Below are 72,089 nucleotides of genomic sequence, written 5' to 3' on the forward strand. Positions count from 1 at the left end.
AAATGTTTGCGTTATGCTTTTTTAACCAGGTCTCTCTTGCAAAGTACATTTTTAATCTCAATGAGACTAAGGGCTCTATTAAATCCGTATCACGGAAGTTCAGAGTTACAGTGTGATTAGCCGGAGACTGCATTCACGATAAATGTCACGTATACTCCCTCTCTGGCCTTTAGGTCACCAGACTGCTGGTTATTACGCACACCTGTCACCATCCTCACACGCACCAGCGCTTATTGACCCTCTCCTGGCCTATTTATGTCACTCCCTTTGGTTCCTTCCCCAGGCGTTATTGTTTCTGTTTCAGTTTCATGTCTGTGTGCTGCTAGTGTTTCTTGTTTTGTATTATGTTCCGTTTATTTATTAAATATTCACCTTTAAATGTCAATCGCGTTGTACCACAGACCTTCTGTGGTCTGGATTGAATCTAGCCCTATGTTAATAATTATTTATTACATTGTTATCTGTATGTGTGTGTTTTTTCAATCATCTCATAATCAATTAAATAAAGTGACAGAAATCTCACAAACAATTATTTTATTCTTGAGCAACTTGCAACAATGTTGTTTTAGTGCATGTATATTCAATTACAAGTGTCCAAACCAAACATAAACATATATTTTTTTTACATACAGTTGATTCCAGGACTGGCTCCAGGATGACATCCCCGAGGGGGCATTTTAAATCCATGTGGGGGGCGGGGTGGCACAACTAGTATTGCTTTAGAGCTCCAATAAAACAAGGTAGATTGGTCCTACTACTGTTCAAATGTACAAAAATGTATCTGAAATGTAGCCGTACACATCAACCAATACTTTATAGAATAACACAAAACATTTACCTGGAGTTAACTCTGCAAATAGCACTGCTGGGTGATCTGAAAAGTCTGAGTATGGGTTGGGTTTGAGTATGGTTCCCAATTAGAGGCAGCTGATTATCGTTGTCTCTAATTGGGGATCATACTTAAGGTGTCCCTGTTCCCACCTGCATTTGTGGGATATTGTTTGTTTGTGCTTGTTGCACCACGTAAGTCACGTTTCGTTGCTTGTTTATTGTTTTGTTGAGAAGTTTTCACTTAATAAAAGGATGTGGAACTCAAATCACGCTGCGCCTTGGTCCGTCCATTATCACGACCGTGACAATTATGGGAAGGGTGGTAGGGTTAGGGGAAAATAATAAAGTAAAATATATTAAAAACAAAAAACAAAAAAAATATATATACTGCTCAAAAAAATAAAGGGAACACTTAAACAACACATCCTAGATCTGAATGAAAGAAAAAATCTTATTAAATACTTTTTTCTTTACATAGTTGAATGTGCCGACAACAAAATCACACAAAAATAATCAATGGAAATCCAATTTATCAACCCATGGAGGTCTGGATTTGGAGTCACACTCAAAATAAAAGTGCAAAATCACACTACAGGCTGATCCAACTTTGATGTAATGTCCTTAAAACAAGTCAAAATGAGTCTCAGTAGTGTATGTGGCCTCCACGTGCCTGTATGACCTCCCTACAACGCCTGGGCATGCTCCTGATGAGGTGGCGGATGGTCTCCTGAGGGATCTCCTCCCAGACCTGGACTAGAGCATCCGCCGACTCCTGGACAGTCAGTGGTGCAACGTGGCATTGGTGGATGGAGCGAGACATGATGTCCCAGATGTGCTCAATTGGATTCAGGTCTGGGGAACAGGCGGGCCAGTCCATAGCATCAATGCCTTCCTCTTGTAGGAACTGCTGACACACTCCAGCCACATGAGGTCTAGCATTGTCTTGCATTAGCAGGAACCCAGGGCCAACCGCACCAGCATATGGTTTCATAAGGGGTCTGAGGATCTCATCTCGGTACCTAATGGCAGTCAGGCTACCTCTGGCGAGCACATGGAGGGCTGTGCGGCCCCCCAAAGAAATGCCACCCCACACCATGACTGACACACCGCCAAACCGGTCATGCTGGAGGATGTTGCAGGCAGCAGAACGTTCTCCATGGCGTTTCCAGACTCTGTCACGTCTGTCACGTGCTCAGTGTGAACCTGCTTTCATCTGTGAAGAGCACAGGGCGCCAGTGGCAAATTTGCCAATCTTGGTGTTCTCTGGCAAATGCCAAACGTCCTGCACGGTGTTGGGCTGTAAGCACAACCCCCACCTGTGGACGTCGGGCCCTCCTACCACCCTTATGGAGTCTGTTTCTGACCGTTTGAACAGACACATGCACATTTGTGGCCTGCTGGAGGTCATTTTGCAGGGCTCTGGCAGTGCTTCTCCTGCTCCTCCTTGCACAAAGGCGGAGGTAGCGGCCCTGCTGCTGGGTTGTTGCCCTCCTACGGCCTCCTCCACGTCTCCTGATGTACTGGCCTGTCTCCTGGTAGCGCCTCCATGCTCTGGACACTACGCTGACAGACACAGCAAACCTTCTTTCCACATCTCGCATTGATGTGCCATCCTGGATGAGCTGCACTACCTGAGCCACTTGTGTGGGTTGTAGACTCCGTCTCATGCTACCACTAGAGTGAAAGCACCGCCAGCATTCAAAAGTGACCAAAACATCAGCCAGGAAGCAAAGGATCTGAGAACTGGTCTATGGTCCCCACCTGCAGAACCACTCCTTTATTGGGGGTGTCTTGCTAATTGCCTATAATTTACACCTGTTGTCTATACCATTTGCACAACAGCATGTGAAATTTATTGTCAATCGGTGTTGATTCCTAAGTGGACAGTTTGATTTCACAGAAGTGTGATTGACTTGGAGTTACATTGTGTTGTTTAAGTGTTCCCTTTATTTTTTTGAGCAGTGTATATATATATATATATATATATACAGTACAAGTCAAAAGTTTGGACATACCTACTCATTCCAGGGTTTTTCTTTATTTTACATTTTTCTACATTGTAGAATAATAGTAAAGACATCAAAACTATGAAATAGCACATATGGAATCATGAAGTGATAAACAAAAAAGTGTTAAACAAATCAAAATAGATGTTATGTTTGAGATTCCTCAAAGCAGCTTTGCACACTCTTGGCGTTCTCTCAACCAGCTTACATTTACATTTACATTTACATTTAAGTCATTTAGCAGACGCTCTTATCCAGAGCGACTTACAAATTGGTGCATTCACCTTATGATATCCAGTGGAACAACCACTTTACAATAGTGCATCTAAATCTTTTAGGGGGGGGGGGGATTAGAAGGATTACTTTATCCTATCCTAGGTATTCCTTAAAGAGGTGGGGTTTCAGGTGTCTCCGGAAGGTGGTGATTGACTCCGCTGTCCTGGCGTCGTGAGGGAGCTTGTTCCACCATAGGGGTGCCAGAGCAGCGAACAGTTTTGACTGGGCTGAGCGGGAACTGTGCTTCACCTGGAATGCTTTTCCAACAGTCTTGAAAGAGTTCCAACATATGCTGAGCACTTGTTGGATGCTTTTCCTTCACTCTGCGGTCCAACTGCCACGTCCTGACCAGTAAAGGGGTTATTTGTTATTGTAGTTTGGTCAGGACGTGGCAGGGGTGTGTTTGTTTAGAGTGTTTCGGGGTTTGTTGGGTTATGTTCTAGTATGTCTATTTCTATGTGGTGTTTGTTGGGTTGACCTTCAATTGGAAGCAGCTGCTCCTAGTTGCTTCTAATTGAAGGTCCTATTTAAGAGGGGTGTATTCTATGGGATTTTGTGGGTAGTTGTTCCTTGTTTAGTGTTTGTTGCACCTGACAGGACTGTTTCGTTTTGTTTTTTCTTTTTTGTATACGTATTTAGTTGTTTCTCCTTCTTCAAAATAAAAAGAAGATGAGTATACATATTCCCGCTGCGTTTTGGTCCAATCCTTACAACAACCATGACACCAACACATCCCATATCATCTCTTTTGGGTTGAGGTCAGGTGATTGTGGATCCCAGGTCATCTGATGCAGCACTCCATCACTCTCCTTGGTCAAATAACCTTTACACAGCCTGGAGGTGTGTTTTGGGTCACTGTCCTGTTGGAAAAAAAATGATAGTTCCACTAAGCGCAAACCAGATCGGATGGCGTATCACTGCAGAATGACATGGTAGCCATGCTGGTTAAGTGTGCCTTGAATTCTAAATAAATCACAGACAGTGTCACCAGCAAAGCACCCCCACACCATCACACCTCCTCCTCCATGCTTCATGGTGGGAACCACACATGCGGAGATCATCCGTTCACCTACTCTGCATCTCAAAAAGACACTGCTAGACCGCTGTTGGAACCAAAAATCTCAAATTTGGACTCATCAGACCAAAGGACAGATTTCCACCGGTCTAATGTCCATTGCTCGTGTTTCTTGGCACAAGCAAGTCTCTTCTTATTATTGGTGTCCTTTAGTAGTGGTTTCTTTGCAGCAATTCGACCTTGAAGGCCTGATTCACGCGGTCTCCTCTGAACAGTTGATGTTGAGATGTGTCTGTTACTTGAACTCTGTGAAGCATTTTTTGGGGCTGCAGTTAACTCTAATGAATTTATCCTAAGCAGCAGAGGTAACTCTGGGTCTTCGTTTCCTGTGGCGGTCCTCATGAGAGCCAGCTTCATCATAGCGCTAATGTATAAAAATGAAAAAATGTAAGATGACAATGACATAACCATTCAGACCCTTCACTCAGTACTTTGTTGAAGCACCGTTGGCAGCGATTACAGCCTCAAGTCTTCTTGGGTGTGACGCTACAAGCTTGGCACACCTGTATTTGGTGAGTTTCTCCCATTCTTCTCTGCAGATCCTCTCAACCTCTGTCAGGTTAGATGGGGAGCGTCGCTGCACAGATATTTTCAGGTCTCTCCAGAGATGTTAGATCGGGTTCAAGTCTGGGCACTGGCTGGGCCACCTAAGGACATTCAGAGACTTTTCCTGAAGCCACTCTTGCGTCATCTTGGTTGTGTGCTTAGGGTAATTGTCATGTTGGAAGGTGAACCTTCGCCCCAGTCTGAGGTCCTGAGTGCTCTGGAGCAGGTTTTCGTCAAGAATCTCTCTATACTTTTCTCCATTCATCTTTTCCTTGCTAGTCTCCCTGTTTCTGCCGCTGAAAAACATGCCCAAAGCATGATGCTGCCACCACCATGCTTCAACGTAGGGATGGTGCCAGGTTTCCTCCAGACATGACACTTGGCATTCAGGCCAAAGAGTTCAAACTTGGTATCATCAGACCAGATAATCATGTTTCTCATGGTCTGAGAGTCTTTAGGTGGCTCCAAGTGTGCTGTCATGTGCCTTTTACTGAGGTGTGGCTTCCGTCTGGCCGCTCTACCATAAAGGCCTGATTGGTGGAGTGCTACAGAGATGGTTGTCCTTCTGGAAGGTTCTCCCAACTCCACAGAGGAGCTCTGGAGCTCTGTCAGAGTGACCATCGGGTTCTTGCTCACCTCCCTGACCAAGGCCCTTCTCCCCCGTTTGCTCAGTTTGGATGGGCGGCCAGCTCTAGGAAGAGTCTAGGTGGTTCCAAACGTCTTCCATTTAAGAATGATGGAGGCCACTGTGTTCATGGGGATGCTGCAGAAATATTTTTGTCTCCTTCCCCAGATCTGTGCCTCAACACAATCCTGTCTCTGAGCTCTACAGACAATTAATTTTGACATCATGGCTTGGTTTTTGCTGTGACATGCTATGACATGCACACAGGTGTGTGCCTTTCCAGAATTTACAACAGGTGGACACCAATAAAGTTGTAGAAACATCTCAAGGATGATCAGTGGAAACAGGATGTACCTGAGCTCAATTTCGAGTCTCATAGCAAAGGGTCTGAATACTTATGTAAATAAGGTATTTCTGTTTTTTACTAAATTTGCAAAAAACTCTAAAAAACAGTTTTTGCTTTTTCATTATAGGGTATTGTGTGTATACTGACGAGGGAAAAAAACGATTTAATGCATTTTAGAATAAGTCTGTAACGTAGCAAAATGTGTAAAAAGTCAAGGGGTCTGAATACTTTTCAAATGCACTGCAGTTTAGAATTTTCTGACTGAAACTAGGTGTACCCAGTCAAACAGCAGCCATGGAGGTCAGCCAATCATTTGCTGAGGTTGAAGCACCTGAAAAATCTATCAAATGTCTGGTCTACCCAGTACCATAAAGTGCGTACGACCGAATGATGAAGACACGATGAAAGTGTCAGCACCCAAGAAACCAGTTCCAAATTTGGCATGAGTTCTTCAGATACATTCAGATATGTTGGGGCACGAGTGGAAAATGTCAGTGTCTGTGGGGTTTTTTTTCTCCATGAAGACGTGTGAGGGACATGTTGGGGCACAAGGAGAAAAATTCAACGGGCGATTATCTGTGTTTCTTTTTTTGTTGCCATGAAGACGTGTGTGAGTGACTTGTTGTGATCCTGGGGGTAGTGTATTGGACTATATGTAAGACAGAAGACTTGGTGATTTTCATCAAGTAAAGTCCTTGGTCAATTGTGGGACAAAGATGTTTTTATGGCCTTGATCAGTGCTAGTGTATGAGATTATTTGGGGAGCCAAAGGTCTATTATGACTTCTGATCAAGTTTGTGGGTGGAGAAGAGGGGGGTTTGGTTGGGCATGTTGAAACCTTTTGGTGTTGAGGGTAGGGGTTTGGTTGGGGGCCTGTTGAAAGTGTTTTGAATGGGGTGTGTTTTGGGGGTCTGGGTCGAAATCCAACAATGTAATCAAACTGGTTGGGAGTAGGATTAGGCCCCTCAGAGCATTAACTCCTGGCCCAATTGGGAATCAACAAGCAGTTGTCTGGACTTCACAGAGGCTTGGAAGTTGCAGTTGTTTTTGTATCCCGTTGGTGTAATCTTTAAAAGTATGTGGAACATTTTCACAACTCAAAGCACATAAATAAAATCAGATCATCAAAATGGATCATGCTTAAAATTGTGGTGTGTCTTTACTTGTAGCTGTAGCCTGGTTTTGATTACTATGAACACATCAGATGTAATTATTAAATTACATTTTTAAGATCAATAAGGATCTCTCTCTCACACACACACACACAAACACAAAGACACAAACACACAAACACACACAAGTATTTTCACTGATGCTAGAGAAATCAGTTTTCCAGAATTAAAGATTACATTTTACATCCTAGATACTAGGGGTGGGCACCAATATCGCAATTTCAATATTTTGATATCGATATGAGCAAGGCATATTGTGATATGGAATTTCTCTGAGCTCTATACGGCATTGGTAATTTAAACATAGAATGACATTTATCTTCTACAATTCCCCATTCAATACTGTTGTTTGAAAAACAAGCGCTCAAGCAAAACACAAAGCTAAACATACAAGAATGTGATGATAAATACAATCACTTCTCAATGTGCACATTTTAGGTGTGGGCACCAGTATAGCTATTTCAATATAATGTTGATATCTTTTTATCGATAAGAGCAAGGCGTATTGTGATATCAGTTTATCCTTGCTGTTAACCTACACTATACACTGCATTCGGAATGTAATCAGACCCCTTGAATTTTTCCACATTTTGTTACGTTACATCCTTATTCTAAAATGTATTAAATAGTTTTTTCCCTCATCACTCTACACACAATATCCCATAATGACAAAGCGAAAACCGTTTTTTAGCAATATTTGCAAATATATTAAAAATAAAAAACAGAAATACCTTATTTACATAAGTATTCACACCCTTTGCTATGACACTCAAAATGGAGCTCAGGTGCATCCTGTTTCCATTAAACATCCGTGAGATGTATCTACAACTTGATTGGTATCCACCTGTGGTAAATTCCATTCATTGGACATGATTTGGAAAGGCACACAGATGTCTATATAATGTCCCACAGTTGACAGTGCATGTCAAAGCCAAAACCAAGCCATGAGGTTATTAAAGGAATTGTCCTTAGACCTCCGAAACAGGATTGTATCGAGGCTAAGATCTGAGGAAGGGTACCAAAACATTTCTACAGCATTGAAGGTCCCCAAGAACACAGTGGCTTCCATCATTCTTAAATGGAATAAGTTTGGAGCCACCAAGACTCTTCCTAGATTTGGCTGCCTGGCCAAACTGAACAATCGGGGGAGAAGGGCCTTTGTCAGGGAGGTGAACCTTCCAGAAGGACAACCATCTCGGTCGGCAGCATTCCACCAATCAGACTTTCATTGATCGAGTAGTCAGACGGAAGCCACTGCTCAGTAAACGGCACATGACAGCCTACTTGGAGTTTGCCAAAAGGCATGTAAAGGACTCAGAGCATGAGAAACATGATTCTCTGGTCTGATGAAACCCAGATTGAATTCTTTAGCCTGAATGCCAAGTGTCAAGTTTTGGAGGAAACCTGGCACCATCCCTACAGTGAAGAATGGTGGTGGCAGCATCATGCTGTGGGCATGTTTTTCAGTGGCAGGGACTGGAACACTAGTCAGGATCGAAGGAAAGCTGAACAGAGCAAAGTATAGAGAAATCCTTGATGAAAACCTGCTCCAGATTGCTCAGGACCTCAGGCTGGGGTGAAGGTTCACCTTCTAACAGGACAATGACCCTAAGCACACAGCCAAGACAAAGCAGGAGTGGATTCGGGACAAGTCTCTGAATGTCCATGAGTGGCCCAGCCAGAGCCTGGACTTGAACCCGATCGAACATCCATGGAGAGACCTGAAAATAGCCGTGCAGCGACACTCCCCATCTAACCTGACAGAGCTTGAGAGGATCTGCAGAGAAGAATGGGAGAAACTCCCAAAATACAGGTGTGCCAAGCTTGTAGTGTCACACTCAAGAAGACTTGAGGCTGTATTCGCTGCCAACGGTGCTTCAACAAAGTACTGAGTAAAGGGTCTCAATACCTATTTAAATGTGATATTTCTGTTTTGGGGTTGGGAATGCATTTGCAAAAAACTCTAAAAACCTATTTTTGCTTTTCATTATAGGGTATTGTGTGTAGATTGATGAGGGGGGGGGGAATTATTTAATCAATTTTAGAATTACGCTGTAACATAACAAAATGTGTAAAAAGTCAAGGGGTCTGAATACTTTCCGAATGCACTGTAGTTTAGACAATTCTGACTGAAACTATTTGTACCCAGTCAAACAGCAGCCATGGAGGTCAGCCAATCATTTGCTATTGAGGCTGAAGCACCTGAGAAATCTATCAACAGGTCTGGTCTACCCAGTACCATCAAGGGCGTATGACCGAATGATGAAGACACAAGGAATGTGTCAGCGCCCAAGAAACCAGTTCCAAATTTGGCATGAGTTCTTCAGATACATCCAGATATGTTGGGGCACGAGTGGAAAATTTCAGTGTCTGTGGGTTTTTTCTCTCCATGAAGACATGTGAGGGACTTGTTGTGACCTTGGGGGTAGTGTATTGGACTTTATGTAAGACAGAAGACTTGGTGATTTTCATCAAGTAAAGTCATTGGTCAATTGTGGGACAAGGATGCTTTTATGCCCTTGATCAGTGGTAGTGTGTGATGCTATTTGGGGAGCCAAAGGTCTATTATGACTTCTGATCAAGTTTGTGGGTGGAGAAGAGGGGGGTTTGGTTGGACATGTTGAAACCTTTTGGTGTTGAGGGTAGGGGTTTGGTTGGGGGCCTGTTGAAAGTGTTTTGAATGGGGTGTGTTTTGGGGGTCTGGGTCGAAATCCAACAATGTAATCAAACTGGGTGGGAGTAGGATTAGGCCTCCCAGAGCATTCATTCCTGGCCCAATTGGGAATCAACATGCAGTTGTCTGGACTTCACAGAGGCTTGGAATTATTTTTATATTTTTTATCAATTTGGTGCAATTTTTTAAGTATGTGGAACATTTTCACAACTCAAAGCACATAAATCAAATCAGATCATTGAAATGTCTCATACTTCAAAACTGTAAGCACATTTTCAATTGACCGAGTACATCAAACCTAGTGATTAAAACTTTTCACTGTATATGACATGAGTTTTATGATATGGAAATGTGAAGTGCACATTTGGACTCACGGGGTACAGTACATCACCCCAGAAGGCTTTGCAGGTGTTAAATCTGCATTAAACATTAGTGATTCGCTTTCACCCTAAAACAAGACGGCCCCTCTCTATACCCTTTGTAATTGGGAGGTGGTGTGTCTTCACTTGTAGCTGTAGCCTGGTTTTGATTACTATGAACACATCAGATGTAATTATTAAATTACATTTTTAAGATCAATAAGGATCTCTCTCTCTCACACACACACACAAACACGTAATTATATTCACTTATGCTGCGGACATCAGTTTTCTAAAATTAAGGATTACATTTTACATCCTAGATATTAGTGGTGGGACCCAATATCGCTATTTCAATATTTTGATATCAATATGAACAAGGCATATCGTGATCTGGAAATTCTCTGATCTCAATACAGCATTGGTAATTTAAACATAGAAGGATATGTATCTGCTACAATTCCCCATTCAATACTGTTGTTTGAAAAACAAGCACTCAAGCTAAACACAAAGCTAAACATACAAGAATGTGATGATAAATACAATTACTTCTCAACGTGCACATTTTAGGTGTGGGCACCAGTATAGCTATTTCAATATAATGTTGATATCTTTTTATCGATAAGAGCAAGGCGTATTGTGATATCAGTTTATCCTTGCTGTTAACCTACAATATACAGTGCATTCGGAAAGTATTCAGACCCCTTGAATTTTTCCACATTTTGTTATGTTACAGCCTTATTCTAAAATGTATTAAATCGTTTTTTCCCCTAATCACTCTACACACAATATTCCATAATGACAAAGCAAAAACAGGATTTTAGCAATATTTGCAAATATATTAAAAATAAAAAAACAGAAATACCTTACCTTGATTCTCGAAATTGAGCTCAGGTGCATCCTGTTTCCATTGATCATCCTTGAGATGTTTCTACAACTTGATTGGAGTCTACCTGTCATACATTCTATTGATTGGACATGATTTGGAAAGGCTCACACCTGTCTATATAAGGTCCCACAGTTGACAATACATGTCAGAGCAAAAACCAAGCCATGAGGTCGAAGGAATTGTCCTTAAAGCTCAGAGACAGGATTGTGTCGAAGCACAGATCTGGAGAAGGGAAAAAAAACATTTCTACAGCATTGAAGGTCCCCATGAACACAGTGGCCTCCATCATTCTAAAATGAAAGAAGTTTGGAATCCCCAAGACTCTTCCTAGAGCTGGCTGCCCAGCCAAACTGAGAAATCGGGGGAGAAGGGCCTTGGTCAGCGAAGTGACCAAGAACCCGATGGTCACTCTGACAGAGCTCCAGAGATCCTCTGTGGAGATAGGAGAAACGTCCAGAAGGACAACCATTTCTGCAGCACTCCACCAATAAGACCTTTATGGTCGAGTAGCCAGACAGATGCCACTTCTCAGTAAAAGGCACATGGCAGCCCACTTGGAGTTTTTCAAAAGGCACCTAAAGGACTCATTTACATTTTTAGTCATTTAGCAGACGCTCTTATCCAGAGCGACTTACAGTAGTGAATGCATACATTTCATATATTTTTTCTCCGTACTGGTCCCCTGTGGGAATCGAACCCAAAACCTTAGCATTGCAAACACCATGCTCTACCAACTGAGCCACACGGGACCAGACTATGAGAAACATGATTCTCTTGTCTGATGAAACCAAGTTTGAACTCTTTGGCCTGAATGCCAAGCGCCACGTCTAGAGGAAACCTGGCACCATCCCTACGGTGAAGCATGGTGGTGTCAGCATCATGCTGTGGGGATGTTTTTCAGCGGCAGGGACTGGGAGACTAGTCAGGATCGAGGGAAAGATGAACGGAACAAAGTACAGAGAAATCCTTCATGAAAACCTGCTCCAGAGCACTAAGCACACAGCCATGACAACGCAGGAGGAGCTTCAGAACAAGTCACTGAATGTCCTTGAGTGGCCCCAGCCAGAGCCCAGACTTGAACCCGATCTAACATCTCTAGAGAGACCTGACAATAATTGTGCAGCGACGCTCCCCATCCAACCTAACAGAGCTTGAGAGGATCGGCAGAAAAGAATGGGAGAAACTCACCAAATACAGGTATGCTTAACTTGTAGCGTCATACCCAAGAAGACTTTAGGCTGTAATCGCTGACAAAGGTGCTTCAACAAAGTACTGAGTAAATCGTCTGAATACTTATGTAAATGTAATATTTCAACTGAATTTTTTTAAATGTCTAAAAACCTGTTTTTCCTTTTCATCATAGGGTATTGTGTGTAGATTGATGAGGGGAAAAAACAATTTAATCTATTCTAGAGGCTGTAACGTGGAAAAAGTCAAGGTGTCTGAATACTTTCCAAATGCACTGTATATTACATGACTGTTCCTGTAGGCAGAAATCTATGTCACAGACCTTCACAAAGGCTCTCACCTTAGCATAAATAATTGGCTGGTGATGTTTGATGGGCTCCTCAGTGTATTCAAACAGGTTAGGGGTCTTGGAAGTAACATCTTTCTTTTTCAATCACTTTTGTGCAATTTTCACAAGTGTGTGGTACATTTTCATAATTCAAAGCACAAAATCAAAAGAGATAATCAAAACGGCTCATGTTTCAATACTCTAAGGATATTTTCAAATGACTGAGTACAACAAACAAATTCAGAACATCATTTGTTCACTGCACCAAACCACTATTTCAATTTGGATACATATCCATTCTAAGTATCTGCTTTTCAATATTCACTTAATTTTTTATATGATTTTCTTGTCATGTTAACAATACAATTAGCTATAACTTAATCAAACTGCTCGAAGCTGGTGACTACTGAATCAAAATGTTGTAGTGCCTAGTTAACGTAAATAAACTGAACAAAAATATAAATGCAACATGTAAAGTGTTGGTCCCATGAGTCATGAGCTGAAATAAAAGATTCCAAACATTTTCCTTACACACAAAAAGCATATTTCTCTCAAATTTGGTGCACAAATTGTTTTATATCCCTGTTAGTTAGCATTTCTCCTTCACCAAGATAATCCATCCATCTAACAGGTGTGGCATATGAAGAAGCTGATTAAACAGTATGATCATTACACAGGTCCTCCTTGTGTTGAGGACAATAAAAGGTCACTTAGGCAGAATGGGCAGTTTTGTCACAACACATTGCCATAGATGTCTAAAGTTTTGATAGAGCGTGCAATTGGCATGCAGACCGCAGGAATGTCTACCAGAGTTGTTGCCAGAGAATTTAATGTTAATTTCTCTACAATAAACTGCCTCCAACATCATTTGACATCAGGAATTATCAAACTATACTGAACAAAAATATTAAACGCAACAATTTCAATGGTTTTACTGAGTTACAGTCCATTACATGTTGCGCTTATATTTTTGTTCATTATATAACAATATATTCCACTCATTATCTTAATTTCATTGATACACATGTTAACAATACAAATAACTATCACTATCATCAAACTGCTCAAAACTGATAACTTCTGAACCATTATGATATAGTGCCAAGCTAACATACATTATATAGTTTGATAACTGCTGAACACTGTACATTTTTATATTTTTACTTCATAAATGCATTGATTTGGCATCAACTTATGTTGAAAAGGTCAAACTAAATCATATGTAGATGTGGCTATAAATACTACATCATAAGACAAAGTGGAAAGAGTCACTATGTGCTACCATTTGGAATTATAATGTAGCGTACAAAGCACTGCTGAAATACCTGGGTTACTGTATATATGACAATATATTCCACTCATTATGTGAATTTCATTGATACACTGTAAGCAGAGTGACAGACACCCCTGTATAAGATGACAAGTCACATAAAAAAGGTGATTGTGTACAGTGTCGCATGGAGCAGAAATCAAATCAAATGAAATTGTATTTGTCACATGCACAGAATTGTAGATCTTACTGTGAAATGCTTACTTACAAGCCCTTAACCAACAATGCAGTTTTAAGAAAAATAAGAGTTCAGAAAATATTTACTTAATAAACTAAAGTGAAAAATAAAAGAGCAACAATAACGAGGCTATATACAGGGGGTACCGGTACGAGTCAATGTGGGGGGTACAGGTTAGTTGAGGTAATTGAGGTAATATGTACAGTACATGTAAGTAGGGGTAAAGTGACTATGCATAGATAATAAACAGCGAGTAGCACATGTGTAAAGAAAGGGGGGGTGTCAAAGCAATTAGTCCGGGTAGCCATTTGATTAGCTGTTCAGCAGTCTTATGGCTTGGCGGTAGAAGCTGTTAAGAAGCCTTTTGGACCTAGACTTGGCGCTCCGGTGCCGCGTTGCATGCGGTAGCAGAGAGAACAGTCTATGACTAGGGTGGCTGGAGTCTTTGGCAATTTTTAGGGCCTTCCTCTGACACCGCCTGGAATAGAGGCCCTGGGTGGCAGGAAGCTTGGCCCCAGCGATGTACTGGGCCGTTCTGTTGTGGAAATTCTAATCAATAATGAGGAGAGACAAGGTCAATCACCAATCAGGATATTACTTTATTCAAAACGTATTAGTAACATTGATTAATTATTGCAATAATGAAGCTTGTCAACGACCCACCAATAGGTGATTCGTTGAGAGCCCAAAGAGTGGATTTGAGCCACAGCATTTTATAGCAAAGTACATCCTCCTGAATGTTCATGACAAACAACAGATGTATGGAATGGGTCACAAGGTTAGGATTCGTCCGAAAGATACTAATAATTCACAGCAAACCGTATCTGCTGTAAAGACTTCTCATTGTGTAGAAACCAGGGTCTGGCGCCCAAAACAAAGTTCCTTTCCAGTTTATCCATACTGGAGCCATCTCCACCCTGGTACCTCATAGAACAGAAACACCAACTCATGCTACGAAATGCGGTCTTGTTAGGTTTATCACCCAAGGCATCGTAAATATTCTGTCAGCATTAAGCACCCAGAGGCCCATTCTCAGTAGAACACACACAGATGAGAGTGTTCTAAGAAACTCCTGTCATATTCATAAAACAACCATTTGATGCAATAACAGTATTTATAACATAATCTTGCAATTTTGCTCTCACATTACGCACTACCCTCTGTAGCACCTTGCGGTCAGAGGCCGAGCAGTTACCATACCAGGCGGTGATGCAACTAGTCAGGATGGTCTCGATGGTGCAGCTGTATAACGTTTGAGGATCTGAAGACCAATTGGAAATATTTTCAGTCTCCTGAGGAGGAATAGGCATTGTCGTGCCCTCTTCACGACTGTCTTGGTGTGTTTGGACCATGATAGTTTGTTGGTGATTTGGACACCAAGAAACTTGAAGCTCTCAACCTGTTCCACTACAGCCCCGTCGATGAGAATGCTTGTGTGCTCGGGCCTCCTTTTCCTGTAGTCCACGGTCATCTCCTTTGTCTTGATCACGTTGAGGGAGAGGTTGTTGTCGACCTCCTCGATATAGGCTGTCTCATCGTTGTCGGTGATCAGGCCTGTCATCGGCATACTCTATGATGGTGTTGTAGTCATGCTTGGCCACCCAGTCATGGGTGAACAGGGAGCACAGGAGGGGACTACGCACACACCCATGAGGGGCCCCCGTGTTGAGAATCAGCATGGCAGATGTGTTGTTGCCTACCCTTACCACCTGGGGGCGGCCCGTCAGGAAGTCCAGGATCCAGTTGCAGAGGGAGGTGTTTAGTCCCAGGGTCTTTAGCTTCGTGATGAGCTTTGAGAGCACTATGCTGTTGAACGCTGAGCTCTAGTCAATGAACAACATTCTCATGCAGGTGTTCCTTTTGTCCAGGTGGGAAAGGGCACTGTTGAGTGCAATAGAGATTGCGAAGTATGTGGATCTGTTGGGGCGGTATTCAAACGGAGTGGGTCTATGGTTTCTGGGATAATGGTGTTGATGTGAGCCAGCCTTTCAAACCACTTCATGACTACAAACGTGAGTGCTACGGGTCGGTAGTCATTTAGGCAGGTTTCCTTGGTGTTCTTGGGAACAGGGACTATGGGGTTCTGCTTGAAACACGTTGGTTTTACAGACTCGGTTAGAGACAGGTTGAAAATGTCAGTGAAGACATTTGCCTGTTGGTCAGCGCATGTTCGGAGTACATGTACCGGTAATCCGTCTGGCTGTGCGGCCTTGTGAATGTTGACCTGTTTAAAGTCTTACTCACATCAGCTACGAAGAGCGTGATCACACAGTTGTCTGGAACAGCTCATGCTCTCATGCATGCTTCAGTGTTGCTTGCCTCGAAGCGAGCATAGAAGTAATTTAGCTTGTCTGGCAGGCTTGTGTCACTGGGCAGCTCGCATCTGTGCTTCCCTTTGTAATCTGTAATAGTTTGCAAGCCCTGCTACATCCGACGAGCGTCAGAGCCGGTGTAGTACAATTCAATCTTAGTCCTGCATTGACGCTTTGCCTGTTCGATTGTTCGTCGGAGGGCATAGCGGGATTTCTTATAAGCGTCCGGGTTAGAGTCCCACTCCTTGAAAGCTGCAGCTCTACCCTTTAGCTCAGTGCAGATGTTGCCTGTAATCCATGGCTTCTGGTTGGTGTATGTACGTACGGTCACTGTGGGGACGACGTCATTGATGGACTTATTGATGAAACCAGTGACTGATGTGGTGTACTCCTCAATGCCATCGGAAGAATCCCGGAACATATTCCAGTCTGTGCGAGCACAACAGTCCTGTCGCTTAGCATCTGCATCATCTGACCACTTCTTTATTTAGCGCGTCACTGGTGCTTCCTGCTTGTAAGCAGGAATCAGGAGGATATAATTATGATCAGATTTGCCAAATGGAGGGCGAGGGGGAGCTTTGTACGTGTCTCTGTGTGTGGAGTAAAGCTGGTCTACAGTTTTTTTCCTCTGGTTGCACATTTAACATGCTGGTAGAAATGAGGTTAAATGGATTTGTTCCCTGCATTAAAGTCCCTGGCCACTAGGAGCGCAGCCTCTGGATGAGTGTTTTCCTGTTTGTTTATGGCCTTATACAGCTCATTGAGTGCGGTCTTACTATCAGCATCGGTTTGTGGTGGTAAATAGACAGCTACAAAAAATATAGATGAAAACTCTCTTGGTAAATAGTGTAGTCTACAGCTTATCATGAGATACTCTACCTCAGGTGAGCAAAACCTCAAGACTAGGTTTCGTGCACCAGCTGTTGTTTACAAATATACACAGACCACCACCCCTTGTCTTACCGGAGGCAGCTGTTCTATCTTGCTGATGCTTTGAAAACCCCACCAGCTGTATGTTATCCACGACTAGCTGAAACATAAGATATTACAGTTTTTAATGTCCCGTTAGTAGGATATTCATGACTGTAGCTCGTCCATTTTGTCATCCAATAATTTTACATTGACTCATAGGACTGATGGTAGAGGCAGATTACCCACTCGCCATTGGATCCTTACAAGGCACCCCGACCTACGTCCCCGATATCTTAATCTCTTCTTCATGCGAATGATGGTGATTTGGGCCTTGTTGGGTGTCTGAAGTAAATCCTTTGAGTCCAACACGTTAAATAAAAAATCTTCATCCAGTACGAGGTGAGTAATTGCTGTCCTGATATCGAGAAGCTCTTTTCGGTCATAAGAGACGGTGGCAGAAACATTATGTACAAAATAAGTTACAAATAACGCAAAAAAACACACACAATAGCACAATTGGATAAGAGCCCGTAAAACGGAAGCCATTTCCTCCTGCGCCATTATCATATCATATGATATCCCATGCTGATCAAAGCTTAGCCAACTAACTATAATTATTCAGCGGGCCGCTACCAAAACTCAACGAAGCTAGTTGCTACTAGCTAGCCTATTCTTCTTCTTTAAAGTTGTATGGCAGACTACACCTATTGGTGTATTGCCGCTACCTACTCTACGGGGTATTGAAACAAAAATATTCCATTGTGGGAAGGGGGGGACGACATAATACAAAAATGAATCAAACAACCATCTCACTCCTTCAGTCACATTGAAATCAAATCCTTACACAGGCTCAGGTGCCTGTGAGGACAGAGCATTCGTTGACAGGATTCCTGGAAATGCCTCTGCAGAAAAATTCCTGAATCACAAAAACGCTCAGCTGCACTCACAATGCCTATTTTCACAGATGTCCTCTCTGTTTGCGCTGTCCAGTTGATAACCAAAGTGATAAACGCTACAAAGTCCACCTTCGTAACATGCAATATATCAGGATCCCTCTAATGACAAGGAATATAATCTTGTGTCTCTACTCCTACCATTACTTATTCAACTTATTCAACCTTTCTTCCACTGTTCTGAACGCCTCAGGATAGGAGACATTGGACAGCCCTTATTCTTGCCACCTCCATCTCTTTCACCCTAACAGGACACTTCAGTAATTCGGGTGCATGTTCACCACAACAATTGCATCATTTAGGCTCAGCTGGCATATAATACTCCTCCCGTCTACATACACCTGACAAAATAATTAACATTTATCACACTGCATGGGTTTGGGCACGAAGGCTCTCATAAGGAATCTCATACAACCCAAATACATGTGAGAAGGGAGAGATTCTTCATTAAAAAACAATAGAATGGATTGAGTGGGCTTCCGCACTCCATCTCTAGTCTATTATTAGCTGTAGCAGTCTGCAAAATTGAACCATTTTCCCCCTTCTCTGTGAGTAAAAACCCCCTCGCCCTGGGATCCAATGAGATTCCTAAACAAGTTAATGAAGGCGGTACCTTATGGCATTGCATGGTTAAGTGCCCAATCAGAATTCGTTTTTGGATTTTAACTACAATGAAATTATTACATCCCTCTCCCTCACCCCTCCTCAGATCATGAGAGCACACTGTCCCGGTCTGTGCTACTGGCAGCACTACACTGGCAAACCCAAACAAGGTAATTCATATACCATTTGTTATGTTTATGGGGAAACAAAACTAAAACTGGGGGGGGGGGTACAAATTCTATCTGGGCGGGTCCATGCCCAGCTTAGCCAACCCGTAGAGCCGGCCCCGGTTGCTAGAATTTTGGAGAGTGAAATGGTCTGTCTGAAAAGTTCACATTCTGATTGTCTACAACTGTCTAAAAATGTGGGCACAATCAAAAGACACACTGTGATCTGATTGTGATCAGATCATCCTGCCCACCTCCAGAGGTGGGCAGGAATATCTTACAAGTGTAGACCAATCTGGACAGAGAAACCATTTAAATCAAAATTCTTCCACCCTCATTGACAGGTGGCACCATTGATTGGTTACATCAATATGTGTCTTACATTAAATAAATCATATTTTGAATGAATAGCTGTGAAATAATTTGCATAAAGAAGGGACCAGGACATCTGGTCACAATGCAGACACAGTGGATGGATAACAGAATGGATAATCAGAATGTAGACAATATCAGGATAGAGAACCCATGTTAGCACCAGGTATAAACGGGGCTATAGAGAGGCATTGGGATTGAGCTGGTACATACCGAAGCAGTGCCGTAGATTGGTTTAAGTGTCCAAGTAAACCAGAGAGGCCCTTAAGCACTTGATAAAGGTTTTCTGCAATGGTAGACTCTACAGTGCTGCTGACATGTGGGATGCTACATAACCAGTTCAGAGTGCCTTCCCATGCAAATCAGTGTTAGTTAACAATAACAGGTTAAGCTCAGTCCATAAAGGAAACTGATGGTGGACAACACTCCTTGGCTGGAGAAATAACTTTTGTTCTTTGACAGTGAGACTGTGACTGCCCCCACCTGGTAAGTATTGAAAAGTACCCCTCTCTGCTTCTGCATTCAAAACAAATACTACTTGTGTTGGCACTTCTTCCCTCACCTCCTGGATTTTTCAATGATTCGCATAATGTTTAACCTTGCTCAACTGGTAGCATCACCATTGCTAACGGTTTCCAATCGCATCAGCCCAGGGTGAAGACTTTAATGTTTTATTATTTTGAGCATGTGGGAGAATTGCTCAGACAAAGTAGTCAATTCAGGCCCTCAAATGTTGAAAGCATTTATTTGTTAACAATTGACTTTGCAATAACCATAAACAGGCATAGTATCAAACTGAATATAGAACAATAGTTGATAACAGGACAAAATGAAGGCTTGTGCTTTACAAAACCGTGGAAACAGAATTGAGGGCAGGGGCTGGGCAGTGGGTTATTGGAATGCTGCTTCATGTAGAAGTTGGTGTATTTTCAATTTTACAGCACTCTTCTTTCTATGGGGGAGCTTCCTAAGATACGGGAGCAAACTAAAGAAGAACATCTCATCCTCTATGTCCTCCAGTCCGTCCATCCCATCCATCTGCCACCTCCTCTTCCTCCTGGGCTCATTGGATCCGGACACAGGGGCAGGAGAGGGAGCATCCTCATCGTCTGCCTGGTCCCCCTCGATCTCATGGATAATGTAGGGTGATTTATCATCCACACCTTCTGTGGTACTTTCTCTGTTCCTCTCCCTTTCCTCCTCCTCATCTGTGGTGTCTCCTTGCAAGCCCTTGGCCTGGATGAAGGGGGTAAGGAAGGACATGCTTCTGCTGTGCATCCAGGTCTTCTTGTTTATGTCCAGCTCCCCAGATGCTCTCCTCTGCTGCTTAGCCCGCTTGAATTTGACAAAAGTGTCCCTCAGGTTCTTCCATTTATTCCGACAGTCATCCACTAAACACCCCAAATGAGACGTAACACAAAAATAAGAGGGAAGTGGGGTCAGGATATCTGCAACTAACACAAATAGAGCAATCTCAATCTGACCTATGGATAGTCTGACCATGATTAAAATACACACATGACATTTCTTGAATGTTATGTAAACATGTATTTATTCATAATTTACCTTATTGCAGGGTTCACATTGTTGTTTTATTTGGGGGATAACAATTGGCAGGTAGCTATCTAGCTAAGGATGTAGCTAGGTACGTAGCTACCTAGGTGAGAGAAAGTTTGGTCAACAACAGTTCACGTAGCTATAGCTAGCTAGTTGGCTAGTTTACTAGCTAACGTTAACTGGGTAGTTAGCAAGCTATTGCTAGAAGCAAGCTGACCTTACCAGGCATTTCTACTTGCAGACTTACAGCCCTCCATGCCCTTGCCTTTCTCTGTGAGTCCCTGTATGAGTTTAAAGTTATGTTATACAACTCGGGGTAATCCGAAACAGCCGAAATGATTCTGTCAGCCATTTGCATGTTAGCTTTCAAAGCACTCGCTGCTGCTACTATGGGTTTTGAATTCAAAGACAGTGCGCATGCGTATCAAATGTTTTCCAAACGATGTTAGGTCAAACTTGAAACGCTTGCTTGCTGGCTAAAAGGCTTTACATGGTCAGTCCAATCTCTGCATTGGCTGTGCAGCATTTACGAAGATATGGCTTCTGTGGAAGTCAGGGCATTCACACTTCTTGCGTTCCGCGGAGCAGCGCAGAGCTGTCGTGAAGGAAGTTGACAAGGAAGTGAGTTTGTGTTTATACAGGACCTCCTACACTCACCTGCCGTCAACCAATCATGTCAATGCGGAGCTATACGGAGCCATCCACATTGTTACTAAATTTGAGAGGCGCACAGCGATGCGGTACAGAGCTCAATATGGCCTCTGCATGCCTCCAGAGGCTCTATAATTGCGTCACACCATTCATGCGGTGCCTCCACCACAATTCGGATGAAGAATAAGTTGGCTTTAAATTAGCTACCACAATGCTTGAGACAGATGTAACTAGCTAGCTAAAACAAATACAATTTATTTATGAAAATCAAAACAGAACAATTCTAAAATGCAACGTTAAATGTTGCGAAAAATACAGAACATACAAACATGCAGTAGTATTTGCAGTCAGGTAAAAATGATGTAGTTCATGTGGTTTGATAAGGGTAACTGTTTTAAAACAGGAAGCACTACGACGAGGTGGCCGAGTGGTTAAGGCGATGGACTGCTAATCCATTGTGCTCTGCACGCGTGGGTTCGAATCCCATCCTCGTCGATTATTTTTTATACCTAGCCAAAGTGATCAGTTATACACAGCAATTATCTATGCTCTGTGCTATCCAGAACATTTATTCGATATTTGCACGCATAATGTACAAAACTCATTTAGTCAGAAATTCAACTAAATTGAAGGCATGCATGGAAAATGTATACTGCATGTTTTTAATTAACATTTCAGAATTGTATTAATATAGTCAGATAAAGTGCAATACAGTAGAAATCACAGAGGAACACCAACAAATACACACAGCAATATAAATATTTGCTCTCTTAGTTTGTTAGCACAACAAGTTTAATGCGTTCAATGCATACTATTGTGTTACTATTTTTCCTTTAGTTGATTTAGCTTTTTTTTTTACTTACAACTTAACAAACAATGCAAAAAAAAATGTAAGTAAGCATTTCACGGTAAGGTCTACACCTGTTGTATTCAGTGTGACAAATAACATTTGATTTGTTTATTAGCCTAGTTCTTTTTCAATGCTCATTATCATCTTGATAACCCATGTTGTGGGATCCTGTAGTTCTGTGCTCAGTGGCTTGAGAACCAGCAGGGACTCTGTGGGAGCTTGTGGCACCATATTCACTGCTCATCCTCGAAGAAACGTGGATTCTCTCCCTTCTTTTCTCATAGGAGCATTCGGTGTCTTTACTGCCTGTGTTCTAGAAGGGAACAAAACCGATAGCTTAAACGTTTTGCAATATCGGTTTAGAAAAAGAGTTCTGTTTGAGTGTGACTGCTAAATTATTAAAGTTGGTGTATGTTTAATCAAGAGCTAAGAATTTGACTGAAGATTGGAAACAAATGCATATGTGGTCTACATTTCTGACTATGTTGTGCAGGCTTTATGTGTAGGTCCAGAAACTTTTCCTGACCACTTTACCTGACCAGAGAACAACTCTGGGGCTTAGTGCCTATCACCAGGTTGTACCTAGTCAGCTCACATGGTCAGGAAAAACTCATGACTCTTATGTGGTCAAGAAAGACTCCTGGCCGTATGTGTGTGTAATGTTGTATGTACCTTACCTTGTTGTCACGCTGATGTTCATCTACAGCATACTGGTATTTGGCAGTGTTGAGGCCAAGTACACCAGCCAGATTTTCCCCAAGAAAATCACAAGCTAAAGGCAAAAACATGTTATGTAAGACAATGCTTTTTTTAAATTGTTTCAAGAGCACACATGAATGGAATGCAACTTACTGCGCAATGACTTCCTGCCCAGAGACCAAGTAAAAGCTCTCCATGGGAATTTGGGCTAAAACACACACACAGATCAGTGCTGCATTCCAACTGTGCTCATGGACTAAATGTTATTTATACTAAGAATCAAAATCTTAACTGTTTGAACACTTCCCTACCATGTCTTCAGGCTCCCTAAACACCTCCTCTTGTAATGTATCCTCCTCCTCACTGTCATCTTCCTCCAGAGTCTCACCGCTGGAGAAATGGATGACCCTCCTCTGCAGAGACAGTGAAGGACCCCTGAACTGTGTCTCCTGAATGTCAGGACCCCGAGAGACACACACTGTTAATGACCCCATATCCTCTCATACCCATCCTGTATAAACAATTCATAAAACATAAGGTCTGTGGTTGTGCTTGATAATGGTGTGGGTGCGTACTGCATTAGCTTATAATAAGCAATTTCTACTGACGCCATCTATTTGCCAAGGGATAGTCTTGTTCCATACAGGAAGCAATCATAAAGGTAGCTCTGAATTGAGAGATACTGAAGACGTATTTATAAAGAAATGTCTGTAACTTTGACAGGTAAACCCTTTAGCCTACATATGAACAGCACTTACTTCCTTGAAACTGTCGCTCATTCTTCACACTGAATAAATGGTTTTCCTTTCCTTGTGCTGCTGCCTGTAGAGCAAAAATGTTTTCTCAGCTCAGAGTACATACATTTCCTCCACTCTGATGGCACTGGAATGGTCAATCAAGGCAACCGAAAAAAAGCAAGATACTGGGTCCAACATTAGTTTGAAACCTGACACTCAACACACCAGAAACACGTTGTAGTCATGCTTACTGTGTACACCAGTCAGAGACTGCGGTCATTGGATGACAGGCTACTAATTTCAGTTTTCTTGTAAGGCTGAGGGTTGGGCTTGTTCCACTGTGTAGAATTTCAAGGTTTATTGTTAACTGCTATATGCAGTGATGTTGTTCCTCTGGCTAATGATACTTGAGTGCAGCACACACACCCCGTTCTTACATCAGGAAAATAAGTGTTTGATTGCGACATAAAATAGTAACCCAAGGTTTCTTGACATTTTTATTTGAAACATTTTCCATGAAGGGCACCATTAGATGAAGAGTAATGACCTTCAGGTTGACTTGTGTAAACATTGTTATGATACAGCAAACTGTTTTCATAAACGTGTTAATTAAAAATAAATATAATTGGTCCTTAAATGTGAAAATTAATTGTTCCAAGAATAAAAAGGTATTGTAGAGATAATATATGTTGTATATGTTCTTAATTTCTGTGTGACTAATAAGATTTAAAGTGCAAAGGCATTATAATGTGCTTTGAGGTTGAACAGAAAGAATGCACAATTTTCTTAATTGATTGGCAAGTTAGTATACCATACTGGAGGTTACTTTTTCCCCTATTGTACCTCCTCAGTAGATGCTAGCTGTCATTAACATATTTTCAAAAACAACTCTTAGGCAATTACAGCAAATCAGTACTCTAAAAACTACAGTAATATGTATATCGTTGTCATTTACAGATAAAACAAACATTTGTAATTCATTTGACTAATTTACAGACATAGTAGGCTACTTCATCCAACAATTTTCCATGTGTAAAATAATGCGCCAAAGTACAACATTACTCCCTTCAATGAAATGGTTTAAGCAGTTTATGATTGACATCATATTTGAATGACATCAGATTGTCAAGTCCATTTCTTTCTTCATTAACCATTATTCTAGTGTTCCTGCACTTGTCAATCACTGATAAATCCAGTCTTAATTAGGGATAGGCCCCTTTTTTCTCCACTTCCTGTCTAAATGACATGGCCAAAGTAAACTGCCTGTAGCTCAGGCCCTGAAGCCAGGATTTGTATATAATTGGTACCATTGGAAAGAAAACACTTTGAAGTCTGTAGAAATGTTAAAATAATATAAGAGAATATAACACAATAGATAAGGTAGGAGAAAATGCTAAGAAAAACCAACCAGATTTTTTTTTTTAGCTCCCTGAATGCAATTCCTGGCTTCCACAGGGTGTCAGCAGTCTATGTTCAAGGTTTCAGGCTTGTAACTTCAAAAAGGAATGAGAAATATCGGTTTTAGAAGGTCACCGTCTTGGAAATTCGTGTTTGCACGCGCCATGAAGACATTACGCACCTGCTAAAACTGGTTTCCTATTGGACATACTTCTTTACGAAATAAAAATTATAGTTTGATTACATTTTACGGTCTCTGAGGAGTAAATAGAAACATATTTTGACTTGTTGAAACAAAGTTTAGGGGTAGATTTTCAGATTCCGTTCTCTGCAAGTTGAACGAGTGGATTACTCAAATCGATGGTGCCAACTAAACTGACCTTTTGGGATATAAAGGAGGATTTTATCTAACAAAACGACATAACATGTTATAGCTGGGACCCTTTGGATGACAAATCAAAGGAATATTTTCAAAAAGTGAATATTTAACCGTTATATGTGAACGTATGAAACCTGTGCCGGTGGAAAAATATTTTGAATTGCGCCCTTCCAGTTTCACCGGAAGTTGTCCCACTAGCGGGACACCGATCCTTTAGAAAAGAAACCATGGCTACTAGTCTTAGTTTTTTTTACAACAGTTTTCTGAGCGTCAGGAAGACCTACATCACCTTCCATATGGCAATGTTATGGAACGTTCAAAGGTTTCGTGTAAAACAGGCCTGCTCCTCTCTCATGCAGAGTAGTCATGCGTGACATTTCGATTTAGAACGTTCAGAACATCGAGCTTTCCTGAGAACTTCCCAGATGTTATTCCATGTTCCTACTGAACAGCCAGCCTTGTTCAGGTTATTCTGACCCAATACAAGCACCGCCTAGTCCTCAAGTCTCCAATAAAGAGGGGGATATTAAACAATGGTTATTATCATAAATACAGGCCATACCCAGCAATGACTAGCCTTGTGTATGAATAATGTGATACTGTATGTACAGTGTCCTTTCAGTTGCAAGAAAACTGATTCAATTAAGAGAATCTCAGCGATTGAAAAATAAAATTGAAAACATACGATTTCTTTCTACAAATGATTGGATACTCATCGTGGAGTGTTATAAGTTCTTACTATATTAATTGTCCGTTTCTTAAATGACAGCAATAAATAAAGATCCAAAATCCCCAACAGCACTAGTGAGAGAACATTTCAAATATAAAGTCTGACCCAATAATATTTGATCATGAACATAAAAAAATAGAAAACAACTATGTATAAAATGAACTACAACAGATGGTCATGATACTGTAAATCACTGATCATAAAACACTACAGATAAAACAAGCCAATGCATCAATAAATCCACGCAGTCATGTTTTTCTTGTCCTTGTCAACCCCCGTCATCTCTGTTTATGATATGACGCAGCCTGTATCTTTCTGAGGCTTCAAATCTGGTTCCTTCATTGGCTTAACGTCTTCTTCCTGCTTGGGTTTGGCCTGCAATCAAAATGGCGAGAGGGAAAAATGTAAAACCATTTGTTCCAGAACCAGACAAGCAAATTAACAAAATCCTTTGTGTCTTTACATGATTATTATCAGTAACAAGACAAAATATGTGAAGACAAAGCTACAGTAACCAAGTTATCTGTTGCAGTGCCAAATGTCTGAGCAGCATTACCTTCTCAGCTTTGGCCCCCTTGGTGAGGTCAAAAGTGGTATAGACTTCAGGGGTGCACTGCTCGCTGAGGGCTGGGAACTCAAAGGATATTGGCTCGGCCAGGCCATAGCTAGCCTTCAGCTCTAGCTGGGGCACCTCGGCCGGGACCTTGTGAAAGTATCTGGAGAAATGAAACGTGTGTATAAATGCTACAACTACTTACTGTTATTTACTATACAGAAATAAATGTTATTCTGGATGTGTGTGTGACTCACATGAATCCATTTTCTCTCTCGCACTTCTGCAATGTATTTTTGATCAGGCCACCCAGCGTGGTGAAGAAGAGCTGCTCAGAGGGTTTGGCTGTGCTACCCGGCCCTTTGGTCTGACGGTACTCTTTGCACAGAGCCTCGGCTCTGGAGTAGCCTAAACACAGCAAGCAAGCGCTATAAGTGTTTACAATTCTTAAGATGAAGAGACATCTGTGTAGTGCTTCAAAAATGCAAAACACAATCTTGCACAGAAATACCAACACTTTTCTGCTTCTTGGAGAGATCTTATTGACTCGCCACACTTGTCGCTCACGAGGAGAGTTTGTCCATGGTAGCAATATGCCTGGATGTGACAAATAATAGCATCATTAGAATTAGTATCTTAGTATTTACAAAACAATCAAAAACAAACTCTCAACAGTCTAGACTGCTCAAGGACATACATAGGCCATGTAGAAGTGCTGTTTCAGCTGGAGGTACTTCCTCCACTTACTGCTGCACTCTGGTTCCAGGGTGTTCAGTGTGTGGTCTGTGAAGACCGAGAGGATAACATTATTTTGAGTGATCAGGAGGACCAACAGTGGTTAGATCGAGACATTCCTATATAAGATCATTACAAAAATGCAACAAAGTCAGGATGTGACAGGAAACCCCTAAATACTTACCAGCTTTCTGGTAAAAGTTTGCGGTCTCGAAGGCCAAGGCTGCAATGAGAGTGGCGTTATGCTTGAGTTCAATCGCTCTGGCAATCGTCACTGCAAACATAAAAAATTAAGGTTAACAACTGCTGATATAATTTTACAGCATTATGATATTGTAAGTCCTGTTCTCACTCAGTGTAATCCCACATACACACTGCCATGAGATTGCCATAAGACTCCAGAGTTTTTCCAAGCCAAGACACGTTGTCAGGTCCTGACCCTAATAATTACGCAGAGAAGTTGATTGAGTCCAGCGTAGCTACCTTCCTGTGCCTCTGCTTTGCACTGGACCATGTAGGTGTCCATGACTCTGGGTTCTAGGTCCCGGCCCTTCTCCGCTGGGGTGATGAGGCGGGGGATGTGGACCTCCTACAGGGGAGAGACCAGAGAGGAGGACGGGTCTGCTGCCAGAAACAACCATGCACCAACAACCAGCAACTTGTGTTCAGGTTGATGATACTGTAATGTATTCACATTGTTCACCATGTGTTGAGGTTAATGTAAAGTGGGCAACATGGGAACCATATTTAATGGGTTTATCAGTGTGTTTTTTTTTGTTTACTTGCTGATTATCTCACTATGCAAAGTGACTTTAGGTGTCTTGAAAAGCACTTAAAATAAAACATATTAATATAATTATTGTCGTTATACAGAGACAATGAGCTAATCACCTTGAGGTGCTTGAAAATCCCAGCAGCAAATTTCAGGCTCCTGTGGACATCTTTTGCTTCTTCCTCAGTTACACTGAAAAGGGGTGAAATTTGAATGTTAATATGTTCCCTTTACAATATTGATATGTCAATGGAACAAGTGTGAAATTACATCAAGGTCATAAATTACCCATCTTGCAAAATCAGATATATTGTATGAGAATAAATTAGTAAAGCAGAAAATAAACACATACTTTTCCTTTCCTGCAAGTCTTGAGGCAAACTTGGTGTGCCAAATTGCAACATTGAAGGCCATGGAGACCAGTTCAAAAATAGCATCTTGTTGGGCACTAAAGGGACAATGGGACAGGATGTTAATAACAATAATAGTATTGGAGAGAGACTGTGTTTCAATAATGGACGGAAACATCTGTTTGAGGTGAGAGAACTAAATAAAATGTTGAGCCTGAGTAATGATGTAATAACACATTTATAAAATGTCAGCTGGAAATACAAAAGAACCAAGACAAGGCTATAAGTAGTTCTCAATTAAACATTACAACACAGTGCAGAGCATTTGATTTAGTTGCTGGGTGGCAAGGAGACCCCGAGCATAGTCAGAACTACACATTTCCAATTATTCCACATTTAGCTCTATCATCAGAGCATGCTTTTCATGTTCAGTAAACATAAATTGATCTTGTAAAATTTGATTCGTGAGGATAGCCTATCCATTGCATTCGGAAAGTATTCAGACCCCTTGACTTTTTCCACATTTTGTGACGCTACGAGCTTGACACGCCTGTATTCTCCCACTTTTCTCTGCAGATCCTCTCAAGCTCTGTCAGGTTGGATGGGGAGGGTCGATTGCTTCCTACAAGAGCACAAAACATGTACATTTCGAGACATCTTTGAAAAGCAAGTCAGGTAAAGAACTTTTTTTTTGTCTTGAAAGGGGCAGTGTTGAAATTTGAGACAAGCTTGAATAAGTTAAGTATAAGTTAAGTAGCCAATAGGCAGAGGGTAGCATAATTTGTCTGATTCTCTGTAATAATCAGGGATGCAAAATGGTGACTCTTTTTTGTGCACTGAAACATGCAAAAAAATGCTTGCTAGGGGAAAATGCAGGTTTTAACTAATTAAACAACAAATAATATGATCTAAATGATCAGTCTGTGTGTAAAATAAAAACTCATGAAGTACACTTCATCACCTTCTCACCTCTGTCTCCGTGGTTAGGCTTCTCACCTACCTCTTAGTTATCGTTCAAGGGAAGCACTGCTGTTAGTTAACTGTCAGACTGCCATTCCACTCTCCCGCTGTCTTTCCAGAGTGCACGCTGATGCTGTAACTAGCAAATTGGTTGTCTGTTCTTTCTTCAGTCGCATGCTGCATTCTGTTGTTATGTGAACGATTGGCTGATAATTGGATACAGCCAGTATTGCTCTAAACGCTCATCACTCGTTCGCATACAGCCAGTAGTCATCCAAAGCCCCCCCTGCTCAGTACCGAAAAAAATGAGTGCCCCTGTGACAACATTTTTGGACCACCCTTGTGGCCCCCCTAAATGTGGAGTATGAAATCATTTTTACATAAAACATTTTTGCTATCGTTCTTTTTTTACATCCTTTATTAGACAGTGGCAACGATGATGATTATGAACATGGTCTTTTGCCTGCAACGCAGTGAAGAAAACGACAACAATAACGTCTAATGTAACTGGCCCCACTAACAGTACAACTGGCCCCAGCTTGGCCCCCCCAGTTGAAATGGTCTAGAACCGCCACTGAGGGCTATCTTCTGTATACCACCTCCTACCTTGTCACAACACAACTGATTGGCTCAAATGCATTAAGATCTACAGAAATTCCACAAATTAACTTTTAACAAGGCACACCTGAGAATTGAAATGCATTACAGGTGAATACCTCATGAAGCTGGTTGAGGGAATGCCAAGAGGGTGCAAAGCTATCACCAAGGAAAAGTGTGGCTACATTGAAGAATCTCAAATATAAAATACATTTTGATTTGTTTAACACTTTTTTGGTTACTACGTGGTTTCATATGTGTTATTTCAAAGTTTTGATGTCTTCACTATTATTCTACAATGTAGAAAATAGTAAAAAATAAATAAAAACCCTTGAATGAGTAGGTGTGTACAAACTTTTGACTGGTACTGTATATCGTGAGGCTACACTGATGTATCTGAAATTACTTGATCATTTGATGTTTACTGACCATGAAAAGAATGCAGTTCTTTGCTGTATAACTCTGATGAAAGAGCAAAATTTGCACAATTGTTTTGCATGGAATAATCAGAAATGTGTAGTTCTGACTACGCTCTTCAAGAGGTGATATTACAATAAAATAGTGAACATTTATTTAACAATCCATTAAATGACACGCAGTTGTCAATGTTTTTAGCAGAGCTGGGAGTCTCCTTTCCCCGCAGCAGGCAAACTGAACACTCTGCACCATATTGTGGCGTTGTATTGATAACGACCTATTGTACTGTAACTAACACCTTGACTTACATTTACTGTATGTTGTATGTGTAGAGCTCTGACTGTGGGGCTGATGGAGGTAACTAACCACCTCTGTGAAACCACCTATGGGCTAGAAGGCTTTACCTTGGGGTGTTTCCTTGCAAAGTGTCAGTCCACTTGAAGTTCTGCATGAACCGAAGCTTGTTCTCTTGTTTGGTGCCATCCAGAGATGCAATGAATCCTATGTCATGTCAAGCAATCAAAAGACCATAAACTGATTATTAATAGAAAAAAAGGAATAGTGATGCATGATGAGCAGCGTGTAGAAAGATCACACAAAAAAAACACTACAAAACAGTGAGCACTGTTTAAGACAGAGGAGAAAAGGCATAAACAAACAGCACAAGTTCACCTTGTAAGAGTGAGAAATAAGTATCTGTGGCATTTTTCATGATCTCGGGATCACAGGTGGTATCTGTGAACATCTCCAAGAGTCTGGCCCTCGATGTCCTCAAGTCACTATTCAGAAGGAGAGAAATGTAAACGGTCAAGCAATCATGTGTTCTCAATTGACCCTTCGCTAAGCCCCGCAGCAGAATTTTGGGCAACCAATCGCAGTGCTCCAATGGAGAGCAAATGTTGTCGAGTCAGACACCTTGGATAAGCTCATGTTTTAAAAATCGCACGAAAGCCAGTGAGGGGTATGGCAAAACCAGAGAGTTTTCTTTAAAAATAAATGTTTAAATGGCTAAATAGTTGAACAGTGCACCAGGAGTACTTGCTACTCTGATTCCTGAAATGCAGAGTATTTTTTGAATTCGAAATTATACTTGTTACATTGTTTGCCACCTCAGCTGGTTAGCTAGCTCTGTCTCATTGACTGCCAAACGTTGCTAATGCTAGCTAGCTAGCCACTTATATAACTTGTTTTCTCAAAATGTATGTTAGCTAGCTAAGTTAATGTTATGAATACAACTCCCATATTGTCGACATCATAATACAATTTGAGAGCACTAGTTAGCTCCAAAAGTGGTGTCATGACGTGGCCCTCTTTGGGTATAGCGAGTACCATCCCCCTCTCTTTCACCATCTCTTTTCCCCCTACACCCAGGCTCTGTTATTTCAGGTCGTAAATTACTAGAAGCTCTCTTCCCCCCCCGGCCATGCAGTATAGAGAGAGGGTTCACAGTAGTACAAAGGAACAACTTCTACCTCACAGAACTTGAGAACTGAACAATATCCAGGCTGTGGAGAATGTTTAAACGGTCGGTGGAGAATTCAGCTACGACCGGTCCATTTTGTCTAATGTGTGTGACATCATGAGAGACAATACAGCCACATTACCATAACTCTGTTTATACAAGAGTCTCCGTTATGAGAATTGCATCTAATTATTGTATAAAATGAATGAGTAAAGATGAAACTATTTGTGAAATAATGTAATGTGATTTTAAACTGTTTAATGAAAAGGAATCCAATTCCCTTTAAAATGTAACTAAGTCATTGGCCCGCCCCATGAGCACAGACATTGATCTGGCATCATAGGACAGCCTTTTTCTGCTGTTCCGAATATAAACCCCACCTGGAGAAGCCCACTCCAGACCAAGAGTACCTCGATTACCGAGAGGGCTAAGGTTTGAGTAGAGACCATGCATTCTTCGGTTGTTGAATTCCTAACCAAACCACACCACATGGAACATTGGCTACACTGGTGGAAATGGTTCAACTCTGAGACTATCAATACCGACAGAATAAGAGCAAATCTTCGATACTAATTACTAGTCTGCAGCTAGAATTTATGCAAACTCAATGTGAAGACTGACAACCGCCGAAACATCTATTCTATAAGAACATTTCTGAATGGGACTCTAAAGTATCCATTCTAGCAACGAAAGACTTCATGGGAGAGAGAGAAGTTCAGATGAACTTTCCAACAGAAAGACGGACGATTCCAGACAGACACACTGAGCGTAAATATATATATATTGATTGCAATTATTCCCGAATGAGTGAGCGTTCATGTGCAAAGGATTAGCATTTCAATTATTATAATTATCAACTGTGTAGTGTCTTTTGTCTTTCGCGCCCTTCTCAGTCCCTTTGCCTACCAAGCATCATATTGGTTTACACATCCCCTATCATTTCCTTGTAACCATATCTACTTTGTTTGTTTGTTAATGCATTTCTGTGATTATTTAGTTAGTTAGTAAATAAATCATTAAGACAATTGATGTATGGATGACTCATAGTGAAGGCTGGGTTCGTGCAGATAACCAACAATTTACAACGTTTGGAATGAGACTAACGTGAGGTAAAGAATAATTCATTAATTAGAAGACTAATTGATCAGATATTAAAATATCTGAAAGGTTATATTAGGAAAATTCTAACTTTGTAATCTGAAGATTTTCCTTGGTGCCCCGACTTCCTAGTTATGGCCGATTAATTAGGGCCGATTTCAAGTTTTCATAACAATCGGTAATTAGCATTTTGGGATGCCGAGTATGGCCGATTACATTGCGCTCCACGAGAAGACAGCGTGGCAGGCTGAACACCTGTTACGCGAGTGCAGCAAGGAGCCAAGGTAAGTTGCTAGCTAGCATTAAAGTTATCTAAGAAAAAACAATCAATCTTAACATAATCACTAATTAACTACACATGGTTTATGATATTATTAGTTTATCTAGCTTGTCCTGCGTTGCATATAATCAATGCGGTGCCTGTTAATTTATCATCGAATCACAGCCTACTTCGCCAAACAGGTGATGATTTAACAAGTGCAAGTTGCACCAATGTGTACCTAACCATGAACATCAATGCCTTTCTTAGAATCAATACACAAGCATATTTTTTAAAACCTGCATATTTAGTTAATATTGCCTGCTAACATTAATTTATTTTAACTAGGGAAATTGTGTCACTTCTCTTGCGTTCTGTGCAACAGAGACAGGATATATGCAGCAGTTGGGCCGCCTGGCTCGTTGCGAACTGTGTGAAGACCATTTCTTTCTAACAAAGACCGTAATTCATTTGCCAGAATTGTATATAATTATGACATTACATTGAAGGTTGTGCAATGTAACAGCAATATTTAGACTTATGGATGCCACCCGTTAGATAAAATATGGAACGGTTCCGTATTTTGTTTTTCGAAATTGTAGTGTAGTGAGATAGAGATAGATAAAGAAAATAAATAATACATTCAAATAAATCGGTATTGAAAAATCATAATTGGTCGACCTCTACTTGCTACACTTAAGTGATAATGCCAGAGAAGCCGTTGCTTGGAGGATATATTGGCACGGGTGTTGTTAGGCACAAGACGAAGTTGAGGGCCGACAAACCATGCCAATATATCCTCCAAACACCGGCTTCGAGGGCATTATCACTTTTATGCAAAATAATAATGATTGATATATTTTCTGCTAAAAACATTATTTTTATGAATGTATTCATGCCATTTCATCCTTCGACAAGATATACAGTACCAGTCAAAAGTTTCGACACCTCAGTCAAGGGTTTTTGTTTATTTTTATATTTTCTACATTGTAGAATAGGGCTATCTTCTGTATACCACCCCTACCTTATCACAACACAACTGATTGGCTGAAATGCATTAAGGACAGACATTCCACAAATTAACTTTTAACAAGACATGCATTCCAGGTCACTACCTCATGAAGCTGGTTGAGAGAATGCCAAGAGTGTGCAAAGATGTCATGTGGCTACTATGAAGAATCTCAAATATAAAATATATTTTGATTTGTTTAACACTTTTTTGGTTACTACATTGATTCCATGTGTTATTTCATAGTTTTGATGTCTTCACTATTATTTTACAATACAGAAAATGGTAAAAATAAAGAAAAACCCTTGAATGAGTAGGTGTGTACAAACTTTTGACTGGTACTGTATTCCCGACACAAATCTAGGGTTGCTACCCAAGCCGGCTGGTAGTTCGTTTTATCGATTCCATTGCCAGAGACGTGACCCAGTCGTTCAGTCTTTTTGTTCCGTATCTATGGACGTGACCCAGTTGTTCGTTCTAAATGATCCAATGCCATACTGGCTGCCAACGTTCTTATCCCTTGCATGCTAGCTAGCCAACTATGGCTAACTTACAGTCACATCAAACAGTGCAGCCAGAACAACAAAGTAGCTGCATTTGCATAAGCAGTTTTCAAGTGACATTTATTTGGATACATCCATAACAATAAGCTAATGATGTGCGATTTCACCTGTCATATAAAATGTACATTCTCGTCAGGACACTTTTGTTCGAGAGATGGCCAAAAAAAAAAAAAACATGAGCTGGCGCACACCCAGAAAATAGTTTGTGTGGAGGTGCTGACTAACGGCGAATAAACTATAAACTATCAAAATAAAGAAAGTCGCACACTCCATGTGTAATCTCCCAGCAATTTAAGCTACAGAGCGAGCCTACAACACAGCTAACACAATCACTTCAAACTAAAGCTGGAAAGACCTCAAACTACCTGCACTTCGTTTCATTTTACCTGTTTTCTACCGATAGTTCTTTATATATACCCATGAAATTATGATGACTCATGGTTTCGACTGGCTGACTAAAGCTGCCTACCTGTCTGTCTTTCACCTACTGACACGTTCATTACTACGGGACAGCTGGAGATCGAATTTCAATATTGAAACATGTAAATGTCGGAGAAACAGACAGCAAGGTTTGTACAAATCTCCGCTGTTGGAAACTAAATGTTAGTCTAAAATAAATGTAAAATAATGTCTAGAGGCTTTTTATAGTGGAGATCAAGTTTATAAATTGCCTGGCTGGGCTGATGAGAGAGTGGATTGCGGAGTCAGATGGAACAGAGTAAATAGGCAATTTAAAGTCATAGATTTAGCCGGTGGTAACTTGTGGAATAGACACCTGCTGGAATGCGTTTTTAACCAAATCAGCATTCAGGATTAGACCCACCCGTTGTATAATACAAACATAATTTTACCAGGTTCCCGTGAACCAATTGTAATACCAGTCCACCACAACATACCCAAATGTTTCCTGATTAGCAAGGGGTAGTCTGAGTTCAATTTCATTGTGTATTAGAAACACAGTTTGAGATCATTGTCAGGGGATTTCGCCAGCGGTTGACTCAGGAATAGAGAGAAATAGTAATGGCGGAGTTAGTGCCCACAAAAGACGCCATGGCTTGTTGGACAAAGCCTATTTGGAAATGAATGCCGTTTTTGGATAAACACAGAAAATAAGGTCTGTGCTAAACACAGGCTTAGGAGATCTTATACGTGATGTTCTATGAGAAAATCTATATCAGCTAAGAATTTAAGTAATTAAAAAAAGCATATAAAGGCTTCATAATTCATAAAGGCCATGTTAACTGACTGATATTATCTCATAGGACAAAACGTATAAGATCTCCTAAGCCTGTGTTAACCTCACTTATTTTCTGCATTTACCCCAAAACCTGAGTCCACCTTAAGATAGGCTGAACGAACCTGAGGCAACTAATTTCCTGCAAGCTGGCAAGCTCTATTGGGCTTCCAGGGAAAAATGTTGTCAGAGGTTGTAAGAGTAACCAAAGTGAGGGGGCGGGGCTTAGCGAAGGGTCAATTGTCATAGAATGGATATCAATTGCAAATATCAATTGCAAAGTGTACACATGTACATACTTGCATATCTTATTTGCTGATGGGCTACCAGCAACTCCATAGAAGTTGAAGGAAACAGGTGCAGTTGCTTTCAATGGGTTTCGGTGGAACCAATGAGTCATTCTGTGGCTTGGATGGTAAAAGCTGGATGTCTGATAGATGAAGCATAGGGACAGGGACATCAATTAACAATATTCAAACATACATAATTGCATATAAATTGGCCTGATTATCTACAAATAAAAGACTGGTGATATGACAGTAAACGTATCTTACTTGTTGGCTGTGGCTTGATGACAACAATCAATGACGGTCTTGCTTTGACGTGTACACTGATGGCCTAGCAGCTAGCACAACTGCAATAGCTAAACTTAGCTAGCTTCTCACTATGTAGGCTAGACGTATTGTAAACCTCTTCCACACTACATTGTTCGTATAATGTTACTAGATAGCTACCAACTCAACTAAATAGACGTGAATATTACTAACGTAAACTAAATGATGGGGGGGTAAATTAGTCGGATTCCGTTGGTTTACGCTAGGAATCAAACAGAACGAGACGAAGACAGCCTTTACTGAATATGTCCAATATAAACTCTCGTTTTCGTTGCAAACGCTTCACGTTTGGAGTAAACGGTTTCCTTTGCAAAGACGTTTTGCAACGGTATACGACTAATGAATACCCACCCAAATGTGACAGCAGCAACTCCCAATTAGCTAGCTAACGTTAGCTACCTAGCGAACTAGCTTTCTAATTGCCTAATGCACAAATACGAAGAACGGAAATCTACAACCACAAGTCAAGTTTGTACAATATTATGGAAGTGATGTTTACGAACCTTGGATCTGAGATATTTGACAATCTGAAGATGCACTTCCGGAAATAAAGGCACAGAATGGATCTTGACCAGTGGAAAAAGCGTATTGAGTCATGTGACCACTTGCTGCTTCTTGGGACAGGTCTAGTATCCGCTTTTCTGCTTTAGCTGTAATGTTAATTAATTTGAATTAAAATTGTATAACTTATCACAGACCAGGTAAAACTATTGACTGAGAGCTTTGGGCATTTAATTTGCTCACATGGACCTATGACATTCATAACCAGCCCATTTACAAACCATGACTTCTGAAGATTGGCATCACAGCCTACGTTTTGTCTTACCATCTCATACTGTAGTTCCATTTCTTTGGAGAATAAAAACCAACACCAGAGCAAATAGACAGATATGCTATCCAAATGCTTATGTATGGCTATTGTAATATAAAGTAAAACATGGGCAGAAACACTATTTCAAGCTTTTGTCTAAACATAATTTCACAAATCAAATTAACATTTCCCAATAGGAATATTGCCACGTTCAAGTGCAAGTCGGAACTAGGAAACTCCGAAATGGCCAACTTGCTACCTGGTTGTAGTTATACAGGTGCCGCGTTCAACCAGTTAGCAAGTCGGACATTTCAGAGTTTCCTAGTTCCGACTAGCATGTGAATGCAGCATTTGGATCAGTTAACCAACAAGAAACAGTTTTAACAAAGAAATCTACAAAATATTGTGCTTTAAAATAAAAGGTGGGGGAGTATCAATCAAATGTATTTATGAAGCTCTTTTTACATCAGCAGATGTCACACAGTGCTATACAGAACCCCAGCCTAAAACCCCAAACAGCAAACAATGCAGATGTAGAAGCACAGTAACTAGGAAAAACTCCCTAGAAAGGCAGGAACCATGTATGAAACCTAGATAGGAACCAGGCTTTGAGGGGTTGCCAGTCCTCTTCTGGCTGTGCCAGGTGGATTATAAGAGTACATGGCAATTTAAAGCCAGATTGGAATAACCATTGGAGTAACCATTCAATGGCATTCAGCATTCATTTGTCATAGAAATATACAATGAGTATACAAAACATCAACAACACATGCTCTTTCCATGGACTAACCAGGTGAATCCAGGAGAAAGCTATGATCACTTATTGATGTCACTTGTTAAATCCACATCAATCAGTGTAGATGAAGGAGAGGTGACAGGTTAAAGAAGTATTTTTAAGCCTTAGACAATTGAGACATGGATTGTGTATATGTGCCATTCAGAGGGTGAATGGGCAAGACAAAAGATTTAAGTACCTTTGAAAGGGGTATGGTTGTAGGTGCCATGTGCACCAGTTGTCAAGAACTACAACGCTGCTGGGTTTCACACAACAGTTTCCCGGGTGTATCAAGAATTGCCCACCACTCAAAGGACATTTAGCCAACTTGACACATCTGTGGGAAGCATTGGAGTCAACATGGGCCAGCCTCCCTGTGGAATGCTTTCGACACCTTGTAGAGTCCATGCCCCAACAAATTGAGGGTGTTCTGAGGCCAAAAGGGGAGTGTGTGTGTGTGGGGGGGGGGGGGGGGGCAACTCAATATTAACAAGGTGTTCCTAATATTTGGTATACTCAGTGTATATTGCATATGAGATCTTAAACTACACATGGTATAACCAGCAGAAAGGGGAATGTCTACAAGGTACTGATTCATTAAATAATCAAATAAAAGAAGCAACTGCATCCTACACATTTCCACTACTGAAGGGAAACTCATCAATGCACCTTAGGTTACATTTATACCTGTATTTTAAAACAGATCCAAGGATGTCAGCCGGTTTAAAAAAAAAACAGGTGCATTGTCAAATGCAAAGGCATAGGAGATGGAAATAAACAGATTTCCCTTTTAGGCAAATTGTGTGTAGGGGAGGGAAGAGGAATATCGTGCAAGGCTATGAAAAATATTTGCTAAAGCAAAAATAGGTAATCTTTGTAAGGTCTTAATGATGAGAAAGCAAACACACACCAATATCAGTCAATTCCTGTTGTTCCAATGTAAAACTTTTTTTTTTTAACCACACATTTCAGTCAAACAAATGTCATACTGTAGGTTATGTACAGTAAGTAATTCCCCAGTAAAACCAATTGTCAGATACAAAGTGATCATTGGTTCAGTGGCATATATATAACAAGACATTTCATGATTGTCACTTTCTATATACAATATAACCTATAGCTGTGTGCATTACATATCAAACAATGACTTTTGCTGTTGTTTTTCTATTTGTACTGTATGCACCACATATCATTTAAAGCACAACTATTATAATTGTGGGTGGGTAAGGGATTCTGAAGCTGGACAAACGGCTCAACTCTCTAATCTGTTCTGAAGAATGTATACAAATGGCAATGATCTAACATGTAATAGAAGTCAAGGATGTATAACGCTGATTCAGTTTTGTTTTCTATGTAAAGTCATTTATGTGTACCATAATAATTAACTGCTGGTGCTGAAATATTGTGTTATTTTTTTATGAAGTATAACATCGCAATGCTTTACTTTAACTAAAATTTGTCTTCATTTTTAAGAAATAAAAAGCAAACCCGGTTACATAAAAAGAGAAAGCAAAAATAATCAGCTTGTATATTCTGTTTTGAAAAATAAAGAAAATATTTGGCAATCATGTTACTTTTGGTAATAAGAGAAATAACAACCAAGCTATAAATCACACTGCTGCATACACACCATAACATACCCCCCCAAATGTTAAAAACACCAAAAATATAACACAATGCAGCCTTTGGAACCCTGAACATTTTAATGGCACTTATTTCCTCAAACCTCTCAGTACATCAAAAAGATGAGAATGAGAAGTTCATTGTTTATAGACGTTTGGCATAGTTATTACAAAGGACATGGTCACGGATATCACCCCACCCTCCGTTTTTCATATGAGCCTTGTGCTCCACTGAATCTGCGTTTGTTAGGGCCAGGGACTGAGGGAAGAGGGAGGCTTTGGCAAGCTTAACGGACTCCTGTGCTTTCTTTAGGGCCAGCTCAGGGCGACAGGCCTCTTTGTTCTGGTGCAGCCCACAGTTACCAGTATGGAGAACCCTGGACCCCTGTGCCACCAGCACTTTGAGTGGCTTGGAGATGCAAGTCCCTGACAGGTGCTGGAGGGTCCAGTCCCAGTTGTAGTCATCGTAGGAGCAGAAGTCATTGTTGCACCCCATTAGCTTGTAGTACACCTCTCTGGAGATGCCCATGCCAATGTTGTGCTTGGTAGACATCCACCCGGCAGTCTGCACCTTGTTGCTGAGCTTATCAAATTCTGCCAGGCCGTTGTGGTTGCCTAGTGCCAACATGTCACAGTCAGTGCAGCTGCTCTTCCTGTATCCAACCATCTCCTTGAAGAGGTGGTAGAGGTCGGGCAAGATGAAGTTATCCTCCTCGAGGAAGACAACAAAGCCACTGTAACCTTGCAGAGCTTGCACTCGCTCCCACACAAAGTGAAGTTTCCACCACCAGTGGTGTTTGGTCTGTGTGATGGAGGCTTCCCTATAGTGACCATACGAATCTGGATGCTCAGCGTTGAGGCATCCTGTTTTTAAAGCATCGTCCTTGGATATGTCTCGTGGACAGTCCCGTGAATCCTGCCCAGGAAACTCACTGGGATAGAGCTGTGTGCTGTAGGGGAAGTATATTTGCAAGACCTTGCAGAAAGTTATCCCTTGCACTATGTAATTGATTTCCTCTGAAAAATAGTCGTGGCTGAAAATCAGCAGTAAGTTGTGGACCTCAGCTGCATTTTCCAATGACTTGATGAGTATTTTGAGGTAGTCTGGTCTGTTGTGAACCTGAATAACCAGGACCAATTTAGGCTCCCCAGGATACTTGTCCGCATTCTGAACGTATTGCTTGTAATTGGCATTGTAAATGGACTTTATCAATTCTGGAACAGAACTGTACTGAAACTTTGCCATGTCATCAGACAACATGTTTTCCTGAGCGACAACACCCGTGACTTCATCATAAATGAATACACGTGTTGTGATCATGACAGTGGCAATAATAAAAGAAACACCAAGGATAATGAGCAGGTTCTTTTTGAGAAAACGTAGCCTCATTTTCGTAACGTTAAAGGCAACCTTTGGATACAATAATGATGGTTTGAATCACCTGACTATTGAAAGCGTCCTCGTCTTGTTTGCATTTGCCATTTTCGATGGAACCCAAATGCAGCAGTTTCCGCAGAACGTTACAAACTGACACGCGAAGAAATCGTTCGTTGATGATGACTCCTTTTGCTGACACGGATCTGCCAGTTCGGTTGATCGATATCATCTGTTGCTATTGTTGTTTAGAAGTTTAGCGATCGGCTGTAATCGCCTGTGAAAAGTAACAAGATTATGAAATAATGTATTATTCCCTATGTCAGACATTTTAGATTTGTTTCCATTCATGAAGTTAATTTACAGTGGTTGAGTTGACTTACCAAGAGCGAGGTGTCATGTATCACTACAATGCAATCCGGAAGAGTGTTTTAGGACTTTGGCCTGCCATATAGTGAACGTGTAACAAAATTGAGTGCTGACGTGTCCTATTCAGCCAACAGGAACAGGCAGAATTCTTGGTGAACGAATCAGTGGCCTATCTATGCTTGTGTATTACGGGACCTACACTATAGCCAACATCCATGACTTTGGAGAAGATCTGTTGAGAGTAATGGTATAGTTTATGCTATTCAGTGTTATATTAATTCAATTAAGAACGAGTTTCCAGTAATCAGAATATTACATTTTGGATAATTTGGGCATGTTCTTTCTTATGTCCAGGCCAGTGGCGATTTTAGCATGTACATCTTGGTGGGGTCCCCCCAAAAATATGTGGGATCCATGCCAGCAAAGCCACAACACAAGACAACACAACACTAAACAATAAATACATGAATTGCACTATACCACTGCTAACCCTGGCTATCAGCGGAGCCTTGTCTGGCAGCAGAACAGTTCATTCAGCCTCATTTACTGCCTTTAAAAAAAACATAGCTGATATGGCTGACTGGCTTAAACAAATGTGGTTTCTAATGACAATTGAGATGTACATACTATGGCATAAGGGGACGACAAGCGGTAAGAGGCAATCAATCCGTAATTATGATTAAATCCTTCATGAGCAAGCTAGGACAGACGTAGTCAATATAACTATTTGTTCAGCACTTTTGAAATGTACAGCGACAGAATTCAGAACACGGGCTGTTCCTATAGTGTTCTCTCTGTACACCAAGTCAGAACCGTAGGATAAATAAAAGGGGCATATAAGCAGACAATGAAAGCTCTTACAATATCCGATGATTACATTTCTCAAAAAAAGGTTATAGGCTACATGTGCACCACCAAGTCAGAACAGGAAGGGAAATTAAGAGGAGAAAATAGACCAAATTATTAGGGTGAGGCACATGGGCTACTAACAGCTTACTACACAATATACACTTAGTATTACTTTCTTAGCTACCATATACATATCTCTCTGGCATATTACATAATATATGCAGCAGCATACAAGACATTTTTGGACATACAGACCTTGTTGTGCTGTGGCCACTTGAACAGGAAGGTGGTGCGGCGGTCATTTGTGGGTATATTTTGTCATCAAACTTTGTCATCGAAGTCTGGCATTCTCTGGATTTATGGTGCTTTCAAGACAATTGGGAACTCGAAAAACAGAAGGTTGAATCATGATGACATCAGTGATCTTCAGGTCGTAGCTCTAGAAAGAGGCCCGAGTTCCCAATTTACAATTCCGAGTTGGATAAAAGTTTCAAACGTATTTTCCCAGTCATAGCTCACTTTTCCCAAGTTCTCAGTTGTCTTGAACTCACAAAAATTAGATTTTTCAGTTCTGTGTTAACAGTTGTTTTGAGCGCGGCACAAATCATGCATCATTGACAGCATGGCCAATATTGAATGTTTATAATTTTAAACTAGGAAAAAAGACCCTTAATCTTACATTTGGGACCACACAGCCACTCCACTGAATAGGAGGCTAATGATTGCTTTGCAACGCTTGCAGTTAGCCACTGATTCCTTCCAAACCACTCATTGTTGAATTTGCGATTTCCAACTTGTTGTGTAATGTTTATGTCGAATGGCCAATGAGCACCGATACGGTTTATCTATAATTTCTCTTGATTATTTATTTTCATATGACAAGGATTAAAAAGGATTTGCCAGCAGATTGTCGACTTGATTCATGATGATGACTGATAGCTAAGATTTTGAAAGTATGATGTTGACATGATCAGTCCAATCAAAGCTACTGTAGATATAACGTGATTAGACGTTGTTTTATCTGTGGCCAATGACCTTGAGCCTTCTTGGATGGACACTTCTACTGTAACTTTATGGCAGTACCCAAGGGGCTAGAATCTTTTCAAGGTCTACCCTTAGGCGGTGACATAGTGTCCCCATGAGTGACAGAACACTGAGACAATCACAGTGCAACGCTCCGTATTTTCTTCTGGCTTGCCCCACCACCAAAGAAAGCACTGAACAAGGCTGAAACACCTGCATTTTGGAGCTGACTTACTCAAGAAAACAAAAAAGAGACCATGTTTGTATGCAGCTTTATTAACTCAATGATATATATATTTCTTACATTGTTTGCAAACTGATATGTGACACGTATTAATGCCAAAACAATATGCAAAATAGGCAACAACAAACCAAAGAGGTGGGGCTCAAAACAGGCTCTTCCCCACCAATTTGTATATGTGATGCTCTAAATGACAGGTCGCCACCAGTCCAGGCTATGGCTTGTACAAGGATCTCTTCAATCAGGTTGGACTGGTTAAAGCTGCCTGGCTGTTATGAATGAGACATGTGCCACACCCACATGGAATGTATGTGTTATGGGTTGTTGATTACAGTAGTTAGGTGCCTAAACATACTTGTTTGGGTTACAAAATGAAAACACAACTGTTTAAGCTGTCACGAAATGTTCCAAAGACAAACGCTTCTCTCGTCAAACTAGAAGCACCTTTAAGCATTCAATCCAACATTCAACTATGTCATGGTATATGTATGCTATTGTGCACTTGTAGCCTTCCACACTAGTCTATTACCTAGTCTATTACATAGGGTTTTCCACCAGGCGGCTGTGAAATTCTCTCCACAGTTTGATGACATTCCAGAGGGCAGAGAAACACCCATATCCATCTGATAATAACCACACAAACATTTACATGGAGTTTTGTTTTGGATCCCATAACAGAAAGGGGATCTGGGGTGGATCTGTTAACGCCTAACCCCACCTGGCACCGCTGTCATTTGTCTCTTTCCCCCACCCAGACCAAATCAGCATGGTCACACAGCAGAGGTACCAGCCCTCGCCCATATAACCAACTTTCCGGGTCAGACTCAAGCCTAAAACATTTACATGAATCATAAGTTGCTAAGTAAACTTGTTCATAACTTTCACCTGTAGATGGCAACAGTAGACAGCAAGTACAGTACCTAGACCCGTTATACATTGCTGTACCACATTTTGTTATCCACTTCCCCATTACTCTACTTTTTGTTTCTAACCAGGGATCCAGCTCCTTGTGTTCTGTACTATGACTTATTGTTCTCATTATAAGCATTCATTCATGTGCATGAATCAACTGCATTGGTTATCATAGCCAACAGAAAAAATGTGTTATACCTAGCTGGTTAAACAGCAGTAAGGAATCGATTCTGCAATAAAAATGTAATGATTTGTAATGATATACAATGCATTCGGAAAGTTTTCAGACCCCTTGACTTTTGTTACATTACAGCCTTAATCTACACACAATATGCTATAATGACAAAGCGAAGACAGGTTTTTAGACATTTTTGGAAATGTATTAAAAATAAAAACAGAAATAAGTGTTCAGACCGTTTGCTATGAAAATCGAAATTGAGCTCAGTTGCATCCTGTTTCCATTGATCATCCTTGAGATGATTGGAGTCCAGCTGTGGTAAATTCAATTGATTGGACATGATTTGGAAAGGCACACACCTGTCTATATAAGGTCCCACAGTTGACAGTGCATGTCAGAGCAAAAACCAAACAATGAGGTTGAAGGAATTGTCCGTAGAGCTCCGAGACAGGATTGTGTTGAAGCACAGACCTGGGGAAGGGTACCAAAAAATGTCTGCAGCATTGAAGGTTGACAGGAACACAGTGGCCTTCATCATTCTTAAATGGAAGAAGTTTGAAACCACCAAGGCTCTTCCTAGAGCTGGCCTCCCGCCAAACTGAGAAATCGGGGGAGAAGGGCCTTGGTCAGGGAGGTGACCAAGAACCTGATGGTCACTCTGACAGAGCTCCAGAGTTCCTCTGTGGAGATGGGAGAACCTTCCAGAAGGACAACCATCTCTGCCAATCAGGCCTTTATAGTAGAGTGACCAGACGGAAGCCACTACTCAGTAAAAGGCACATGACAGCCCGCTTGGAGTTTGCCAAAAGGCACCTAAAGGACTCAGACCATTAAAAACAAGATTCACTTGTCTGATGAGAAACCAAGATTGAACTCTGGCATGAATTCCAAGCATCACATCTGGGGGAAACCTGGCACCATCCCTACGGTGAAGCATTGTGGTGGCAGCATCACGCTGTAGGGATGTTTTTCAACGGCAGGGACTGGGAGACTAGTCAGGATCGAGGGAAAGATCAACAGAGCAAAGTTTCAGAGAGATCCTTGATGAAGACCTGCTCCAGAGCACTCAGGACCTCAGACGGGGTTAAAGTTTACATTCCAACATGACAATGACCCTAAGCACACAGCCAAGACAACGCAGGAGTGGCTTCGGGAAAAGTCTCTGAATGTCCTTGAGTGGCCCAGCCAGAGCCCAGACCTGAACCCGATCTAACATCTCTGGAGAGACCTGAAAATAGCTGTGCATCAACGATCCCCCTCCAACCTGACAGAGCTTGAGAGGATCTGCAGAGAAGAATGGGAGAAACTCCCCAAACACAGGTGTGCCAAGCTTGAAGCGTCATACCCAAGAAGACTTAAAGCTGTAATCGCTGCCAAAGGTTCTTCTACAAAGTACCCTTTGTCTGAATACTTATGTAAATGTTATATTTCCGGGGGGGGGGGGGTTTGCAAACATTTCTAAAAACCTGTTTTTGATTAGTTCCGCCTTCCAAACATCTAAGTGTATAAGTACACAATGTCCCCTCTCTCTCTCTCTCTCTCTCTCTCTTTCTCTCTCTCGCTCTCTCTCTTTCTCTCTCTCTCCACGTCTCTCTCTCTATCTCTCCCTCTCCACCTCTCTCTCTCTCTACATCTCTCTCTGAGTTTATGTTTTGGAAACAGCTTAACTGTTTTCATTGTTCAAAAGGCAGTTCCATCCCGTGACTTTTTGAGAAAATACATCGAACAATCACCACAAGGCACAATCATGCACGACTTCCTTCTGCCAAAAAATGTGATTTCACCTCCTAACTCCCAAAGCAAATAAACATAGCATTAATCAAGAGAAAACATCTATGTTGGATTTTTTTCTCCCAATTATGTAATCCTGTATCTCTATTTACATGGGTATGAAGCAATGGTTTCACTGACTCTGGGGCCAAATTGCAAATGCATTTTTTTCCTCTGTCACACCCTGATCTGTTTCACCTGTCCTTGTTATTGTCTCCACCCCCTCCAGGTGTCGCTTGTTTTCCCCAGTGTATTTATCCCTGTGTTTCTTGTCTCTCTGTGCCAGTTCGTCTTGTATGTTCCAAGTCAAGCAGTGTTTTTTTCCCCCCATTCTCCTGTCTTTGCTATTCTCCTTTTTCTAGTCCTCCCGGTTTTGACCCTTGCCTGTTTCTGGACTCTGTACCCGCCTGCCTTGACCTCGAGCCTGCCTGCCACTCTGTACCTCCTAGACTCTGAACTGGTTTTGAGCTTTTGCCTGTCCATGACCATTCTCTTCCCTACTCCTTTTTGGATTATTAAACATCTTAGACTCCAACCATCTGCCCTGTTTGTCTGCATCTGGGTCTCACCTTGTGTCATGATATCCTCAGAGGCACCAGCATTCTTTATGCTAATCTTTCCAAACCAAACACATCCTAACACTTGTATGCCTATATTAATGCCACATTCTGCTATTGTGCGGACAAGAGATGAAACAGATCATACTTAATGACCATTAAGAATTTTGTGTATAAAGGCTCTCTGGATCATTTCGTTTTTAGTTGAACCAAACCCCAATTTTAAGGTAACAAATGAAGGCCTTTTATCCCAAAATGTTGCTGTCTTTCTTTTGTTTACAGATATGCATGGACTGAAACAAAACAGATCAGCAATATTCATATATATATATATGATCTTCTCTCTACTAGTAGTACTTATGCTTTCTCACCTCAAGGCCGCTCTAAGCTACACACGCATTTTTATAACTACACCCAATGCAGTATACTGTATTTCAGTAAATAATTGAGAGGCAGTGATTGGAAACATTTAAGCACAAAACACTTGTGTCACGTTTGTTGTACGAAGGAGACCAAGGCGCAGCGTGTGTATCGTTCAACATTTTATTATAACTGTGAAACTATGCAAGACATACAAATCAACTACTAAACAAAATAACAAACCGTGACGAAGAGGTGAAACATACACTATCTCAAAATAATCTCCCACAAAACCTAGTGGGAAAAACAACAACTTAAATATGATCCCCAATTAGAGACAATGATAACCAGCTGCCTCTAATTGGGAATCATACAAAAAACCCAACGTAGAAAAAAGAAACTAGAACCAACATAGAAATAAATCAACTAAACAAAAACCCCTGTCACGCCCTGACCTTCTCTACCATAGAAAATAAAAGCTTTCTATGGTCAGGACGTGACAACTTGCCACTGCCAGCATTTGGAAAATATTATTGAGCTGTTATTTACAAACTAAAATAATGTTCAACATTTACTGGTTAACATTTAGGTTTTTATTGTAATGTAATGATTGTTTGGAGAGCCAAGGACATTACTGGCAAACACTAGTGTAGAAATACAATGCTTCTATAGTCTAAAACGTGCATGACTGTAAACTGCTTGTAATAAAAACCCAAACTGATCAAAGTTGTAAGGATCAGCTGTCACGTCCTGACCAGTAAAAGGGGTTATTTGTCATTGTAGTTTGGTTAGGGTGTGGCAGGGGGTGTTTGTTTTGTGTGTTTCGGTGTTTTGGGGTTATGTTCTATGTTCTCTATTTCTATGTGTTTATCTAGTTTTTCTATTTCTATGTTAGGTTTTTGGCAATGACCTCCAATTAGAGGCAGCTGGTTGTCATTGTCTCTAATTGGAGGCCATATTTAGTTGGGGTTGTTTTCACTTGTGTTTTGTGGGTGGTTACCTTCTGTATAGCCTGTGTGCGTTATGGAACTGTTTCCGTCGTTTGTGTATTTTGGTTTAAGTGTTTTCTTTAATAAATTAAGAAGATGAGCACTTTACCTGCTGCGCCTTGGTCCAATCCTTATGACACCCATGACATCAGCAAACATTTGACATTTTATTTATAGGGGACAATGCACATTAATCAATATTACAATAATTCAACATCCATGTAAATGTGCCGGGGTTAGCTAAAAGCTCATTTGCACCCGTAGTCCCAGGGCAGCTAAGGACAATTACACAGTCACAATACAAATACTCACTAAAACAACACAAAATACAAATACATTGAATATATTATTCTAACAACAACACTATCATCAACTGTTGTCTAACATATGAGGAACCACATAAATCATGTGTACAGTTTTGGATAGGTTTGTCAGATGATCAGCCACCCATCTTTCAGCTACTTTTGATAGCACTGGAAGAATGCTTACAGGTTGGTAATTTTTCACCAGTGTTGGGTCACCAGATTTTAAAACAGGTATCACTGCAGCAGACTTCCAAGCATTGGGGAAGAACCCATATTTGATGGACAGATTAACTAGATGTACCATGGGGGTAATCAGAGAATATTTGTCTCTTCGGGAATACAGTGTCTAGACCAAATACATATTTTGTTCTAGAGGTCCTGAAGAAGCTAATAATACTGTCCACTGCTGACGTTGAGATTAAGAATTTTGAATGTTGGTTTATTTTCTATGGGAGTGAGAACTGTGGTCTTGGTTGAAAATCTTTGAGCCAGTTCCCTGACAGAGTCAACAAAAAAATTGTTAAAGATATGAATTAGAATCCCACTAACCGTTAATTCAGGATTTTTTTTAACTTTTCAGCTCTTCTCCCTGTTTGTTGAGATTTTCCCAAATCACTTTGCCATTCCCTTTAGCTTCATTGCTCACTCAAAGAAAGAACTCTGCTTTTGCTTTTTTTTTCATTCTTAACCACCTTATTTCTCAGTGATGCAAATATACATCTGTCATCATTCTTACCAGACTTGTGCATTTTTCAAGGAAAAATCTAATTCTCTCATCTGCTTCCAGAGGTCCTCGTTGAGCCATGGTAGAGAGGTTTTCCGTCTTACGTAAAAATTTCCTAGTAAAAGAGGCATCCACTTTGTCAATAGCTGACAGAAATGTTCTGTATCCAGACTCTGGGTCTTCATTGCTTAACACATCAAACCAGTCAATTTAACTTATAGCTGCATCATAGTTACTCTGCTCACTTTTCTGGATTTCTTTTTTGTCGTAGTGTTACACATTAATATGCTTCTTAAATCTCTTTTTGGTAAGCTTTCTAACCACCAATGTAACATTGTGGTCAGATAAAAAGTTAATAAATTACTGGACTTAATTATTCGATCAGGTCTGTTAGTAAACACCAGATCAATTTGAGTCTGGGATGACTAACTCTGGTTTAACCTTGTATTTTTTTGAGTCAGGTTAAAATCATCTGTGATCTTTCAGTTTTTTCCTGCAAGTTTTATTTTCCCAGTTATAATTGAAATCGCCCATGAAGATGATCTCCTTATGATCACATTCTTTAAGCATGGCATGTAGATGGTCATAAAATGAGATATCAGATGTTGGTGGTTGATATAATCCAATAATAGTGAGAGACATATGAGGGGAGAGGAAGACATTCAGCCCAATACAATCAATGTCATTGAAATGTTTCCATATGATACGATTGCATTTAAAGTTATCTTTCATGTACATAAGCAATCCAACCCCTCTGCCCTCTTCAGTCCCTCCTTAATATGGGATATCAAGAGACATTAAGGGCAGAAATAGGAGAAGATTTCTTCAGCCATGTCTCAGAGAAACAGAAAAAATCCAGATTAGAGTCGTTCAATAAATGTTCTACCTGTTCACTTAGAAATAATGCAACTGTTACGGTTGTCGTCGGGAAAGGAGGACCAAAATGTGGATGCTCATCTTGAAGTTTATTTTAACTCAAAAGTGAACACCAAAATAATAAACACAACGAACTCATGATCAACAAAACAGTCTTGTCAGGCTCACACACGCTAAACAAGAAACAATCTCCCACAAATTACAAACACACCCTAATATATGGGACTCTCAATCAAAGGCAAATCGACAACACCTGCCTTCAATTGAGAGTCCCCACCCCAATTAACTAAACATAGAAACAGATTCACTAGATAAAACATAGAAATACATAAACATAAAACAGTGCCCAAAAACCCCAGAATACCTAAATCAAATGCCCTTCTACAAAAACCACCACCCCGAACCACATAAAACAAATACCCTCTGCCACGTCCTGACCAAACTACAATAACAATTAACCCTTATACTGGTCAGGACGTGACAGCAACGAATATTCAGATGTTCTCCCAATATTGCTCTAGCCTTGGAATGAGGGTCCCAGATCATTTTAGCCTGATTAATGGTTTGAAAAAGTGTAATGGTACAATGTTTTCTAATATCTGGGTTAAGGGAACTGAGTTTGTTTGGGACATGTATCAAGAGGTGGCATTAAAATTAAATTATCAGCTGATTGCTCATTGTCACAGCTGTCGAAAGGAGTAGCAGACCAAAGTGCAGCGTGTGAATAGTTCCACATTTTATTTACTCTGTGAAACTTATGCAATACATCAATAACTGAATTTGACAAAAACAACAAATCATGACGCAGAGGAGAACAAACACTACTCAAAACTAATCACCCACAAAACCCAGGAAGAAAAACCCCTACTTAAATATGATCTCCAATTAGAAACAACGAGGACCAGCTGCCTCCAATTGGAGATCATCCCAAACAAGCCAACATAGAAATACAAAAACTAGAACCTAGGAACATAGAAAAACACAAAGCACCCCCTGTCACGCCCTGACCTACTCTACAATAGAAAATATCTTACTATGGTCCGGACGTGACAGTACCCCCCCAAAGGTGCGGACTCCGACCGCACCTAAACACAACAAACCCCCCCCCCAAAAAACAAAAAAACAAGAGGGTAGGGTGGGTGACAATTGTCTATGGCGGCTCTGGTGCAGTACACAGAAACTTACTATCCAGCGGATCCTCCAGCAGAGGAGGCGGCTCCGGTTCGGGGCGTAACCCCCGCCCGGGCGTAACCTCCGCCCGCAGATCCCTCTGCTTCTGTACCACTGGACCATGGATGGTGGTCGGAGGAACCGGACTGTAGATCATCGCCGGAGGTTCCGGGCTGCAGGCCGCCGCCGGAGGTTCCGGGCTGCAGGCCGCCGCCGGAGGTTCCGGGCTGCAGGCCGCCGCCGGAGGTTCCGGGCTGCAGGCCGCCGCCGGAGGTTCCGGGCTGCAGGCCGCCGCCGGAGGTTCCGGGCTGTAGGCCATCTCAGGAGGTTCCGGACTGGGAGCTGTCGCCGGAAGCTCTGGACTGGGAACTGTCGCCGGAAGCTCTGGACTGGGAACTGTCGCCGGAAGCTCTGGACTGGGAACTGTCGCCGGAGGCCTGATGCATGGGGCTGGCACACGTGATGCCAGACTAATAACACGCACCCCAGGGCGAGTGCTGGGAGCAGGCACAGTACGTACTGGACTGAGGAGGCGCACTGGAGGTCTGATGCGTGGGACCGGTACAGGTGGCACCGGGCTGATGACACGCACCTCAGGGCGAGTGCGGGGAGGTAGCACAGGACGCACCGGACTGATGTCACACTCCTCAGCACGCCCGCTCCTCAGCGCTCTCCACGCCAGCAGCTCTCTCTGGAATCTTGCGTCGAGCTCCCTGACTGGCTCTGGTTTACCCCTCGGCTCTCCACGGTAAGCACGGGGATTTGGCTCAGGTCTCCACCCTGACTCCGCCAATCTCCCCGTGTGCCCCTCGGGCTTCCGTTGTTGCTGTGCTTGTTCCTCATAGTATCGTCGTTCTGCTTTTGCTGCCTCTATCTCCTCTTGCGGACGGCGATACTCCCCAGGCCTTGTCCAGGGTACTGCCCCATCCAGGATTTCCTCCCAGGTCCAGTTCTGTTGCTCCTGGGCACACTTCTTGGTCCTTTGATGGTGGTGGGTGATTCTGTCACGGCTGTCGAAAGGAGTAGTGGACCAAAGTGCAGCGTGTGAATAGTTCCACATTTTATTTACTCTGTGAAAGTTATGCAATACATCAATAACTGAATTTGACAAAAACAACAAACCGTGACACAGAGGAGAAAAAATACTACTCAAAAATAATCACCCACAAAACCCAGGAAGAAAAACCCCTACTTAAATATGATCTCCAATTAGAGACAACGAGGACCAGCTGCCTCCAATTGGAGATCATCCCAAATAAGCCAACATAGAAATACGAAAACTAGAACCTAGGAACATAGAAATAGAAAACATAGAAAAACACAAAACACCCCGTCACGCCCTGACCTACTCTACAATAGAAAATAACATCTTACTATGGTCAGGACGTGACACTCATTCTCTTGAAAAGCTATGTTAGCGACAGAAGTTATGCTCACATACACAGAATGTCCTTCTCTGAACCAGATAATATAGGTTACTCAAATATAGATGATTTCAATCGTTCATCAACGATTTCAGTCTGGATGGCTAATTAGGGGGACTTTTCTCCACTTCTCCCAGAATTACAGTACATCTTCCATATCAGCCTTTTTTTCTGCAGGTGACCTAACTCCAGACTCTGATGGGGAGCTTGGTACCCTGGGCCGCTTGGGTGTATGTTGATTCCGGATTGTTTGAATGAAGGCCAGCATTGATGTTTGGCTGCCTTCTTTTGTATTCCCCAGAGAGCTGCACCGCCTTCGGGGTCCCTTATTAACCTCAAGGTTTTCTATTGGGTTATGATTGTCACTGGTCTCAGTAGCCACTTTCCCAGCTTCATTTTTAGCATTTTTCCTCTTATTCTTATTTTTTTTCTTGGAATGAGAGGTCACTGTTGCAGACTCCAGGTATCAACTCCAATGTTTCATTCTCTCCGTCTTTGTCCTTGGGAGCCAAGGAATTATCCTCTTCAATCTCAGTCTCACGTTCAGTCATTTCAGCTGAGATATGTGATACGTCTGCATTACTCATGGGTACCGAACTGTTGTCCTGTACATAGTGTGAAAACGTTTCCTCTATGCACCTTATGTTGTCCAGTGTAGTAGGACTGCACTCTACCATCTCCTGACCCCCTCTAGCGTGGGATTGTGTCAGCCAGTCCTGTCTACACGCAGGACCTTGTTCAACATAAAATACTTTGATCCAGTGAGGGCCCATCTATACAAACCGTGTTATAGGAATGATGGGTGCTGCTTCAACATATACAAAACGATCTCCATTGGAGCAGTTTGTAAGTTGACCCTTGTATCTTATCATGCACCTCATCACCCTCCCCACCACCTTACATCCAGCTTTAGCTAGTCCCGAAACAACACTATCATCTGCTGATTCAGGTAGTTCTTTAATTGTAACTTGAATTGAGTTCTGATCAGTCATGCGCGACTTCAAACTGAACTGATTATTCTCTTTGACTGTTATTTCCTCTGACTGTTATTCCTCTGATCATATACAAATTTGGCTTTGATTGACACTATATTTTTCAATATTAGTTGCTCTTATACCTGTGTAGTAACCATGTAATTACTATAGTAACAACAGTGTTATTACATAGTATTTGTAAAATAATCATTCAATTGCAAAAAAGGACAGTTCAGAGATCACCACATTAAATGTAATGTCATCAAGCTCATGGCAAGCTATTTTACTATACATGAATGGATTTACAGTAACCCTGAAAAGAGTGAACCCCGAAAGAGTGAATGGAAGATTTTAATAGATCCAGAGGCCACAGCGGTGGATCGTCTTTCCAAATAATACATTTTCCACAGGGCCTTATGGTGATGGAGGCGAACTCATCATGCACAATACCACAAACGTATCCTACAGTGTGTGGCATTCTCTTTGGACTTAAACAGCTGTTTCTAGTCAGAAATGTCTCTAAGCAAGCCAACCAGAGAGAAAACTGTGGATGGAACTGGGCCACAGAGTAGCACCGAGCCACACGGAAAACGGCGGGGTGGTGGAAAGCTGAGCTGAGTTGAAACAGCTGGAGACGTGTCCTTCTGACACTTGCCCTGTACCTGCACCAGGATATTGGGAAAGGGGAATGTGTGTGTGTGTGTGCGTGTGTGTGTGTGTGTGTGTGTGTGTGTGTGTGTGTGTGTGTGTGTGTGTGTGTGTGTGTGTGTGTGTGTGTGTGCACGTTCAGTGTTTAGGTGGGGATATCACTTTAATATCATCAGAGAGCAACTGAAACGTGAGTAAAGAGCAAGTCATTCTCATAATGTGTATAACAGTGTTGATGGATGTTTTCTTGTTCATCTCAAGGGTCTTTTGAACAATGCACATACTTTCTATTGCATGCTATCAAAGATTCGTACAGGCTTCATAGCTTAAACTTTAATTAGAACTATAGGCTACTACTGTACATTGCTGTTGAATTTGTGACACTACGCAATAAGCGTAACCAAGCCGCCACTTCTCCAGGTGCACAATATTTTCTGTGTGAGAGTTTCACACACACAAACACACGCACGTAATACCGAGAGAGCAGGGAGGGGGCGTTTTCATAGTATTGACATCACTTTTACAGTAGCCTATCACACAACTAATGTGTAATGCAAATTAATGATAAAAGAGTGAACGTTTGCCTACGTACTTCTTTTAGTAGGCTCCACACGGCATTGGTCCTACTACTGCGGCGTACAAAATGCATACAAATTTAGGCCTTTCTGAAATTCAGCCATATACACAACAACTTTTCATTTTGCACACAAGAAAGCACACAATGTTGAAGAGAAGCCCCACTAAGACTGGTAGTCCAAGATAAGCTCATTAAAACAGCACACACCACACACCGTAACCATTGATTCATGACCATGGACAGAAGGCTACCGCCAGTCAGATGAAAGTATAACGTTAGATGCACTGCGGCAGGTAACCTAGTGGTTAGAGCGTTGGTCCAGTAACCGAAAGGTTGATGGATGGAATCCCCGAGCTGACAAGGTAAAAAATCTGTTGTTCTGCCCTTGAGCAAGGAAGTTAACCCACTGTTCCCCAGGTGCCGAAGATGTGGATGTTGATTAAGGCAGCCCCCTGCACCTCTCTGATTCAGAGGGGTTTGGTTAAATGCAGAGGACACATTCCAGTTGAAGGCATTCAGTTGCACAACTGACTAGGTATCCCCCTTTCCTTTCCAATTTCAGCACCACCGGAGTGGACAGTCAGAACAACAGAAGCACTGCACCAGGGCTCACCTCAGAGCACAACTAATTAGGCTACATTGGTCATTGTCCCTATACTCTTCAAATAAAGCAAAGCTGTATATCTATCAATGGCAATTAGACCCGTAAAAACAAGAAGCCTAATGACGTTAAGAATCACAGATAAATCTATTAAGTAAAAAGCAAAGGCTATACATTACATACATTTTTTTGGCCAAACAACCAGTAGGCTTACATGAGGGAAAACCAATGAATAAATAATTCTGTCACGGCGGCCACAGCCATAAAGGTTGTAGCTTACTATTTAGAAGAGTTGCAGCCTCCTCGATGCTGTGTTGAACCTCATGAGAAGCTTCTGATTTCATTCTCTTTCCTGGCAAAATGTACTTGTCAGGTCCCTCTCAAATGCAAGCTGAACAAGCTTCGCTTTTCGTTGATGTAACATGCTCTGTGTTCAGAGTCTGTGTTCACTGAATACATTCTTCATGGTGGAGAAAGAATTTTCACACATTGCTGTAGATGCCCCCAAAATGTTAATCATGTTTCAGTGCCAATGGAACAGTTGGCATTGCTGACAAACGCCCGTTGTATCTTTGAAGAACACTGAGTGGGGTTCTTCTGTTGTTGCTGGCTGTGGTTGTTGCTGGCTTCACTTCGCAAGAATGTGCGAGCCACTATAAACTCTGCTTCCACTGGTTCAGTTCGTCAGTTGCTAGTTGCTGGGGTAATGGAGGTGCAGGTGCTTGTTGTGATGTTACCCTCGTGCTGCTGACGCTAGGCTCTGGCTCTTTTCCATCTGGTTGGTCAGCAGGCAGCGAGGGGGATGGGCGGTTATTACATTTGATGCTAGGCTCCTCAACCTCGGTGGTCAGGCCGGCTGCAGGCAGGTCGGTGAGCTTGGCATCGCTCTTGACATGGTGGTCCTCAGTTTTTTTTATCTTGACAGTGCCCAGCCATTTTCGGATATCCATGCTAATCAAAGTTAGCCAACTAACTATAATTATTCAGCGCGTCGCTACCAAAACTTAACGAAGCAAGTAGATACTAGCTAGCCTATTGCTAGCTGTAGCTGTCTGCAAAAGGGAAGAAAAAAATCCCTTCTCTGTGAGGAAAACCACCTGTAGTTAGGAATCCAATGAACTTCCTAAACAAGGTAATGAAGGCGGTACCTTATGACATTGCATGGCTAGGTGCCCAATCAAAATACATTTTTGGATTTTAACTACTAAATATTACATTATTACATCCCCCCTCCCTCACCCCTCCTCAGATCATGAACGCACACCTGGCAAATAGTCGTTGTCCTGGTCTGTGTTACTGGCAGGCCAGACAGCGTTACATTGGCAAAACGGGGCAGGGTAACTCATATACCATTTGTTATGGTCATCGGGAAACAAAACTGGGGGGGCACAAATTCTATCTGGGAGGTCCATGCCTGGCTTTGCCACCCTCTAGAGTCGGCCCAGGGGAAGTCAACCAGCCAATACAGGTTACTCAAAAATTCTTCACACATTGTAGTCTTGTGTATCTTAAAATGTGTACCAGTTCAGAGTCCAGGAGGTACCAAAGGGTAGACAGGCTCGAGGTCAGGGCAGGCAGAATGGTCAGGCAGGCGGGAATGGAGTCCAGAAAACAGGCAAGGGTCAAAACCGGGAGGACTAGCAAAAAGAGAATAGAAAAGGAGTACGGGAAAGCACGCTGGTTGACTTGAAAACATACAAGATGACCTGGCACAGAGAGACAGGAAACACAGGGATGAATACACTGGGGAAAATAAGCGCCACCTGGAGTGGGTGGAGACAATCACAAGGACAGGTGAAACAGATCAGGGTGTGACAGCATCTGTATTCATCAACTTTTGTGTGGTTATCTTTAAATATATTTCCAGACTTGCCCAGAGAGAAATGTTAATGTTGTCAATTGTGTATTCTAGATAATATTTTCTTTGAAATAATTCACCAAAATTGCATTTTACCTACTTCAGAAAGATGAAAAAAGTATTCATCCACAATCTGCTCTGGACAAATCCAGTCCTTGAGGGTCTTAGCATAAATAATTTGTTGACTTCATCCAGTGTCTAGAAAAATGTAGTTGTGCTATATGCAAATATATGCATATTTAACAAGCTATTTAATGAAAAATCTGAACGTGGACAAGATCAAGACAAAGGACGCATTTTAGAACCAGGTATAATTGGGGTGAGAGAGCGAGAGAGAGAACAGTACTGAGTTATGGAGATGGTACATGTAGTTTGAATTTGCTCCCTCTCTCTACATGAGGCCATGTAGGCTTGTTGTCAAGATGGGTCTTCTTTGGTGTACTAAAACTACTACAGCTGTGAGACAGCAATGTTGAATTATTACCCAGTCTTATGAGTCACAGAGGGAGAGGAATGTTTAAAGCCAGAAGATAGGAGCAGTGTGACTAATGTGAAGAAAACAAGAACATTACATTTTGGGGATTGAGAGCAGCAGATCTTGAGAGAAGAAGATCCACTTACAGATGTCACAGAAGACAAATTTGACCATGGTTACTCTCCTTGGTAACAGCTAAACAGAAGTGTAGTTTGTTTGTTGTGTGTTTACACAGCTTCATCCAGGTGTACTGTACAAATACTGAGTATTTGTCTAGACTCTAGAGATGGCATAATGAAGGACCAATAAGAACTGTGGTTTTAGACATTTATTAAATACATTCAATTCAATTAACATGTTGAACATATTGAATATGATGAATACATTAGCATTTTGGTTCAGTAAACCACACGTGATAGGTCACCTTGTCTGGACCTGGAAACTTTAAGCTTTACTTCTGTGTGGGAGTGGGATAACATAGTCTGCACGCCACAAGACTATCTGTGTTCAAACTTTGTCAGTCTCAAATGCAACTCCTCTGCCATGATCTTCTGGCCAATGTGAGTAAAAAGGGGAGGAAGGCAAATCCAGACTCATTGTGGAGAAGAAACGTCAGTTTGGCCAGAGCGATGTGGATGGTGTGGTGGAATTATTGTAATCAAAAGGAGAGACTTTTAGATTTCTTCAAAACAATCAAACTTTATTATTTAATTAGTGCAGTAATGGAGCTGGTCGGTAACCACCCCTGGAGGTGATCACTGAGAACTCAACCAGCTGGTTTGAGCCACAGCATTTTATAGCAAAGTCCATCCTCCTTCAGTCTACATGACAAAAAACAGATGTATGGAATGGGTCACAAGGTTAAAAGTTGTATGAAAGATACTTATAATTCACAGCAGACAGTATCTGCAGTAAAAACTGTCCTCATTGTGTAGAGACCAGGGTCTGGTCCCCCAACTCCATACTGGAGCCATCTCCCCCTGGTACCCCAGTAAAGAAACATTAACTCATGCTCTGGAATGCGGTATCACCCAAAGACATGGTAAATCTCCTGTCCGTGTTAAATCTCCCAGAGGCCCACTTTCAGTTCACACAGACACAATAGAGTTATAAGAACCCTCTATTATGTTGCAGAAAACAACCATTTGATGCAATTGCAGCATTATGATATAATCTTGCAATTTTGCTCTCACAATGGGTAGGCAAGCAAACAGACTTTCCCTAGAGTGTAGTAACCTGTCACATTACATAACAGAAAAGTTCAAACTAACCAGATTTAAAACACCTCATAGAACACTTGTCAATTTGTCTCATTTTGACAGGCTATTGTATGTTTTGGGGGACTTTTTTTTCTGCATCCATCTAGCCAATATTTTAGATAAAGAGGGAGTAACTGAGGTAGCTACAATGAATCGTGCCATGGTCCTTTAAGATACAGTATGTATGTGGGAGAGCTTCACTACATAGGCCTGGCCGGTGTATAGTTAGTTACAGCTTCTACCACTCTGTGCCAGACAGTCAAAGACCGGCCACCTTTTAACCCTGAGATAGTGTTCTATTTCCTTATATAGAGAAGTGTCCTTTATGGATACATTATGGATTATGTGTTTGTGATTTCTCCTTGCAGTTGGCCTGAGGAACCAAATGCATAAACATACAAATTCTCAGTAAGTTTGTGAAGTGTCATCACATGGCGCACTTCAACAGAGTTTACTTTGAGTTAATGGGATGCAAAGGTAAACTCGTTGCTCTTTCCTAGGATTGATATTTTGCCAAATGTTTCAACAGCAAATCAGGAGACAGATGATGGACGATTCCTGAAGGAAGCATCTGGCCCTGTTGAGGAAATGCCAGCTTCTACAGAACATGCATGGCTTGTGTGAGAACACAACACTAGCGTGGTAGGCCAGCGGCCATCTCTTTCCAGACCAGCCAAGGTTACTGAACATCAACAGCTCCACTCTCATAATTCATCATGATCTGGAGGGGATCCAAAAACCCTAAGCTCGTTTTGGTTATGAAAACTCACTTAAATGAATTGACGGTCAAGTTGATTATAGACTTTAGTAATCTGGAAGGAATTATAACTACTGTATGAATGCTGACTACCAATATGTCAATCTCAACAAAATAAAGAGCTTGATACAGGCACCACAGGCTAACAGGTTTTTTTTTTTCTTTACTCTCGTTAGACTGAAACTTTACCAGTTGAAAGTATGTGTCACGACTTCCGCCGAAGTCGATTCCTCTCCTTGTTCGGGCGGCGTTCGGCGGTCGACGTCGCCGGTCTTCTAGCCATTGCCGATCCACCTTTCATTTTCCGTTTGTTTTGTCTTGTTTTCCCACACACCTGGTTTACATTTCCCTCATTACTTGTCGTGTATTTAAACCTCTGTTCCCCCCCATGTCTGTGTGTGAAATTGTTTATTGTCAGGTGGGCACGTTTCCGGCTGGTTTGCGCCGGGTTTTGTTTTACACCTGTGCTTTGTGGCAGCCGGTACTTTGTACTTTGTTATTTTGTACTTTGTGCTGCCTCTCTTGTTCTTTGGGCATTCGTTTTGTGACGAGGTTGCGTTCTGTTATTATGATTGCCTCAGTAAAGTGCTTTGTTCACTCATCTCTGCTCTCCTGCGCCTGACTCCCATGCACCAGCTACACTCACCCCTTGACAGTATGCATAAATATAAGATATTATTGTATTACAAGTTCAATTTATTAAAAAAATTGAATATGCAAATGTGGCAAACCGTCCTTAAATATGTGCTAATTTGCATATTACAAGAATCTGTTTTTCCAAAACATTTCTTCAAGGCAGAATTCTTTTTTTGTTTTGTTGTGATAAGACACTCAATGGTCAGAGACTTTTATAGATTCTTTCATCAAAATATTGCCATTTCATGGAATTATTTAAAAAAAACACTATTCACATGTATGACAGATGCATATTTTTGTCAAGGGTGTGTACGGGAGGCGAAGTCAGGTGCAGGAGAGCAGAGTGTAGTGAACAGGCACACTTTAATTCCGTTCCAAAAATGACAGCACATAAAAACAATAACGTGCCAAAAACACGGAACATAGCAAAAGTAAAGCGCCTGACAATAATCCACATAACAAACAAACAATTACACACAAAGACAATGGAGGGGAACAGAGGACTAAATGCATGCAGTAATTATGGAATGAAAACCAGGTGTGTAATGGGAACAAGACAAAACCAATGGAATATGAGAAATGGAGCCGCGATGGCTAGAAAGCCGGTGACGTTGATCGCCGAACGCCGCCCGAACAAGGAGAGGAGCCAACTTCGGTGGAAGTCACGACAATTTTGCGTATATTTACAGATAAAATTACACTTGAAATCAAAACAACAGAAGATATAAAAAACAATCCTCAGTATAAGTCTGACTATAAGACCTAAGAACCTGTGTGTGGAATAATGGGAAAGTACGTCCTTTGAAGACTGAGAAAAATGAATTGGCGCACCGGGAATGTAATTTTCAGAAAATGGCCGGTAAAGATGGGCTAATGCAATTAAAATGTAATTTTCATAAATATGACCATTTATATCACAGTAATTCATTTCTTATTCATATATCACTTCGAAACTGACAAATAAACATAAAATATACCTTTTACAAATACATTAGCACGTTTAATACATTTGTTTCAAGCAATAGAGCATATGCTTGAATACTGGTCTGTTGGGCAAATATGCAGTTTTGGGCAAAATTCTCATATCACTTTGCTCAATTTGTCACATAAAAGGATTTTGTTTGGCTGTTGAAATGTGCAGAACATTACATCAGCTATGCCTGCCCCATATGTAAGGCCCTCTGAGTTGTTGCTGGTGACACTTTACTTTCTTGACTGTGTCATGGGACCTACGCTTGGCACACTCTGTTGAAGCAGCATCAGCTCTCACAACTCCTCTCTGATTGCACCAGTGTCACCAAAGTGGTGTCAAGACACAATTTGTTCATCACATTTGTTATAGCAGTGGCTCCCTCATTGAACGTGGCTACTGCCATACGGGCTGCTCCGTCAATGCGGCTTTTGCCCACGAAGACAGTTTTGGGGCATCGCGACCATACTACAGAGTTCAGACATTCATTTTCATTCTGGGTGCTACAGTCTTTTGAGGACGTTATCATTTCACATTCTATGATATACAGGTACCATGTTCTGTGCAACCTCTCTATTAAAAAATGTATGGCCTACAAGGTTTTTGTGACATGGTGGATCTTTACCATTTTCTATGGTTCCCTGGTACCAGCACCAATGCACAATACTGTATTATTGACTGTATATTTGTTTATTTCATGTGTAACTCTGTGTTGTTGTGTGTCGAACTGCTTTGCTTTATCTTGGCCAGGTCGCAGTTTTAAATGAAAACTTGTTCTCAACTGGCCTACCTGGTTAAATAAAGGTGAAATAAAAATAAATAAAAAACACACCAATCCCGTAGTTGGAAGTGAATTGTCTCTTGTGCCTAGTGCCATCGAAGGATACATTAGTCTATGATGGCATCCTCATCCTCCTTCAGCAACTCTGTTATGTCTGGGTCTATATCTGCATCCTCATCCTCCTTCAGCAACTCTGCTATGTCTGGGTCTATATCTGTATCCTCATCCTCCTTCAGCAACTCTGCTATGTCTGGGTCTATATCTGCATCCTCATCCTCCTTCAGCAACTCTGCTATGTCTGGGTCTATATCTGCATCCTCATCCTCCTTCAGCAACTCTGCTATGTCTGGGTCTATATCTGCATCCTCATCCTCCTTCAGCAACTCTGCTATGTCTGGGTCTATGTCTGCATCCTCATCCTCCTTCAGCAACTCTGTTATGTCTGGGTCTATATCTGCATCCTCATCCTCCTTCAGCAACTCTGCTATGTCTGGGTCTATATCTGCATCCTCATCCTCCTTCAGCAACTCTGCTATGTCTGGGTCTATATCTGTATCCTCATCCTCCTTCAGCAACTCTGCTATGTCTGGGTCTATATCTGCATCCTCATCCTCCTTCAGCAACTCTGCTATGTCTGGGTCTATATCTGCATCCTCATCCTCCTTCAGCAACTCTGCTATGTCTGGGTCTATATCTGTATCCTCATCCTCCTTCAGCAACTCAGCTATGTCTGGGTCTATATCTGCATCCTCATCCTCCTTCAGCAACTCTGCTATGTCTGGGTCTATATCTGTATCCTCCTTCAGCAACTCTGTTATGTCTGGGTCTATATCTGCTCTTCTAATTATCTGTGCAGTACTCTCCATTGACTGTAGCACTCTCTGAATCTCTGCAACTAAAGTGGGGGGGGGGGGGGGGAAGTACTCATTATGTCTGTCGACATCACAGACATAACTGCAAGACTACATATCATCATGTTACCCTTTGTAAATATTAGCATATCGCCATGTATTAACTTTATGTTAAGCTAATTTCTCACTAATCACATTAGGCTACAGCCCTATGACACTTTAGGCCTGTGTGCCAGTCTCATCGTATAGATAGGAAAACCTATCACTCTGTTTTGTTAACTTTGAATACATTTGCTGGAGCAACAAAATAAATATTATTTATACACAGCAAGTCACCTGACAATAATGGGCTACTCTCCCTTTTTATTTACCTGTCATTCTCCTGTCATGTCTCTGATATGAGCTGAGACGCAAGGAATGAATCCCTAGGACTTGGCTTATTTTCTTTAGAGCTGCATAACCAAGTCGAAGTTTGTGGGCTATAAGAACCATCCTCACATTTATATCAAATGCCACATCTCCCCTGGAGCACTCCTGCAGCCTGGAGGAAGTGTAAACACTCCTCCTAAAATGCATCACGATCACCTTCAGTCTGCACATTCTATCATGACAGAATTATAGAATCACTGCTTGGTGAAGTCTATGATGATTTTCAGTCCAGTGTTCAGACACGTAGGGCAAATCATGAACACGTTGGTTTATTTGAGACATGTGGAATAAAAGCCACTGTTGGCTGGCTGCTGTCTGGTTGATCGCTGCTAGTTGCCATCTTCATCTCAACTAATTTGCGTCTCAACACCCTGCTGCGGGCTACCTCCTTTTCCTGCTCTACCTGTACTGCCACTGCCTCGATCGGCGGATCAGGCACGTTTTTTCTTTCATTCACTGCTTTTCTCGCATTGGCTAACTGAGATCGCCTATTTTTATTCACATACTGTGGGTAGGAAGGAAGGAAGCACTGCGTGGCAGGTGAGGCATTTTAACCAATCAGGTTGCCTGTGTTGTGCCGAAAAGCTCCCGGCTGCATTCTCAGATTCCCCTCCACTGATTTGCACCCTGGACGGACTCCCTATTGCAGCTGTTATGTTATGCTGTTATGTTCAGGATTCTAATTCTAGCCTACAGGGCCATTAATACCTCTCAGCCTGGATAAAGTGCTGTACTGTTGTTCTTTCTCTGTGATCTACAATCGCGGAATTCTTGAAGTTGTCTTCTCTTTAAGGATTCAGTGGACAATCACCAAGACTTGGCTGTGTGCTGTTGCCTAATTGGTTGAATGAGTTGAGCTGCAGGCGTCATAACTGCAAAGTCCCTTGTTGTTTGTAAATTCTGATTATATAACCACCTATTCAAAAAGCACTTTGATACGGATTTACTTTTGTACTAGGAATACACTTCTACCTGTTGCTCTGTGTTTATATTAAAAACATACGTTGTTTGTGCTTTTACTCTAGCAGTGAACAGGTTAGGTAGCAGTGTTGTACTTATCATATTGCATATAATATACTGTATATGTTACGTTTTAGAATATGATAGATTCCATCATGTAATACGCCATCTACCATAACATGTATTTATGGTTTCAGCATATACTGTACAAATTGATCACTTTTAAATAAATTAGATTTGCTAAAGGTACATTGATTCTCCCCTGATCCTCTTTATTTTCCTCTGTCTTTATTTCTAAATGTAGTTAACCTCAAATGACACAACAGGTTTGGTTTGTCTTTTTAATCATAACATATGGTATTGTCTTGCCTCACAAATATCATGATATACAATAAAGACAGAACGAACCAATTTATTTTCCATCACTGTGGCTTGTCCAAAATCTAACGAACACCACATACACATACAGACACACTCATTCTTCTTATGACTATAAGGTGATATGGCTACACTGCTATGAAAAACATGCTGTATATTGTCAGCATCACAGATGATAAAGAATGAAATGATACGTTTGTATTTACACTTTCTGTGGGTTGCTAAAGCCTCTTTTTTGTGAAAGAGTGCTTCATTTTAGTGGTAATGGCTTTCATACTGAAGAGTTTGTTTGTTGTTTTGTTTTTAAGTGTCACAACATATCATGGAAGACGTCAGACCTACCTGCAGTACGCAATACTTCTCATTTGCGTTTGACCCATCAGTAAAACAACAACAAGTGCTTCATTGAAGACTGACATTAGGCAAGGTTATCCAAATTACACAACTTGCATAAATGTCATAATGTTGCAGATTATTAAAACACGGTTGATTAATTTAATTTCGAAACGGATGTTTTCAGAAGAATGGATCCTGCAACCTATAGTAACTTTGTCAATTACAAAAGCAATGGTGGCTATCCCGTGGGCTTGACCAAGGATGAAAAAAAAGGCCATTCATTTTGTTGTAGAAGGTGAGGCGAGACTTACAAGTACACTTTATCTGTTGATTATTTCGTTATTAACTGGTCTGAAACTATCAAACCGTTATCTTATCTACCACCATGACTATAATATTTATTATATCGTCTTATAGCAATTCGAAACCGTTACGACACCAGGCCAAGTCTAGTCGTTTACACCCTATGGCCTCAATCTTCCTCAGAGATCAGCATTTTAGTAGCAAATCTTGTGTCAATTCGATGTTGTTGTGTTAATTTGTAGTTTACAAAACTGTTTTGTGATATCAAGATAAGATCTACTTGTGTTAAACTGCCATCATTTAATTTAACATTTGGATTAATAATGCATCTGTGCATATGACTATCAAATCCAAACGGCTGAGTGATTTATCTAATGTCATAGTTTCATAGACTATCCTTTTATCAAAATATAGTAGTATGGGTCAGGTTTTCAGACGGTGGCAGAAAACTTGTCCATTTTGTCTTAGAATCAACAGTAGAGGTTTGAAGTAAGTAGGCCAACTTGTTGAATATTGTAGTCTTACTATATCAAACTTTTAATACAATTAATGAGCGGAACAAATTTAATTTTGCTCAATTGTTCCAAGTATTCTTAATGAACACTTTTAACATGTTTAATAATGTATCCACTGAATACTTTTGTGTTTACCTCACAGCTGGTGAGCTATACTACAGCAGGTACAAAGACACCTCCCGTGCCTTCCCGGACAAAGGTAGTCTGTGGTGCTGAGGAGGCAAACATCTTTGTTGAGTTCCATGCACCAGCATTGGGGCTCATTGTGGACAAAAAAAAACAAGAGATGCAATCTCAAAAAGATTTTATTGGCCAGGGATGTCCGCTGACATAGATTTATAATTACCTATTTGTCTAATTTCCTCTTATCTAAATGAAACTGGCTTTTCTATTCTGATACTTCCTGTGAAAAAATATGCAGATGTTTTTGTGTTTGTTTTTATAGTTGGTAATTGCTATTGAAAACTATTGAAACACTTTTGAAAACTATAGCTCTATCAGTCCTAATATTTTTCCTCCTTCAATCAGGTGTCACAATGTGTACCTTGCCAGGCCAGCATGACATCTATAAAACAGGAGGTGGAGTACACTCCAATAGTGGTATGTGGCTTTACGATTACATTCTTGCATTTACAAAATGTAATATATTTATTTTGAGAATATAAAGTCATAATGTTAACATTTTATATTTAGTGTACATTTGTTACTATGTTATTACATAACTTTAGCTTACCTGTCAAAACAACATTGCAGTTACTCAGGAACAGCTATGTAATTGCAGTTTAGCAGTATAGGTTATAGGTGGATACACGGTATAGGACTGAGTATAATCTGATTGGTGCCATTGGGAGCTGCTGTGCCTCACATTCATTCAAATTGGACATGGATAGTTTTCCAGGTGGTACTGTCTGGACCTGGGGGCTAGCGATCATGTGTACTTTCTTGAGAAATAGACTCAAACACTAGTGTGAGGGTGTCAGGTTTCACAGTAGAACTGTGAGGGATTGTGTGTGTGTGTGTGGAGACCTCTCCCCCTGTCACTCTTCTGATTTATTGCCCTGGTTGCCTGGAGAGAGCCACTAAAGCCAGTTGTTTTTCTGTGTGTTTAAGTTTGTGCGTGTCTTAGCGCGTGTGATGTAGGTGACCCTAACCTAACAGATAGGTTAATTACATAGCAATTCAATCTACAATGTTGTTACTACAGGTGTTGATATATACTTACGGCATAGCTAATACACACGTAATGTAAAGTGTGTTCAATGTTTCCTCAAGGTCACGCAGCCATTTGAACTACTTGGGATGGACCTTATCGGCAAACTGACACAGACAGACAGCGGACACCAGTATATCTGTGTTATGATTGACCACCTCACTAAATGGCCACAGGCAACAAAATACTTCCCCATCGACCTGATGTTCGGTAGAGAGGCTTGCTACCCGTCAGAGGTTCCAGAACATTACAGGGTTGGTGTACTTCATTTTACATTCTAATTGATTTGAGAAGTGTAGACTATATCTTTGTAAGTTTAAATTAATATCAGAAATGTATGTTATAGATTGACAGCAGTGTCGAGGAGGTCTTATTTTTTTAATTTATGCTGGTGTAACTGAATCAGGTTTGTAGGCCTCCTTGCTCGCACACACTTTTATTTCACCTTTATTTAACCAGGTAGGCAAGTTGAGAACAAGTTCTCATTTACAACTGCGACCTGGCCAAGATAAAGCAAAGCAGTTCGACACATACAACAACACAGAGTTACACATGGAGTAAAACAAACATACAGTCAATAATACAGTAGAAAAATAAGTCTATATACAATGTGAGCAAATGAGGTGAGATAAGGGAGGTAAAGGCAATAAATAGGCCATGAAGTAAATACAATATAGCAAGTAAAACACTGGAATGGTAGATTTGCAGTAGATGAATGTGCAAAGTAGAAATACTGGGGTGCAAAGGAGCAAAATAAATAAATAAATAAATACAGTAGGGGAAGAGGTAGTTGTTTGGGCTATTTATAGATGGGCTAAGCAGTGGAAGAAGATATGCTGAAGCTCAATGAGGTTCTCCAGACTGCCATGGACAACACTGCTGAGGTCCAGAGTAAATCCTCCAAAAAAACAAAAGGCACAGTGTCAAAACTTAATGTGAGTGACAGAGTGTTGAGGGTAAATATCCGAAGCCAGCAGAGGAAAGGGGGCAAACTAGATCCCAACTACCTCGGCCATAAACGATTCGAGGTCTCGAAGGGAAAAATGTGGACGTGGAAGATGACAAGGGGGTTATCTTCCCTAAAATAAGCATGGATCACCTGAGGCCTCATGTAGAGGTTTCTCCTCAGTACCTCATAAAATAAAGTCAGCAGCCTCCAAAACCACCACACCAGCAGGTGCAGCCTCCACGGCCACCACACCAGCGGCCTCCACAGCCACCACGCCAGCAGGTGCAGTCTCCACAACCACCACACCAGCAGGTGCGGCCTCCAAAGCCACCACACCAGCAGCCTCCACCTACTCAGCCACCACACCAGCAGCAGCAGCTACTGATATAAACAAATGTATATATGTAATCTTGTCAGGTTGATCCATTTATATATCTCAGTACACCTACAGGTACATTTCCAGGTGTTGCAGAGGCTTGGGGATGAACATATGTATACAGTTGAAGTCGGAAGTTTACATACACCTTAGCCAAATATATTTAAACTCAGTTTTTCACAATTCCTGACATTTAATCCTAGTAAAAACTCCCTGTCTTAGGTCAGTGAGGATCACCACTTTATTTTAAGAATGTGAAATGTCAGAATAATAGTAGAGAGAATGATTTATTTCAGATTTGATTTCTTTCATCACATTCCCAGTGGGTCAGAAGTTTACATACACTCAATTAGTATTTGGTAGCATTGCCTTTAAATTATTTAACTTCGGTCAAACATTTCAGATAGCCTTCCACAAGCTTCCCACAATAAGTTGGGTGAATGTTGGCCCATTCCTCCTGAGAGAGCTGGTGTAACTGAATCAGGTTTGTAGGCCTCCTTGCTCGCACACACTTTTTCAGTTCTGCCCACAAATTTTCTATAGGATTGAGGTCAGGGCTTTGTGATGGCCACTCCAATACCTTGACTTTGTTGTCCTTAAGCCATTTTGCCACAACTTTGGAAGTATGCTTAGGGTCATTGTCCATTTGGAAAACCCATCTGCGACCAAGCTTTAACTTCCTGACTGATGTCTTGAGATGTTGCTTCAGTATATCCACATAATTTTCCTACCTCATGATGCCATCTATTTTATGAAGTGCACCAGTCCCTCCTACAGCAAAGCACCCCCACAACATGATGCTGCCAGCCCCGTGATTCACGGTTGGGATGGTGCTCTTCAGTTTGCAAGCCTCCCCCTTTTTCCTCCAAACTTAACAATGGTCATTATGGCCAAACAGTTCTATTTCTGTTTCATCAGACCAGAGGACATTTCTCCAAAAAGTACGATCTTTGACCCCATGTGCAGTTGCAAACCGTAGTCTGGCTTTTTTATGGTGGTTTTGGAGCGGTGGCTTCTTCCATGCTGAGCGGCCTTTCAGGTTATGTCGATATAGGACTCGTTTTACTGTGGATATAGATACTTTTGTACCTGTTTCCTCCAGCATCTTCACAAGGTCCTTTGCTGTTGTTCTGGGATTGATTTGCACTTTTCACACCAAAGTATGTTCATCTCTATGAGACAGAACGCGTCTCCTTCCTGAGCGGTATGACGGCTGCGTGGTCCCATGGTGTTTATACTTGCAAACTATTGTTTGTACAGATAAACGTGGTACCTTCAAGCGTTTGGAAATTGCTCCCAAGGAGGTCTTGGCTGATTTCTTTTGATTTTCCCATGATGTCAAGCAAAGAGGCACTGAGTTGAAAGGTAGGCCTTGAAATACATCCACAGGTACACCTCCAATTGACTCAAATGATGTCAATTAGCCTATCAGAAGCTTCTAAAGCCATGACATCATTTTCTGGAATTTTCCAAGCTGTTTAAAGGCACAGTCAATTTAGTGTATGTAAACTTCTGACGCACTGGAATTGTGATACAGTGAATTATAAGTGAAATAATCTGTCTGGTAACAATTGTTGGAAAAATTACTTCTGTCATGCACAAAGTAGATGTCCTAACCGACTTGCCAAAACTATAGTTTGTTAACAAGAAATTTGTGGAGTGGTTGAAAAACGAGTTTTTATGACTCCAACCTAAGTGTATGTAAACTTCCGACTTCAACTGTATGTGCTGTTGTCTAGAATCGGCCCATTTAAAATCTTTTATCATGATCGCCACAGAACTGGTCCAAATAGGGAGCTGGAAAGTGAGGTAAGACTGTGTTGCACGTACAGTATATGTAAACACTGCATGTATGTGATTTTTCTGTGAATTTATAAGGAAAACCTAAATTGTTGTTTTTCCATGTAACAGATGTACCTTCATTGTCTTTTTTTCTGTCAGACCATCAATGCCTACATGTTCCATCTGGTGCGGAATTTTAAAAGGCAGTCAACCGAGAAAGCTTTCTACAATGACACCTTTAAAATGACTGGCATTTGGGGGAGCAAGAATATGTGTGTATTTATGTGTGTGTAATATGTGTGTAATGTGTGTGTCTGTCTGTCTAAACTTGAAAGGTTATGCTGCCATCCCAGAAGAGGGCTCTGTTCCTCAACCCAATAAGGCAGTACTAAGAAATACATACATAACACAGAATATACATGTGAACACATACACATGTGTAAAATGTGTATGTGCCATATGTGTGTAATATGTGTGTCTGTCTGTCTAAACTTGAAAGGTTATGCTGCCATCCCAGAAGAGGACTCTGTTCTTCAATCCAATGGGGGAAAGTGCCAGAAAGATAAAAAGATGCCAGGGGGTGACAAGGTAAAAACTGCTTTTAATATTCCTTTTACAATGGAATTAATAAAGTCTGAAATGCTATACTGTTATTAATCTTTATATTGTAATCAATAAAGTGTTTCAAAATGCTGTACTTTTATTAACATATATGTTCAGATCATTCCTGAGAGAGAAGGGGTGTAATATCTACAGATGGGCATGTGGTACCCTTCCTCACCCATGCCAACAAGATGTTACTTCTTATGGGGTCTTTGCCTTGAAAGTATGTATGAGAGTATAAGTAATGCACAATTAACCTACTAAAAGTATACTGACTAAAAGGCAAAACAGAACTGTCAAATTATATTATAGCTGTGTCGTTGTATACTTGCAAATTATAATCTTAAGTGTAACATAATTTTGTTGGGGGAAACTGAAATGCCCATCAAATTTTTTTCCCAGTTTGCTAAATGTGTTCTGAAGAAGGAGTCGATTGTCTTTTCAAATACGGACAAAGACGTTAACATCATGAGAGAAGAAATAGCAGTCACTCTCCTCCAAAACACTGGTATGTTCAATTTCTAATTTAATTGTAGATAATAATAAAAAAAAACATTTATGTGGAGCTTTCATCTTTGATCCAACTTCTCACTAGATGGCCACTAAAACACTTGTATTTAAATAATTGTGTTACAAGAAACCTATACTATTCCCTTGTTCCCTGTTTGCTCTGAAAAAATAAATGTATAGACTACTTGACATTATGTTTTGCTAGATGACCTGAGCCAACTGTGCCACTTCTGTGGGGAGGTGGACAATAATGAG

The 72,089-nt window shown here is 41.2% G+C and overlaps 4 protein-coding genes and 1 non-coding gene across 9 annotated transcripts; 1 reads left to right on the forward strand and 4 right to left on the reverse strand.

Moving 5' to 3' along the window:
- Window positions 1–19,870: 19,870 nt before the first annotated feature.
- Window positions 19,871–21,329, reverse strand: LOC106607882 (uncharacterized). Of its 3 annotated transcripts, none has more exons than XR_014392723.1 (3): window positions 21,190–21,329; window positions 20,709–20,799; window positions 20,250–20,533 (listed from the first exon to the last, which is right to left on the reverse strand). XR_014392723.1 is itself a non-coding variant. In XM_014205347.3 (2 exons), the coding sequence occupies exons 1-2, from the start codon at window positions 21,055–21,057 to the stop codon at window positions 20,034–20,036; spliced, it is 636 nt and encodes a 211-aa protein (XP_014060822.1). In that variant the 5' UTR covers window positions 21,058–21,327; the 3' UTR covers window positions 19,871–20,033. The 3 variants fall into 3 exon arrangements, 1 of the variants encoding a protein (XP_014060822.1); XR_014392722.1 differs by having other exon boundaries at window positions 20,922–21,329; XM_014205347.3 differs by lacking the exon at window positions 20,709–20,799 and having other exon boundaries at window positions 19,871–20,533; window positions 20,922–21,327.
- Window positions 21,330–21,586: 257 nt separating this feature from the next.
- Window positions 21,587–23,775, reverse strand: cn024 (CN024 protein). The gene is given in 5 exon segments (NM_001146434.1): window positions 21,587–22,513; window positions 22,878–22,972; window positions 23,053–23,107; window positions 23,211–23,348; window positions 23,658–23,775. Coding segments are annotated over 5 exon segments (495 nt in total). The 5' UTR covers window positions 23,679–23,775; the 3' UTR covers window positions 21,587–22,327.
- On the forward strand, window positions 21,764–21,845 carry trnas-gcu (transfer RNA serine (anticodon GCU)). Its single transcript has one exon. It is a non-coding gene; the product is annotated as a tRNA-Ser (tRNA).
- Window positions 23,776–24,119: 344 nt separating the features above from the next.
- LOC123743479 (BRO1 domain-containing protein BROX) lies at window positions 24,120–37,828 on the reverse strand. 3 transcript variants are annotated; one of them, XM_045720893.2, is made up of 13 exons: window positions 37,270–37,828; window positions 36,452–36,582; window positions 31,200–31,306; window positions 30,932–31,028; window positions 28,556–28,651; window positions 28,323–28,395; window positions 27,915–28,020; window positions 27,616–27,705; window positions 27,394–27,479; window positions 27,212–27,293; window positions 26,954–27,104; window positions 26,700–26,859; window positions 24,120–26,518 (listed from the first exon to the last, which is right to left on the reverse strand). In XM_045720893.2, the coding sequence occupies exons 2-13, from the start codon at window positions 36,550–36,552 to the stop codon at window positions 26,432–26,434; spliced, it is 1,236 nt and encodes a 411-aa protein (XP_045576849.1). In that variant the 5' UTR covers window positions 36,553–36,582; window positions 37,270–37,828; the 3' UTR covers window positions 24,120–26,431. The 3 variants fall into 3 exon arrangements, with proteins under 3 accessions (XP_045576849.1, XP_045576848.1, XP_045576850.1); XM_045720892.2 differs by lacking the exon at window positions 37,270–37,828 and adding an exon at window positions 36,707–37,263; XM_045720894.2 differs by lacking the exon at window positions 36,452–36,582.
- A 180-nt stretch (window positions 37,829–38,008) lies between these two features.
- LOC106607880 (alpha-1,6-mannosyl-glycoprotein 2-beta-N-acetylglucosaminyltransferase) lies at window positions 38,009–41,850 on the reverse strand. Its single transcript, XM_014205344.3, has 2 exons — window positions 41,733–41,850; window positions 38,009–41,626 (listed from the first exon to the last, which is right to left on the reverse strand). Exon 2 carries the CDS (start codon window positions 41,362–41,364, stop codon window positions 40,120–40,122), a length of 1,245 nt encoding a protein of 414 aa, XP_014060819.1. The 5' UTR covers window positions 41,365–41,626; window positions 41,733–41,850; the 3' UTR covers window positions 38,009–40,119.
- Between the last annotated feature and the right edge of the window lie 30,239 nt (window positions 41,851–72,089).

Source organism: Salmo salar, chromosome 06, assembly GCF_965601325.2.
Source record: "Salmo salar chromosome 06, fSalSal1, whole genome shotgun sequence".
Taxonomy (NCBI): domain Eukaryota; kingdom Metazoa; phylum Chordata; class Actinopteri; order Salmoniformes; family Salmonidae; genus Salmo; species Salmo salar.

Coding starts and splice junctions, on each gene's coding strand:
- LOC106607882 (XM_014205347.3), bottom strand. CDS start 21,057: ATGCAAATGGCTGACAGAATCATTTCGGCTGTTTCGGATTACCCCGAG. Junction 20,534..20,921: donor TCTGCAAGTAGAAATGCCTG/GTAAGGTCAGCT, acceptor TGGGGTGTTTAG/TGGATGACTGTCGGAATAAA.
- LOC106607880 (XM_014205344.3), bottom strand. CDS start 41,364: ATGAGGCTACGTTTTCTCAAAAAGAACCTGCTCATTATCCTTGGTGTT.
- LOC123743479 (XM_045720893.2), bottom strand. CDS start 36,552: ATGACTCATTGGTTCCACCGAAACCCATTGAAAGCAACTGCACCTGTT. Junction 27,706..27,914: donor CAAAGCAGAGGCACAGGAAG/GTAGCTACGCTG, acceptor TTATGTTTGCAG/TGACGATTGCCAGAGCGATT. Junction 27,105..27,211: donor TCTCCAAGAAGCAGAAAAGT/GTTGGTATTTCT, acceptor TGCTGTGTTTAG/GCTACTCCAGAGCCGAGGCT.